The sequence below is a fragment of the Galeopterus variegatus genome, unplaced genomic scaffold (assembly GCF_000696425.1).
Source record: "Galeopterus variegatus unplaced genomic scaffold, G_variegatus-3.0.2 Scaffold2057, whole genome shotgun sequence".
NCBI lineage: Eukaryota > Metazoa > Chordata > Mammalia > Dermoptera > Cynocephalidae > Galeopterus > Galeopterus variegatus.
In genome coordinates, this window is record NW_007728168.1 from 177,582 (window position 1) to 248,899 (window position 71,318).

The 71,318-nt window shown below is 47.4% G+C and overlaps 1 protein-coding gene across 1 annotated transcript; it reads right to left on the minus strand.

Moving 5' to 3' along the window:
* Positions 1–14,061: 14,061 nt before the first annotated feature.
* TRAPPC12 (trafficking protein particle complex 12) lies at positions 14,062–37,796 on the minus strand. Its single transcript, XM_008580279.1, has 9 exons — positions 37,757–37,796; positions 37,512–37,535; positions 35,819–36,066; positions 34,252–34,324; positions 31,507–31,580; positions 25,642–25,740; positions 15,550–15,650; positions 14,742–14,829; positions 14,062–14,474 (listed from the first exon to the last, which is right to left on the minus strand). Exons 1-9 carry the CDS (start codon positions 37,794–37,796, stop codon positions 14,232–14,234), a joined length of 990 nt encoding a protein of 329 aa, XP_008578501.1. The 3' UTR covers positions 14,062–14,231.
* Positions 37,797–71,318: the final 33,522 nt, after the last annotated feature.

Consider the following 71,318-nt stretch of genomic DNA (forward strand, 5'->3'; position numbering starts at 1 on the left):
CCATCACCTCGGCGATTTGTTTCGTATGCTCAGAGGAAACTCAAGCTTAGATGATTAAGTCAACGCTGTCTCAATGTTAGGATTAAATGTATGCGGGCAGCAAGATAGCAACCTAAATATTCCAGGACTTTCTTCTGTCAAGTATTACTCTATTTCAATAATTAAAATGTGTTGATCTATTGAATTTTTGGTCTTTATGGATTCATTTCTAAATGGTCATTATAAATGGACTTGTTCATTTTTAAGAATTAAACATTAAAAAGAGACCATCACTTTAAAATTGCCTCTTTTGCTTAAAACATCTTTTCCATCGAGATATGTAGAGTTTCAAACTTCATCTCCAGCCAGCACACAGGGGCTGGCTTCTTGGGTGCTTTTGACGAATTCCCGGGTTTCTCCATCCCTGAGCTGTATTTTCACAGGCAAAGGTAAGAGTTGAGGCAGATGATCGAATTCTGCCAAAGCACTTAAAGTAAAATAACATTTTGTTAGTTTTCCCAGAGAATTGCTCACATCTTTTGTTTTTTCGAAGTCAGTTTTATTGAGGCATAATTGACATACAATAAAATATACTCATTTTAAGTACTTTTAAATTCCGACAAACGTACTCAACTACGTAACACGTCCACGATTAGAGCAACGCAGAACACGTTCCTGACCCGAAAAAGTTTCCTGTGTCCCTCTTAGTCGATCCCTCCCCCACCCACCCTAGGCAACCACTATGGGTGAGTTTTGCCGTTTCTAGAATTTGCTATAAAGGAAGTCACACAGTGTGTTCTCTCGTGTCTGTGTCCCTGCTTCTGTCCCCTAATCTCTTCCTCTTAAACTTCCTTCTTTGTCGGCGCAGCCTCTTGTCAGTATCTCAGATCCTAGAATGGTTTCTAGAGGGCTCAAGGGTTGGAAAATTCCATTTAAGCAAGGGGAAATTGACTAGTCACAAAACAACTCTGGAGAGTTAGAGAAAACCCAGGGAAATAAAGACTTTCTGTTTTATATCACCATAAAATAGTTAAGGTTTCTGGTTCAAGTTGAAAGTTATTCAAAGATGCATCCTTTATAAGCTCACATTCATTAGGATTCTGAATCTAATTTTCCTAAGGAGCCCAAATCTTACTCCCAAGAACAGCTGTTGGTTTTCACTCTCTCCAGGTTTGTGTAAATTGTCAGTTTAGAGGGATATGCTTGCTTGTTGCATAAGATATACTTGAACACGTTATTTTTTCAAACGAGTCCTCCTTTTAAAGGTGCATAGTCTTTATGGCAGTGATGTCTATGACTGGGGTATTGATGGATCGGGATATGACTTACACTGCACTTGGTGTGGCTTCACGATGGTGCGTGTGTGGGCTTTGGAAGAACCTTCCATCTTCTCCCTTGCTGTATTCCTACTGGGGCTGAATGCCAAGCTGCAGAGAGCACAGGCCGGGGCCTTCATCATTGTTTCTAAGAAGTACTCGAGGGTAATCCAGAAGTTTTCCAACCTTGTTCTGTCTTGATCCGGGTTAGACACTTGATCCCAGGGAAGCCCTTGGCCCAAGGTGCTTCACCTGTTGAGGTGCGGCTTTCGCAACCCCTCCGTCCTGTGGTGGTCTGTTTCCCTGTTTGGTTTGTCCACGCTTCCTGAGTGACGGGGGTCATATCTGGTTTTTACTTCCCTTCTTGCCGTCCCTTTCGTTGTCCTTTCCAGTCAGTCTGGAAGGAGTGGGAAGCGCTCTGTCATCCTCTGAGAAGCTGCTGCAGGTGGCTGCGTCTTCTCAGCCAGAGGCTTCAGTGATGGTCACCGTGAGCCGATTAAAAATTCCTCACCTGTCAGCTTGTCATCCTAACTCTCAATTTAAAAAATCCTATGCTGGCCCCTTACAAAAGTGAAGGAAGAATGGTAGGCCCATCAGAATTGGAACTAGGATAAAAACCAGGGAGGCTCTGATTTGTACTTACTGCGTATCTCAGTTTATTTCCTACCGTCCCTGTTTCTGGTGTCTTGTCCTCTGGCCACGTACGTACAGGCCAGGTATTCTAATTTTGCTTAAGAAAATACAGCTGCTAAATTCAATTCTTGCATCACCATAGTGCTTGCAAATATAAAAATGTTGTTCAATATTGATCTTGGAGTGAGTCAGTTGCTTTGTTTATATACAAAGCTAACATTTAATCTCGTGTCTAATCGTGCAGCATCTATTGTGGTCCCGCAGATTCTTTCCCGGGGCATCTACACTGGCTGCTTGTCACTGCCAACCTGCTCCTGTCTCCTGTGCACGCCACTGCAACCTGGCTCACGGGACACCTCCGTGCTACTTGCAGCTTAGCACTGGCTCAGGAAACCAGACGTTGACACCACTGAAGCTGGCGGTAGTTCATCAGAGAATCTGGAGGAAATGTTTGCTTTTTAATTTAAGTGGCTATAAGCCAGGTTTTCAGCTCCCTTAAAAGTAGTTATCCTGAGGAGAGTGTGGGTTTCATCTCTGCATAAGGAAGTAAAAAGTTAACAGCAGAAATGCAAACCCGGCCTGAGGTGCGTAACTTAATGCACAAAGTGGCTGTTTATTTGCTGATCTGTAGGAAATTACAGCCAGTTGCAGATGAATGGAGCTTTGTTTCTGTGCTCACATGGATCGTGCACGTGTGTGTGCATGTGCTTTCTGTGCGCCCTCTAGAGAGCCCCGTGAGGCTGCTGATGACAGATTGTGGGACGCCAAGGAGCAGCCTGGGGTTCCTTGACCTTTCTCCGCCTGTCCCCTACGCAGGGGCAGATAATGCAGTCACTTCAAACATTCCACCGCCTCTCCGGGGCAGAGGAGATCTAGTCCCACGGAGGTGGGGGTCTTCTTGGTTACGTAGTGAAGTTTGCAGCCGCAGATGTTTTACACTCCTGGTTTGGCTCTGGTGACTAACGTGAAGCTGCTGCTTACCTGGGCCTTGCTGGTTGCAGAGCAGGGCCTCTGCTGGGCGGGTGGGGGTGCCCCTGGCACTGCTACGTCTCTCACCGCGACGGACACGAGCCCAGTGGCCGGGGCTGAACTAGGAGCCTTGAGCACTTGCCAGTGCAAGGCTTTTGCCCGTTCCCGGTGTCCGGCATGTGGCTGAATTCAGTGCACCCTGCTTGGGTGGGAGGGCGGTGGGTAGGCGACTGGTGAGTCTGGTTCTAGTCGTATAGATTTAGAATGTTAAACCCAGAAAAACAGTGGTTTTTCTGAAAGCTGTTTTCTTTTGGAAAGTATATCGTGCAGAAGTTTTTAGAAACCTTAAATAGTTTAACAACTTACACAGTGAAAGCTTAGTTACAAAAAAAAAAAAATCCAGCATTCTCAACATTTCACGATCGAAGTGGGAGGACTATGGGGCTGGGTCAGATGCTGCTCTCGGGTCTGAAGGGGTGGCCGCTCTGAACTGTTCCCACTAGCCGAGAAACACAGCAGCCAGGGTGGGAGCGGAGTCCTGTGCTTCCCCAGCCTGCAGTGTGACAAGGAAAAACACAAACACCAGACACAAGAGCAGGTGGCCCCGCGGCTGTTCCGCCTATGTGTGTGGACCCCACACTGCAATTGACATGTCACCCTGAGATATGTGTGTGGCCGACCTGCCCCAGCCCCTTCTGCTCCAGTCTGCGGGAGCCAGTGGCAGGCCGGGGACCCCACCTCGGGCTGCTGCCCCCTACTCCTCGGGCAGAAGGGGAGCCAAGAGCCCTGCTGGAGGAGGCCGCTTGCCTCCAGCGCCCGGTGTCAGTGGTGCATGCGCTGCACAACACGTGCCATCTAAACCCCACAGGAGGACCCACAGCCACAGTCCTCTGTGGCCCAGTGCTTGTCACTGTGCTGTCGAGGATTTCTGCAGAGATGCGTCGCTGAGGCCACCTACCCCTCCCGCCCCCCGAAGGTGCACAGACCCTGAGGCTGGCTCCTGCAGGCCGCCCTCGGTGAGTTCTTTTCTCCCTCATTCTCTGATAAATAAAAATGATGCTTTGTGATTCTTCATTCATCCCTCATTTGAAAAATGCTTGCCTCCTTTGTGCAGCACCGGGATAAGTGCTGCTGTATATTGGAGGGTATGGAGAGCCAGCGTTATCTTTAAAGTCACTTTCCGTACATCTCGTGTGTTGAGTCAGAAAATACAGTTGGAACCACGGTGTTACAGATGCGGGTCACAGACACACAGCAGATACAACAGAGGGCTTGTGGGCACTTCCAGCAGAGCACAGTAGGGCACATGCAGTCCCCAGACTGTCACATTTGCCTTAGCATGGGCCAGGCAGAGGTGGAGTGAGGGTCTGTCAAGGGGTCTCTGGGTCCACTGCTAGAAGGTCTGCTGGGCCACCATGGCAGCGTGGGTCCTGGGACAGCCTTGCCAGCCAGGGACACGGGCCAGCCACAAAGGCCTTGCGGAGGCCACTCTGCCAAGGTAGCAAAGGAAGAAAGGCCGTTCAGGGCACTCAGGCATGGCTCTCGCTCTCCTGAGACTTGGTCTCAGCAAAATCTGGAAGGCGGTGAACTCAGCTGAGTGCCCCACAGGCACAGGGCTCCTTCCGCAGCTCTTCATGCCATGGCTCCTGAATCAGGGCTGAGTGGAAGTTGTGCATTTGTGCACCTCTGAGGGTCTTTGGATGATAAACTCCCAATGGAAGCACCAGGTCGGTCCTTTTCTGATATGTATTCTGAGGAAAGCAAGTCTCTGTGAAGTGCTTCATTAAAAAAGTGTTCTGTTGTCAACTTGGAAGTAACACGTACACTGTCCCTCTCCTGGAGGTTCAGGGCGCACATCTGCATGTGGAGTGGAGGCAGGACAGAACAGGGACATGCCCCAGAGAGGGTGCTTGTGCATATGCAGACTGGATCAGCACTGGCCACCTCCTTGTTTTGCAGTTAATGAACCCATAATGAGCTGGCGACAGTGTGACCACCCTGTCAGTCTGCATGCTACCCCTGGAACTTTGTGGTTTTTGAACAGAAACTTAAAACCACAAAATGCACAGTACCTGTGCACTAGGAGCGACAAAAGTGCAGACCAGACCAAGAAGGGCAAAGTTGAGGGAAAAGTGACCCCACTGCACATGACCAAAATCTTCAGAAACTCAGGGAAGCATGACAGGAAGCTGAGGCAACCTTGCATTAGCCTGTTAGGGCTTAATTACTCAAGATCCTCCCCCATGGAAGAATAGTCCTCCCCTTAGTTAGGATAGAGAAACGCTCTATCCCAGAACAGCGTGTAGACCATTCCCTTAGGAACCCTGGCACATTCCTCACTCACGAGGACACCTGCACACTCTTCTGCATGTACTTTCGCTTTGCAATAAAGCCCTGTTGTTTGAATGTTCCCACTGTCCCTCTTCCTTCCCTTTCATTGTACATGGTTGCTCACAGCGAAGTGGACCTGTCTCGGTCCTGTGAAAGATTTTTCTTCATAGTCTGACAAAGAACCTAGAACTGCTGTCCTGTAACAGAAGTGTCCCCAGAGTCCTGCCTGACTTTGTTTCCCCACCTTTACTGAACCAGATGAGTGTTCCCCCATGTGAGATGTATTAACAGGAAAACAGGAAACTCTGTACATATAAAAACGTACAGGGGGCTCAGAGTTATCCCCAGGGGAGGCCTGTAGTTTTCTTTCTGGTTTTTGAGAAAAGTATCAGATGATTATTGGGAGAGATTTCCTGAAGAACATGGAAAAGAGTTTCTCCCTTTTGAAAACTGAGTGTCAACATCAGCACATGATAGGAAATTGGATCAAGATGGCAAAAGACATGGGTCTATCTCCCCATTGCCCAAAATCTAGTGAAATGACTTAGATTTTTAAAAAATCAAGTGTAGTGGTTTTAAAATATGCCCACGAATTCTTTGACAAGCTTCCTCTCGAAGGATGGAGCCCAGTTCCCCTCCCCTTGAGTGTGGGCTGGACTTAGGGACTTGTTTCTGGTGAGTCGGATATGGTAGACGTGACCATGTGTGGGATCTGTCACCAGTTCACAAGAGGCACTGTGGTTTCCTGCTACTCTCACTCAGATGACTTGCTCTGGGGGAGGCCACAGCCATGGCATGAGGACGGTCCTGCAGCCCTGTGGAGGGGGCGGAGGCCTCTGCCAGCAGCTGCAGCTGACATGACAGGGCATGAGGGAGGCATCTGGGAGCAGAGCCTCCAGCCCTGGTCAGGCTCTGAGATGCAGCAGCCTCAGGAGAGGCCCCACACCACACGGCTAACCCAGAAACCATATGTGGTAGGTAATACGTGTGTGTTCGGTTGTTGCTTTGCGTTGCTTTGCCCCCCATGGATTTATCACCCCACTTCCCCTGGGTGACAGAGATGAAAGGATTACTCAAAGCCCATCTCTACTGAGCAGTGAGAAGCTCTGAAGAGGTTAACTTCCCAGGCACCCTCCAGTGAGAGGCATCCCTTCCTTGGGCAATTAACGCCAAATTGGGGTTTTCTTCCTGCATTTATTTTCCAGACCAGGAAGTTACAGGAAGAGACATAGGTGGGGTTATAGTTTAACAACATAGGCTGGTGACTTTCAGTGAAACAAGCCAGATGACATTCCAGTAAGGCAATTAAGTGATCCTGTCAACAACAGTTTGATCTTAGCAAACATTCCTTCCTACAGCCATCTCTCGGTATCTTTGCACAACAGTCAGTAACTAGTCTGTCCTTGAGCCAGCAACCTGCTGAGCCACAATCCTTATCTTGCAACAGAGACTTATAGCCTGAGGACAATTTCCTGTCCTTGCAAGGTCAATATTTGAAACTGCAAGGCTTTGGAAAACCAGGCCCTGTGACGTACATATGCTTTATAGTATATTCCACATTAGGTCACTAAGTATTGGAACAATTTTGTCACACAGGCTCCCTCACTCCAACAGAGCTGTCATTGGATCAAAACTTGAGAAATAGAAACAAATGGAATAGATGAGAAACAAGGTAGGAATAGAGCTGCTCGTCCGTGTCAGGGAACACCAGACTTTGAAAGAGCCTGCGAGGGACAGAGGTGGGTGGTCTTGCTGCAAAGGCGAACACCCTTGTCCCCATCCCCACCCCAGGCTGTGAGCCCCCTCTGGACAGAAGCTGTCAGTCCTGTGGTCCATCCTGCACAGTGCCCAGGTATTTGGGTGGCTTTGAAGAATTAGGTCTTTTCTGTCCCAGAGTATATACAGGAGGAGCCTGGGGGTGGAGATGGGGACAAGGAGACCTGGGGAGGGGGTGGGGAAGGTGAATGGTCTGCAAAGCCACGGCTAGAGGGACCTCAGCTGGGCCCTGCCCAGTTGGGAAGAACCTTCAGGGCACCTTCCATGGGAACAGGTCCTCTGTTCTGAATTGCTCCATATTCTGCTGTTTGCTGCCTGAGGAAGTGATTATTTTCCAAAACATTCTGTGAAATGTGGTGGGGGCCAGGGCGCTGGAGGCCATCTGGACAGGAAGACACCCCCAGGTCAGCGGGTCTGGGGGAGCCGGCGGCACATGTCTGGGAGGCTGAGGCCGTGTGCGTGCCTGTCTGCAGCTGGTCCCTGGAATGCGGTGAGCTTGTCTCGTGGGGACAAGGATGCTGCTAAGGCAGTGGCCTGACCAGTGTCCACTAAGGACTCCGGTCTACTTGGAACCTGACAATGTGACCTTATATGGGAATAGTGTCCTTGCAAATGTAATTACATAAGGATCCAGATGAGATCGTCCTGGGTTAGGGTGGGCACTGAGTTCAGACTCGTGTCCTTATGGGAACAGAGGACACCGAGAGGCATGGGGAAGGACGTGTGTGCACACGGGCAGAGCTGGAGCGCTGCGTCTACACACGAGGAACGCGGGGACTGCCAGCAGCACCGGAGGCGGACACACGCCTGGGACGGGCTCTTCCCAAGAGCCTGCAGAGGGACCCAGCCTGCCCACACCTCGACTTCAGACTCCGGCCTCCTGAACCGTGAGAGGATAAATGTCTGTTTTCAGCCGCCCAGTTTGTGGTACTTTTAGGTTTTTGCGGTAGGTTGAGAACTGTTCCCGAAGTTATGTCTACGTCCTAACCCTCGAAACCTGTGAATGTGACCTATTTTGGAAAACGAGCCTTGGCAGATGTGGTTAAGTTAAGGATCTTGAGATGAGAAGATTGTCCTGGATTTCCCTTTAGGACCCTCAGTGCCATTTCAAGTGTCCATGTCAGAGAGAAGCAGAGAGAGATGGACACACAGAGGAGACAGCCACATGATGACCAGGGCAGAGACTGGAGTAATGTGTCCTCAGGCCACAGACACGAGGAGCCACTAGAAGCTGAAAGCGGCAGGAAGAACTCTCCCCTACAGCCTTCTGAGGGAGCGTGGCCCTGATGACAGCTTGATCTCACACATCTAGTCTCCAGAACTCCGAAAGAATAAATGCCTGTTCCTTTAAGTCACCCAGTTTGAGGTGATTTGTTATGCTGGCTTCAGGAAGCTAACACAGCCTCGCTTCCCATCTGCAGCCTGACCTCTCCATGAAGCCAGGGTCTCCCCAGAGTGTGGGGTCTCCCTGCACCCTGGGGTCTCCCCGCAGCCTGACTTCGGCAGCTCCTTCCCTGTTGCACGTGAGGAGCTCCAGGTCCTAGAGAACATGCTGTGTCCATCAGGTATGAATCTCACCAGGCCTGATGTCGGGAATGAGTTCCTGGAGCGGGGGCAGAGCGGACGGGGTAAAAACTCACCTTGTGAGTGCAGGACACCACCCTTTCACCACACCACAGTGGCTGATGGGGACGCGTCTCAATGCAGGGAGCAGGTGGAGGCGGAGACGAAGGCCAAGCCCAGCTGGTGAGGAGGCCGCTCCCATCCGATGGCTGGGGCTGGGCACACCGCAGGTGTGGCACTCACCCTGCTCCTCGGGCAGGGGGGACCCTGGCTCACTGTGGGCATTTGAGGAGTGGGCACCGAGATGGTCGGAGGAGCTGGAATTGAGGTCATGGTGGGCAGCCCAGTCCCTGAGGGCGAGGCTGTGGGGGCCTGGCACGGCTCGATGCTGGGGATGAACACTGGCCAGAGGGTGGCCCTTGACCTTGGCTTCTGCAGGTGGGGTGTGGCACGGAGAATGAGAGGCAGGCCTGTACCTGCATCCCACATCACATAAGGGCATGGTCTTGGGCAGAATGGGCAGGCAACCTTAGGGCAGGGATACGGCACAGGAGCCGGGGACTTCCCGGAGTCGTGCGGTTCTGCCAGGCGAGCCCCACGCTCCCGCAGCAGCCTGGGCCCAGAGAGCGTGTCCTTGCCCAGGTGGGCATCATGGGCGAAAGTGGCCAGGCGAGGACATTGCCAAGGGCCAGGCTGGCCGGGGACACTGGGGCTGGCCCTCCCCGCACTGGCTCCGTCCGTCAGAGCCTGGCCCGCCTGTGGCTGCTCCACTCCCATCCAGCTCCGCCAGCGGCCTGCGGGGCTCAGGCGGCAAACGCTGGGCAGGACACCCCGCCATAGCCCGTTCCTGCCCACCTTCCCCTCCTTGGCCTAAGAAAGAAGCTACTAGAGCTTTGTTGTTGGCACTTGCGGCAGGGCGGGCTCGACTCAGCGCTGACTTGATGACCTTCTCGGAAAGCAATGACTTTCCTGACCTGCTCACCCACGGTGGGGTCTGCAAGGAGGGGTCTTCTCTGCAGACCTGGAAGGTTCTGCGGTGTTCTGAGTCCTGTCACTTGAGCTCGGGTGGCCTGGGGCCGGGGGAGACTCCACAGAGGACAGAGCGGGTGGGAGCTGGTGGTGAGAGCCAGCCTTGGCAGCCAGGCCAGGTGCCTGTCCCAGCCCCATGAGCGAGGGATTCAATTTCTTTGTGCTTCAGTTTCCTCTTCTGTAAAATGGGGATAATTACTGTACCTATCTTGTGGGGCAACTGGCAGGGATTTCGCCCTGGAGAATTACTGGGCTTCAGCTCTAGGGGCAGTAGGGTGGGCTGTCTCAGGTTGGGGTCAGGCCCTGGGAGTCGAGGGATTGGGGAGTCATTTCTACCCCAGTTTGCATTTTCAGAGAAAAGGACAGAGGGTGGCCCACTGGCATCTCTGCCTGAGCCCAGTGGCTGGAGCCCAGGGCCTCTCCACAGGACCCAGTCGACCCTGAGGGTCCCCAGGCAAGGAGGCAGCCATGTTGGCTCAGAGGTTTAGTGAGGTCGGACCCCTGACTGAGCAAGAACTTGGTGGAGTTTGTCTGGTGTCCTTTCTTCCAGACCGGAGCCTCCTAGTCTGTCAGGCCTTGTCAGTGAGGTTAACCCTACTCCTAGCACCCTCCCCGCCCCTCCCCTGCCGCTCCCGCCTGGCCCACCTGCCCTAGGAGGAGCAATGGAGAGATGGAAGCAGAAACCCACGGGCCCCCCAAGCTGCTTGCCACCTTCCCATGTGCTGTTTGAGGAGGCCGAGCAGCGCGAGGGAATCATGCTGGAAGGACGGGACATGTTCCCCTCAGCAGACGGGTTGGTGGCCTCCTACCGTGGCAGCCCCTGGGCAAGTGGCCAGACCTCAGAGAGCTGGGACCGAGGCCGCAGGGCCACCACCTCTCCGAGCCTGGGCAGGGCTGCAGGACCTTGCCTTGCCAGCGACGACTGCAGCCTCCAGATGAGGGCTCCTCCCGCATCCTCCAGGTCCCTGCGTGAGTGCTCCACCAGCGCTGGACACAGCCTCAGAGTCAGACCTGAGTTGAGTTAAAGAAACCCAAGAAATACATTTCTCGTGCAGCAGCATTTGTGGAGATTTGTTCCTGCTACCGAGTGCTGCACTGTCTCTGGCACTTGGGGGCTATGAGCCCAGTTCATGGCAGTCACAGAACACGACAGGTGGCACTGCCCAGTTTTGCCCTGGCAGTTTCCAGGGCTAGAGGAGGTAAGCTTAGAGGAGGACACAAAGATGCCCTGAGCAACAGCAGGTGCTCCGTGAAAGTTGGCTGTCATTCTTTGTACTTTAGGCCACTTTTTTCAGAGAGCATGGTGCCACTTGTTTTTCATAGTTTCATGATCAATTTAGTGCTGTGCATGGCATTTGTGCAAACTCAATTTTTCTATATCCCCTCTAGTTCCTGCTGCCCACTGTAGCAGTGTATAGGACTTAAACCAACCAGCCAGCCAGCCAGCCAACCAGCCAGCCAGCCAACCAGCCAGCCAACCAGCCAACCAGCCAGCCAGCCAGCCAGCCAGCCAGCCAACCAACCAACCAACCAACCAACCAACCAACCATCCAGCCAGCCAGCCAACCAGCCAGCCAATCAACCAACCACCCAACAAACCAGCCAACCAACCAACCATCCAGCCAGTAAACCACCAAACCGCCAAGTAGAAATGCCCCGTGGGAGCCCGTCTCTGTGATCTTTTCAGAGAGGCCTTTGCCAACTTCATCTCCCAAAGCAACTGTCCTTCCCTTTCCCACTTCCCCAGCACCAGACAGACCAGCTCCATCTGCTCGATCTTAACCTTCCTCACCTCCTAAGCAGGAAGAGCTGGGGCAGGGGGGACCATCCTCTGGTCGGCTATGGCACCTGCAGGGTGACAGGAACTGCTTAGCGCCGTGGTTCTCAAAGCAGGGTCCCGGCCAGCCGTGAAGCAAAGGTATCACCTGAGAACTTGCTGGAAATGCATGTTCTTGCCCTGCCCCTGCCCCGCTGGTCAGAACCTCTGGGGTCTGGCCTAGCCCTGTGCGTTTCTGATGGACACTCAAGCAGAGTGGAGGAAGCAGGGACACTGCATCAAACAAGCCTGGCAAGGTCCCTGCTTACAGAGAGGCAGACAGGCCTGCAGAAGCAGCAGCCAGATAATTCCAGATGCTAATGAGGACCACGGAGAAAAGAAAACATTGTGAGGGGAACTGGACAGGCCTGTTTTGAGTGGAGAAGGGAGGTTTACTGAGCAGGTGGCATTTGAATTGAGACCCAAATTAAAGGAGGGAGTTGTGCAAACCCGCAGGGACGAGCCTGCAAGACAGATGAGAGAGACCCCAGGGGTGGAGGGACTTGGGGTTAGGCATCCTGCAGAAACTTGGCCTGCTGGGCCCTTCCTAACCTGCAGAAGGGGCTAAGAGGACCCGGGAGGAAGCTGGGGGATGGGCTCCAAGTGCAGACTTTCCCCAGCTGTGGGACCCAAGGCCATGAGAGCTATGGGCTGTGTGGCCAGAGCCATAGGCTGAGAACCACCTGGAGGACCCATCGGAAGACAGATCAGACGACACACATGTCCCTGCTTATGTGCTACTAGGGAGGTCAAGAGCCACTCTCTCCTTCCAGATCTCATGCTGAACACTTTCCTTCTAACTTCTTCACCAACCCAGCAGCCTCCATGAACTTTCCACTCACAGTGGTGTCTGGAAGACAACACGCCTTGCTCAGCAGAAAGAGCAAAGGGGCCAGTTCTCAAACCTCACCCTTCTACTTTTCTTTCCAAAGTGAGCCATTTGGGTCTGAAGTCAGATACACCCGGGCTATTAGAATCCCTGGATAAATGGCGATGTGTTTAGATGGCTCAAAGCATCTCTTAATTATTCACACATCTTACAGAAATTCATTTTTATTCCTTCAACAATTATAATCAAGGTGTAAGTTTCTTAATCCTGCAAACAATTGTTTCCTTGCAGCAGGGGCCACCTGTAAATGGCCCAGTGATTCTACCCAGCATATGAAATCTCTAACTGCCTGTGTGGTGTTATGTGACAGCATTGGCTATGGGCCAGGAAGCACCAGGCAGCCTTGGAGCCAAGAGCCTTTTCCTGCTCACAGAAAAGCAGCCGCCCACCCCAGGTGACAGGGCATGGTTGTGACTGTGCAGCTCTTGGAGAGACATTCTCGGCCAGCCATTCTTGGCCCTACGGCCCCAGGGCCTGAAGAAGAGACATCTGGGCTCTGAACAAGGCCAGGGCTTCATCTCTCTGTTCTGAGCTGTGATGACATTTCCCTTTGGGAAAAACTTTCTGTTTGAATGTACTGCGGCCTTTTAGCAAATCTGTCAAAAAGGGAGGCTTAGCTTTTTTCTTAGAGTAGTCTTGAGCGGTGAGTCTCATAAAATAAGTCCTCAGCCTGGAAGTTGGGTCCTGGAACCTGGCCTACGCTTAGAGTCCCAGGCACAGAAAATGCCTTGGTGCCTTCTCTGTAACTCAAAATGGAAACGACTCTAAATCACAGAAAAGTGTAAGGAGGCCCAACATGGTCCTGATTTTCCCAGGAAGACCACTTTGATTCTCTTTTTAAATTTGTAATTATCAAATGTTAAGTTCTTCCCTCGACCCCCCATATCCTCACCGCCTATATTCCTGCAATTTTTCTTGTGTGTGCCCATGTGTATGTTTGGTGTATGCGTGTGCATGTGGTGTGTGTATGAATAAGTGTGTGCATGTTTGGTGTGTGTGTGAGTGCATATGTTTCTGGTGCACATATGTGTGAGCATGTGCATGTGTATGCATGGTGGGTGCATGTGTAAGCATGTGTGACTGTTTAAGTGTGTGTTTGGTGCGTGTGTAAGTGTACATGTGTGTATAAGTGTGTGTGTTTCTGGTGCATGTGTGTGTAGGGGTGTGCATGTTTGTGTGTGTGTATAAGTGCATGCGTGTTTGCTGCATGTGTGAGCGTGTGCTTGTGCAAGCTGTGCTGCAGCCCAGAGCACACCCACAGCAGAGGAAGCCTCAGCTCTCCACCAAGCAGCAGCCTACAGTGTGTGCAAAGGCAACTTGATTTCATGGAACGAACATGGGCTTCAGAGTTGCATCTGGATCACAATCCCTCCTCCTCTGCAGCTTGTCAGCTGTGAGACCTCGGAAAAGTCATCCAACACTTCCGATTTCATATTCTTATCTATAAATCAAGGTGAGTGTTAAGTGAAATATCGTGTAAAGAAATGTTTTGAAAATTACTGGGGAAAAAGAAAAGGCATAGAGTTAAGTGCCACACAAATATAAGGAATTTACAGAATTAGTGGTGTCTACGAACACCATCCTAAGTTTATGAACAGCTTCCTAACAGTCTGAGAACACCTTCCTAAGTCAGTGAACACAATTCTGTGTATGTACAACAGTCTGTGAACACCGTCCTGACCGTCTGTGAACACAACCCTCTGTCTGGGAAAACCAAACCCCTGTGTATTTATAAACAGAGGCAGAGCTGTAGACTGAGCTGGCTGGATTTCAACAGACTGCTGGGACGCCTGCAGCCTGGGCTGTCATTCTGGATCAAGACACCAGTGAACAGCTTTTATTGAATTCGCCAGAGCTGCATTAATATGTTAGATCCATGTACACAGTTCCCAAGGAGCAGAGTTCTCGGGCCGCAGTGGCATGGAGGACACTAAGCCAGCTTGAGGCACTGTGTGTTAAAGCTGTCCCCCTCCTTGCTGGCAACGGCCTCGAGCAGGCACTGCTTCTTCTGCATGCTGCGCGAGGACTCCAGCTCGTACATGGTGGTCAGGTTGAAGAGCACACTCTCATGCAGGTACTGCCTGGGGTCCTGCTGGACCATAGCCTCCAGCTGCCGCAGGGAGTCCTTGAGTCTGCCCAGGTAAAGCAGGCACACCGCAGCATTGTTGTTGGCCTAGAGGAGAGGGGCACAGAGGCAGGGTTGGCACAGAGGGTGACCAAGTGGGAAAACCGTGGCCTCATTCTCAGTTGCGTCCTAGGTCCTGTGCTCTGGGGCGGTGCAGAGCTGCCGAGGCACAGCCACTGCCCCCAGTGAGTGCTGTAGCTGCCTGATGCAGAGGGCTGCAGCGGGGCCACGAGTGTGTACATTTCTAGCATCTGCGAGATGCAGGAGGCTGAGGATCCTACGGCTTCTGAGTACGTTTCTGTTGGGGCATCTTACCACTGCATTTGTTGGCTCCATCCTTAAAATCTCAGTGAAGAACTTGTGGGCTTCTGCAAAGTTATTCTGACCGAGGTGTAGGAACGCTCTGCAACATAGGGACATGAGAAGCGGTTAACTGAGGAGGGAGGGTCAAGGCGCTGGTGTGCAACAACAGAACGGACAGACAGGGACAGAGACGTTTGCTCTTCAGAGTGCAATGCCCAGTAGCCAGGCGTTTGTGCTCTGCAGACAGAGGTGGTGGCTGGAGCTGCCTGAACCCCATCATGCTTTCTGGCCAGCAAATTAACGCCAAGTGAGCTTTCAGTAATTTAGACAGAGCAGCTCCACCTAAACTTACTTCATGCTATAGACACTGCCACCTGCCGCATCTTCACTCTCTCATCTCGGGACTGTACTGGGCACAGGCTTCGTCTCAATGGACGCACTCACACAAGCTGCACGTTACATCACATGTCACTTTAACCATAAAGGCTGGTCAAAGAACACCAAACTCGCAGCTGCAGCGGCCGCTGTGCAGACAGTCAACACTCAAGCACATTCATGTAGGAAACGGGGGCAATGAAAGCAGTAATGGAAAACAAAGGAGAAAAATCTCCTTAAAAATCAGTGTTCACGACTGACTGAAAGAACATGACTGCAACTCAAGAAAACACCACGGTACTTCTTGGGTCCTACGGTTCTGAGCGACACAGGACAGGACGAGCATGAAGAGGGACGCTGACAGCAGAGGGCTTCGTCACTCAGGAAACACTGCCTAAACTAGTGGGGAACTGGAGAAAATATTTATTAGTTTTAAAGTATTTACCTGTTCATTAAAACCATTATTTTACCCTGTTGTCCCTTCAATTTCTGTGTTACTTTTTCAACGTCTTGAAAATACTTTTCAGCTGTCTTTATGTCTCCAATCTGCTTTGACAAAATTATTCAGTCAGTTTCGTTGACAAATTAAAAGAAATATTAAATATATACCCACATATACAGTCCCTAATATCACTTTGGAATATGAAGACAGTTACATGTCAGGCAGGGGAAGATTTCAGTAACCATTTAGTAATCACTACTTTTTGTAAACAGGCAAGAGATGTGTAAGATACACTGGAATGTCAACATTCTATATGTCAGAAGTTAAGCTGTTAATACACACACCTTATTTAAAAGTCTTACAGTTTAGTATCTTGTACCCTTTGAAATGAATTCTGCAATAGCTAATATTAAGTAAAGTATAAATTAAAAAAAAGTACTTAGGGTGGGCCTCTGGCTCACTTGGGAGAGCGTGGTGCTGACAACACCAAGTCAAGGGTTAAGATCCCCTTATTGGTCATCTTTAAAAAAAAAAAAAAGTTAAAATTTTGGTATAATATGGGCAGGTCCTGAGTCAATTTTACTGGTTATTTGTGGCTAGTAAAAGGGTAGGTATCTGGGGCCGGCCCGGTGGCGCACTGCTACAGTGCGCCGCTTGGGAAGCGCAGTAGCGCTCCCTCCGAGGGTTCGGATCCCACATACAGACCGGTTCCCGCTCACTGGCTGAGCGAGGGGCGGGAGCAACACCGAGGGTTGCGATCCCGTGGCCGGTCCCCGGTCCAGTGCGGGGGCGACACTGAGGGTTGCGATCCGTTGCCGGACACGAAAAAAGACAAAAAAGGAAAAAAAAAAAAAAGGGTAGGTATCATCAAATTTGCAAATTTCAAAGTAATACTTTGACGAAATAATCCAGAATTCTACTGTAAAAGAAACAAAACAAAGCAACCAAAATGACTCTCATAGCACAGGTAAGGAAAACTGTCAGCTCCCCATATCAGGTAAAGCCGGACGCTCCAGGGCCAGCAGCTGCAGGAGGGGAGGGGATGGAGTGCTGAATGTCACAGCCCCGACTCCTGACCACCTGACATCTGCTGCTCGTCACCACTGCAAAGCCTGGTTTTTAAACGGGAGATTCTCTCAGGTTTTCTCTTGCCTTCAAAAGCATAAGGATGGAAATAAGTGATCTAAGTCTTATAATATGAAGCACATGAAAGATAAAGGACAATCTGTTACGGCAAAAACTTCGCACACAAGGGTGAAGTAAAAACCGGGGCTAGACAGGGAATATTGCTCTGGAGCATCACAGTAACAGCAAACCCTGCAAACAAACAACTCGCGTCGGAGCCGCTCACGCTCCAGACGGGAGGAGCACTGAGGCGACCGGGAGCTGAGCCCCATCAGCTGACTGTCACGCTTCTCACCACAAGTACCTGACAGTCACTACAACTAGTCCTGCTCGAAGCCTCAAGCGACTTGTGGGGAGGACCCTGAGGGCCTCTCATGCCTCTGCACGCCCTGCAAGCACAGGCGTTGATCGTCCCAAGCAGCCTTTCCAAGGACGTCTGTGCAGAGGACAACCTTGGAAGCTGGAATGCACCCATCTGGGCAAAGGGCAGGCATGCTCACTACCCAGTATTAAAGATTCAGGTTTTCTAAGTTCAGGACTACTCTCCAGTGAAGAAACCCACCACATGTTCCACCCCGGCCCTCTCGCAGCATCCTGACCAAACTGTGGCTCAGGGTTTGGTGAGAAAAAGGACACTCGGGCTATACTGCCGCTGCTGAGAGTCACACATATCCCTCATCTCTGACCCAGGGATCTCACATCGTTTGCCAGCATCCGTGAAAATGGCAGCTAACTTCATAGCTGGCAAGTGGGATAAAATCTCGAACCCTTCACAGTGTTGACACTACCCCACAAAAGAAAACACCACACTAGGAGGATGAAAACAAAATGATAAGAAATACACGAAGAACACACGCACGCACATAAAGAAAACAGGACGGCACTCATCAGTGCTTCCCCACCGCCACTCAGTTGGAAGCAGCCTGAAGTCTTCTCCTGCAGACTTCTCACTGACTAATTGACTAAAAAGAAACCAAAGTCAGTGTGGGCTCAGTGACATGGCCCGCAGCTTGAACGTCTGAATTCCCTGCAACGTGTTCACATGAACTAGAATCCTGTTTAACAGGACAGTGTTTAATAATAATCTGAAGATTCGTATAGATAATAATTAAGATCTATCAAGTCCTTGATGTGTGCCAGGTCCTGTGCTAAGTGCGCTGAACATAGCTCATCTAACTCTTACAACAAGGTGTAGATACTATGACCAGCTTCATTTTCTACATGGAAAAGATGAGGCACAGAAAGGTTAGATGATCTTCTCAGGTCACACAGCTAACACAGAACAGTCTGGGACCTGACTCAAAACTCAGGTCTGTTCCACTTCCAGACCATACGGCAACTCTCTGTTCTGTAAGGCCTCCGAGAGCTGACATGGGTATTTTACTGAAACAAATTTTTAATGGAAGACAACAGAGAAATCTCAGTATATTCTCTGCTACCCAGGTTTTCTTGGTGATTAGAAAGTAAGTTTGCATCTTCATAATTATTAAAACGTAATTAGGATTTAAAATCCTACCAATTAAGAGTTAGAACCATTAAAAAAATTAAAAATATAAAAAGGCAACTAAACGTGTAAGTATTGCAGAATACCTAGACAATAAATAAATAAAACCACTAGTTATTTAAGAAAACAACAAACTGAGCTGGCCGGTTAGCTCGGTTGGTTACAGCTTAGTGCTGATATGCACGATTTAAAGATAATTTTTGTCTCAATGTCAACTTTTTTCACTGAATAAAAATTTAACTGCGTCAAGAAAACACCTATTTGACTTCTCTCCCAAACCCCAGCAAACTATAAATAAACTTATCAAGAAAAAGAAAGCATAAAGGAACAGAATTAGAAATGTCAAATGAGAAATAACCGCAGGTACTGAGGAAATGGAAATAATTACAAAAGGAGTATTTTATGGAACTCTACGCAAATACATGTGAAAACAGGGACCAAACAGGTGGTTTTCTAGGAACTCTAAATTACCAAAATTGATCCCAGAAACTGTGAGAGAAAAAACTTCAGGCACACAGCACCGAGGCAGATTCACAACAATAACAAATTATGGAAAAGGCTCAGTGTCACCCTGAGGGCTCAGCATAGACATTTCTTAGGTGAATTATTCAAACCTTCAAGAAACACACAATTCCTAATTATTCAACATTTTCCAGAAAGCAGAGAAAGAAGGAAAGCTTCTAATTTATTTTTATTCAGACAGACACCATGTGCTTTAAAAGTCACGTTGCTTGTGCACACACACAAACCCAGAGACCAATTCTACTTATAACTATAAATGCACAAATCTAGGGAAATATGTCTCCCTGGAGCTCTGAGCTACTGGTTCTGTCCTTTGGAGCAACAAATCCTACGTGTATTTTTGTGGCAGAAACTCTGAACGTGTGCTCTGTCTGACTCCCCGCTTCCGGCTCTGGTTGGTGGGGCAGTGGGTCTGGCCAGGGCTGGGCTCAGCAACCCGGAGGACCCGGGTTCCAGGAGGTGCAGCCACAGGAGGGCGTGACCTGGAGCCAGGGGCTGTGCCTAACCTGTGCTCAGACACTGGGGTCTGTGGATGGCGGGTCTCGACTTGTCCATTCTTGCCACGTGACAGTGACAGCCCTCCTGATGGGCAGAGAGCTCACCTTCTCCATTCTCTCACCCGTTGCTCCTCTGCCATAGTTTCTGGATTCTTTACCACGTCAGTTGCACTGAAGCCATTATAGATTGTCAGTGACCATTTAAAAATATTCCCAAGGCTGAATGTTCAATATTTGCAGGTGTGAGCTGTTCAGTGAAGAGGATGGTGAGAATGACTCCCCTCTGTGGCACGGGCCTCAGACAGCACAGCTACTTTAACAGCCACATTAGATTGCTAGATTGTGTCAAATTTGTCGTCAGCTAAAAATCCCAGTTCTTTCCATATTTACTAATAAACTTTAGTCTCAGAAACATGGGTCTGAAATTGATATGGAAAGCTCATTTAGTCCAAATTTTTATATGTCTGTATGTGAAACATTTTCATATTTTTAAACTTATCAGGAAGACAGTTCCCAGTGGGCAAATCCCCTGGGATTAATGTGCTGTACAATAAAAAGGGAAGGATGAGATCTACTTCACAACCCCACTCTCTCTTTCCTCGTCCTCTCCTTTGGGCTGGCCTTCACCTCTCCCTTCCGTCTGCCCAGCGTCCTCATGGCTCTCCTAAGTTCCCTGGGCCTCCCTCCCCTGCTCCCTGTGCAGAACCTCAGCTCCAGTGGGAACGAGGCAGGCCATGCCGACATACGACGTACGTGAGACTGCATCCGTGCAGACGCCCCCCGCCTGACCTCCACACTCACCCCTCGTTCATGCTCCAGTCTTACATTCTGCTACTGAGTTGTGACGAAGACTCTCTCCTTGACCAAACTCTCATCAGCCTCCTCCGAGTCCTCCGCTAGACGCCCCCCGCCTGACCTCCACACTCACCCCTCGTTCATGCTCCAGTCTTACATTCTGCTATTGAGTTGTGACGAAGACTCTCTCCTTGACCAAACTCTCATCAGCCTCCTCCGAGTCCTCCGCCTGCCTGGGCCCGACCTTGGGCTTCCCTCTCTGTCCTTGCAGAATCCAGTTTGGTCAAGAATCCTGCTAAGTCAGTTTAGCAAAAACCCCCAGCTCTTGGTATTGAACCAGTCTGAATGGTCTGTTAAATTGAATTTAATTTATCTGTTAAGTTTGGCCTAAAGGTTTCTCTGGACATAGTGAACTGTAATAAGTTGATGTGTAAACAGACTGTCACTTACTCTTATAACACGTAGCCAAGTCTGAGCCAATCACAGTAGCCAACTGCTCAAAGCAGTTTCAAATAAGGTAAGCTCCCAGCTGTGACCATCCAGCTGTTTCTGTGCGTCACTTCCGTTTTCTGTCAATAAATCTCATCTGATCACATGGCAGCCCTGGAGTTGCTCTGAACCTGTTCTGGTTCTGGAGGCTGCCCGATTCATGAATTGCTTTTGGCTCAGTTAACTCTTTTTAATTTGTATAAAGCTTTTCTTTTAACAAGTCCTAACAAGTCAGTCTGGACAGAAACCCCTATCCTCAATGTTTCCTCTTAGTAATTTTCTATCTATTGACCCACAAACCTGCTCCTGACCCCAAACAAATCCCCACTTGTCCTGTTGGAGTCAGAGTTGAGTCCAATCTCTCTGCCCCACTGCGGGACCCTGTTGCAGCGGTCCCTCAAGCGAAGTCTTCCTCACATCTTTCACAGGGGCTTGGGTAATTTTTTCTTTAACAGTTGTAAAAGTTCTTTATATATTATGGATATAAGTCCCTTCTCAGATAATAGGATTTGCAGATATTTCTCCCATTCTGTAGGTTGTCTTTTCACTTTCTTCATGGTGTACTTTGAAGCACAAAAGTTTTTAATTTTGGTGAAGTCCAACTTACCTATTTTTTTCTCTTTTGCTCTCCTACTTTTGGTGTCAAATCCAAGATCACCAGGACTGACCACTCTTTCCCGACCACAGCCTGCACACTCCACCCACACCGGCTGACTGTGCTGTTTCCAACGACACCCTGGGGCAGACACTGCTCTGCAGACTCTTCCAGTAAGTCGTGGGTCCTGTGAAGGGAGTCCTGGGTCCTTATGTGCTGTGTGTTCTGAAGCACTGGGGGCTTCTCCTGGCTGTCTTACTCCCTGGCTCTCCATTCAGCTGGGTCTTGGGTCTGCACCCAGGTGCCTTTAGACACAGTTGCTCTGCCCTTGACTTTCTCCATGTTCTGCTGCAGATGAAGTCAATTCCTTGGGGAAGGGACCAGGAGCCACTGTTTTAAGGCCTGTTTCTTTCTTCCCTTAGGCATCTCTGAGCCTGAGCCCTGCAGCTGGGGTGGGAAAAGTCAAGTGTCTCCCTGAGTGACATCCCTGTGCTTGGGTGTGCTTGGTGGGGGTGGCGTGGGGCGGCTGCAGCTGAGGTCCTCCCCTGGAGGGAACCACTGCCTCCCCAGCAGGGTGGGTGATGGGCCCAGTCCTGTGTGCATGCTGTGCTGAGGTGCAGCCCCTGTCCCCCCAGTGGGGATTGGCTGGAGACCATCCTCTCTCTGCTCTCACCTGGGGCTCTGCCCTGGCAACAGGCAGCTGGGGCAGGATGAGAACCACTCATGTCTGGCTCCCTGGGGAGGACAGCCGGCACCTGTGCGCTACCCGGGCTGACGGCTGGAAGGGCCGCCCGGCTGTGCCGGGACGTGGGGCAGCAGCCATGGCTCAAACACTGCAGACCCTTTCTTACCGAAGTTTTGCAGACATCCTTGAACACTCGTTTCTTCATTTGCATTTGTCAGTTGTCAGGGTTCCCTGGGGAGGGTCGGGCAGAGCTCCTCAGGCTGCCATGCCAGAAGCCAATCTCCTCTTTTTCTTTCTGAAAAGCTTCAGTGAGGTGCAGCTGATGACAACAGACTGCAAGCATCTAAAGTGCATGCAGTCTGATGGGTTTTGGCACACGTTCACATTCCCATTTCTACAGGCCCCGCCCTTCTACCTGCCCTGCCATCTCCAGCACTTGCCACACTCTTGTCTGTATTTGCAACTTCTCCCTCTCCACCTGCACTGTCCCCATGAAAATGTGCTCGGGTGTCTTCCACATAAACCCCCTCCCCGGCCCCTTGTCTCTTTCCCCTCAGTGTTCCCACTGTCCCCTCTTCTCCACCCACCTGCCCCCTCAGCGCTCTGCCTGGCCCCTGCCTGGCTCTCCACTGGAACAGCTGTAGGAGGCAGCCTTGGTCCTCATGAGGTCCCTTCCAGCTCTAGTTAGGTGGCCGTGCACCTTGTTCTTCTGTCCTTCTGCTTCCAAGTCTGGTTTTGTCCTGCTGTGGCCAAAGCTTCTCATGCCTGGCCCTCTTCCTTCCAGGATGCCAGGGACCTGGGGCTGGAGCAGGGCGAGCTGGCTGTGAACATAGCAGGCCCACCCTGCTCACAGCTCCAGTCTGCATGCAGCCACTGGGCTCTCATGTCAGCATCCAAGACTAGTTTCTTGGTGTAAGTGATGACCCTCTAAGACCCAAGTAAAAAGATTTTGAGGGTGTCAGTCTAAGTCAGAGTGAAGTAACTAAAAAGTTGGAATAAAATGCTTCTTTTGTTTGAAGATCTGTTTACTTCAGCCCTTCCTTAGTTTAGAGTGTGTGAGAAACCCCCTGGAATACCAATGTCTCCAATGTCGTGTAACACGAGGATTTCCTTTCAGAAAATGGTCAGTGGTGCCTTTGGTATCTGCTGACATAGCTTCGATGGTCTAGCAATTGTTGGTATGATAAATGAGTCTCCTGTTTTCAGCTCACATGTTTAGAAATACCTTCAAAATGAATTTGAAGTGAAATCTGAAGGAACGGAGCAGTGCAGGGATGATATTCTGAACTCAGCTGCGCGACGTTATCAGAAACTCGGTGTCCACCCGCTTCAACGTCAGCCCCACTTGGCTCGGCTGTCTCTAGCGTAGTCATGGCTTCATCATATCATACTTTTCCATAGGCTTCTGCACGTTTTGTTTCAGTAAAATCATTTCTTCTATTTCCATTCTTTAGAAGTAAAATGGAAAGCGTCGTATCTTTCTTTGACTGGTGTTTAAGCTCAGTGCTCTTGTTTGAATTTTCCCAGTGTTGGAGGGAAAACTGGCGCTATTCACAACAGGAGCCTGTGAGGATGGATGTGTCTCTCCCACCCTCCTGCACATGCTCACAGAGAGAGGACGAAGCACAGGAGGACATGTTCCACTCACTCTTTTGCCAGACAGAAGATAACCGAACACTTAAGTGTTTTAGTCCTGCCCTGCTCTGCACTGTTGACTTGAGATCTGATTTAACGTCAGCACGGGCAGAGGCAGATGGGTCTGTTCATTCGTCAGCAGGGCTGCAGCTGCATGGTGCACAGAGGACACTGGTCTGGTGGATGTGTGGCTGCTCAGCATGTGTCCGTCTTCTATGTTCACTGGGTAAGTCCTGAGCAGATGTAGCACCGCCTGCCGCCTCCCTTGGCCAGAGGATGGCCTTGCTGATAGCCCCTTATATTGTACTCACCGAGCTCCCTAACGAGACAGTGAAGCAATGCTTTCGAGGCCGAGTGTCCTTGATAGGACTCCAGCCTGACTTATGTTCACTGGGTAAGTCCTGAGCAGATGTAGCACCGCCTGCCGCCTCCCTTGGCCAGAGGATGGCCTTGCTGATAGCCCCTTACATTGTACTCACCGAGCTCCTTAACGAGACAGTGAAGCAATGCTTTCGAGGCCGAGTGTCCTTGATAGGACTCCAGCCTGACTATGCATCCTCAGGGTGCTCAAGCCAGGGACTCCTCTGGAAGAAGGGATGCTTTCAGATGCAAAAGACGGCACAGCTTGGAATTCCTACACCCATTTCCAGCATCCACTTCTCAACCTGTGCAAACAGACTCCACACTGAAGCTTCTGAGTTGTCTCAAGGGCAGCAAGGAGCCAGAGCAGCTGCATGGTGTTCCTTTGATATGGCAATCAGGGTAATGATGCTACACCCTGGGCACCTCAAACCCCTGCCCGGTGCTGTGCTGCTCACATGGATTGCAAGGAGACTCCCACCAGCAGCCCTGCATCTAGATGAGGAGAAGATGTGCAGGCCAGCTCGCCCAGGTCATACAGTGGATTGGATGCATGCCCAGGTGGGCTGGCCTCTCAGCGCACATGTGCACACTCAGCTCCTGGGTCACATTATGCAGCAAAGCGTCCTGCAATGCACCACGCCAGGAGCCCCGTGTACTGGGAAGGACTCAGACGAAGCCACACTGGTCGGGTTTTCCTTCTCTGACCCCACTGTGTGTCCATGTCAGTGTCCATGAGCAGATGGGGTGGAGGAGGAGGTGGGGCATGTGCGTGTGTGTGCACATGTGTGCCCCTGTGGGGGTAGAGGACTTGGGCTCTGTGCTCATAGAGGACTCATTCAAATTCCCCCTGCACTGTCATATATGTGGCCTCCTGTAGCCAGGACCCTGGGCAGGTCACATAACCACCTGGAAACCTCAGTTTGCTGATGTGTAAGTTGGACTAGTAACACCTGCCAGGTTGAACTGAACAGCTCAGCCCAGCACCCAACTCATGGCAAGTGTTGTATGGCAGCTCTTTTTCCTCCCACCATTAACGTCCTTTGCTCACTCCTTTTCCCTGACCCAGGCTTGGGATGTCACATCAGAAACCCTTAGAAGACTTGGGGTGAGAGAGGGGACAGGGCCACCTATGCTTAGGCTGCAAGGGGGGGGGCCACTGTCCTGGGACTGACAGAAATGAGAACGGGACTCACCACTACCAAGACCTTCCTGTCAGTAAATATTCCAGGATGATGCACTCTAGCTTCAATGACATTCTTGACAGAGGGAACAGTCCCAGCTTTCTGCATTACTGAGACCACTGCTTTGGTTTGGACTTCCCTTGGTGCAGTATGCACGATTCAAGTGTTCTTTCCAGCAAAATATCAGAGTTACTGTATCATCAGCTAAGCTGAAGTAAGACTTTTTTTTTTTTGCGGTTGGCCAGTAAGGGGATCCGAACCCTTGACCTTGCTGTCGCAGCACCATGCTCTCCCAAGTGAGCTAATCGCCCAGTCCTGAAGTCAGATTCTTTATGGTTTGGTCAATACTTTTCTTCCCTTCTTCCAACGGAATCCCTGGCTTGAGTACCCTGAGGATGCTCAACAGGACAGTTCCTAAGTAATCCACTTCAGTGCATCCCTGATGAAAATTTATGCAAGTACATATTTAGCAACTGGCACAAAGCAGCCAGCTGGACTCAGTAGAGTCAAACGCGAACTGTTGTAAAGAACTAAACCTTTTTGTGGTCATACAAATTTAAGTTGAAATATTTTCTAAGCTATCTCTTATACTTGCAAAATTAAAACTAAATAATAGCCCACCCGAGCACTGCATTCCCAAGAATGAGGTCCATGTGTTAGCACAGGGCTGTCACTCTAGTGCAGGGCCTGTGGGGCAGCGGTACCTGCAGGAAGAGGCGGCCGATGCCGCTCAGCAGCTGAGGCTCCTGCTCCGGGTAGTACTTGGTAACGGAATGGTATGCATCCACAGCAAGCACGTAGTCCTGTGGGGAGAAAGCCCAGAAGTGCCTTTGAGGGCTAAGCCATTCTTGGCTCCGCACGCTTAGAGCAGCACAAGCCTGTGTAGCCGCGCGAGCAGGCGTGAGAGCAAGAGTCTGGCGGAGACCCCCGGCCTGAGGGGCGGCCAGCTGCCAACCCAGGACCCTGAGTTCTGTGTGCGACCAGAGTCAGCGACTCCCCTCCTGTCACCCAGGGGCTCTTGGGGCCTTCTGGTCATCTAGTTAGGCCTGAGGGTCTGCTTCCTGCTTCCATCTTCTACACAGCAATTCAGTTTCACTTGGACTGTCTCTTTCTTGACAAGGTCATGAAGTGACTTGGTGAATCTTGTCTTATCTCCATCCTCCAAATAAGTAAGCCGAATTTTTCAAGTGTTTCTTAGTTAAACACTTTCTATGCTAGAAATTGATGTGAATCGTTAAATGTAAATAAACAACCCACAAAACAGCATCACCAAGAGAGTGAGCATAAGATTCCAGGACATACTGACACAGTAAGAAGTTTGAATGTCGTCTGTTCTCTACAGTGTACGGGAAACTCCTACCATTTTATAGAATTTTACAGGAACTTCTGGGGAGGCTTTGCCGGCTACTGTGTCTGGCACCTGCACTCTGCAGAGCGCCTCCTCGCTGCCCTGCTGCGACCTGGCCTGTGGCCCCTCCCTGAACGTGTCTGCCTGCTCTGCTTGCACCGGCCCATCGTGGGCGCTTGCTGATACTGGGCGGATGGATGGAAGCCTCTTGATCCACAGTCAAGAAAGGCAGAGCCAGTGTCTGGCTACTGCGGTGGCTAAGGCTAATGCCTGGAATCCTGTCAACAGTGCCAATTGTAGCGCTCTTAATCCTGTTTGTGACGCCAATTGTAAAGCTAGGTGACCACGCCAGTTGTCAGGCTCTTTTACCTGCCAGTAATCCTGCACTGACTGGGCTGATTGTTGAGCTAGGGCTGGGTCTGGAGCTCACAGACCCCTTAAGCCCATTCACAGACTGGGTCACAAACCCTTCATATGCCAGGCTGGGTCACCAGACCCCTTCACGCAGGTCTATGAGTTAGGTAACCGGCCAAAAGGTCCTTGGAGTCATAGATTGGAAAGCATGGCTGTGCCGGGTAGATGCCCGAGGCCAACACCCACCTGACTGCTTCACTAAACTCTCTCTCTCTCTGAAGAACACAAGAATAGCAACAAAACTAAAAGGATACATTGGCCCGCATGCACAGTAACTACACACACACACACACACACACACACACACACACACACACACACAATTTGCTTACAAAGGATGCGCTGAACCACACCCGATGGGACCTGAGGCGAGGGCCCTGACCAAACTATTCTATTTTCTCAACAGCCAGTCTCTTTCCAGGTGTGAGAAAGGATGTCTCAGAGGGAAGGGGTCTTGCCACTCACTGGGGACACAGTGGCCAGCTTGTCTTGGATACTAACAAACCTGGTGTTCTCTCCAGGATGACAGTGGTCATCACATTTTCTGAGCAAGCTCTGCGTGGCAGGCACTGTGCCAAATACTTTACTGTATTATCTAGTTATAGCGCACAGTGGGCACTAAATGGGGCCACCAGCGGTGTCTTCTCCTAACTTATTCATCATAAAATCCCAGAAGGTACTTCTATTTCTTTATTCTTCTACATTTTCAATTTCTTGAAAACTGGGACTGGAGCTGCTAGTTTGCTAATTGGAGTGTTATAAAGAGAGACAGATGACAAGTAAATTTCCAGTTTGGTAGAAAAAAATGAAAAGACTCTCTCCAGTCTAGTACCTTCAAGTGCAGCTAATTAAAACTAATTTTATTCAAGGCCTGACGCTCACAAGGATCCAGAAGGCACGTGCCTTGGCTTCCTTTCTCATGGCTCCTGCTGCCCGTCACTGCAGACCATGGCGGGCATCCTGCTCCTTGCTATGCGAGTGTGTGTGGCGTGCGAATGTGTGCCCATGGTGAGAAGGCCTGTGATCGGCATCTGGATCCCGGGGAAGCTGGGGTCACAGCTGAGGATGGACGTTCATCCCTGCTGCAGCTTCGGGCCACCCTCGCCCCAGATCCTGCTTGGGAAGCTCAGGGGAGCTGTCCTGCCTCCACACAGGGGTGGCATGCCACCGGCACGCTCTCTCCACTTCTCTGGGGAGGGCTGTGGGCCCTTGGAGCATCTGTCATGCTGGGGATCAGCATGATCCCATGCATGCTCTAAGCGAGCATGTGCCCCTTGCTTTTGGTTTCAAGTAAACATAAGGCAGACTTTGACCTTCCTGCTGACAGCCCTGATGTGTCACTGGGTCATGCCCAGTGCCTGCACCCAAGTCTCCACCTGTGCTTCACTAGCGCTAATGCCTTCTCGGCTCACACACCACTGCAGAGAGAGCCTGGCGGGAGCGTGGAGGAAGTGGCACCCATCACCCCTGGCTGCAATGCCGCGGACAGCAGACAGTGAGCCCCGCGGGGACGGCGTCCTGGCCTACGTCACTGCTTTAACCACTTGCTGTTTCAGTGCTTGGGTCGGGTTTCTGAAGACCATCTGACACAATGAAGGACAGGTTTTGAAAAAACAGTGATCTTTGATGGGAAAAGTTATTGTACTGTTGGTCTATGAAAACACTTTCTCCCAGGAGAATACTTTTGCGTATATGCACAAGCTTGGGAATCCCATGAGAAAGCTGGGTTCTGAGACAGAGGGTCAGACAGCAGAGAAGGGGCCAGAGACAGAAGGGAGTGCTAGACCCTCAGGCTTGGACAGGATGTCTGCCCAGGAGCCTGCTGCAGCCAGAACAAAGGAATTCTGGCATTATTTCAAGGAGCCTATGATCAAATAGGCCAGATGAGGATTTAGAATTGTGTTAGAGAGCTTCCTTAAGTTTATTATTATTTAATTGAATTGCTTATTTACTGAAGGTGGAGGAAACAGAGCCTTTTTAGGAAAAATGACTAAAAGGAGCTCTTCAGAGAGAGCTTAACCTACTCTGCAGATCTCACAGGTTTGGCTTTGAGAAAGGATACGAATGACTTGCTCACAGGGTCAAACCCATCTTAGCTTGCTCTTCACCATTTTTCTTCCAGCAACCACACTTGTCTAGTGCCAACTAGTTTTACAATCGTTCTGCAACCAGAGAGGATGTGCAGTGCAATGCACGTCTGCAACCAGAGAGGATGCGCAGTGCAACGCGCGTGAGGAGGAAGGCAAGTGATGCAGCGCGTGAGGAGGAAGGCAAGTGATGCAGCTCCACGCTCCTTTCAGTGGTGAGAAGCCACGACAGGTGGCAACGTGCACAGTGGGTGACTGGGGACACCCGGAGCAGCAGGCACGGGCACCTGCATGGTTCAACAGTGCAGGCACCTTAAGGCTCCTGTGAGGACCGAGGGGAGGAAGCAACATTTCCAAAGTGAGAATGGAGAAATTTCCAAGGCTGTGAAACACACGCAAGTGCACCTTCTGGTGTGTTTATGCAGGTATTTGGGGCCGAAGCACATGAATTGATTTCCTATCATTAAAAGTTAAATTAACATTTATTTCACTATAATCGAAGTGTTATTTTAAATAGTTAAATGGCTGATTAAATAACTCATTGTTAGCTCAAACACATAATTTAATGAGCATGAGACCCCATCTACCAAGACCACACACTGTTGCAATACTGGGTATGCTCACTAGATGGCGACAGAATTCGTATGCTTGGATAGGCCTTAATTGCAAAATTTTTCATTCTTTTTTTACTCATTAAAATGAAAGATTAACCTTAACTTCCAAATTACATTACATTTATTCTAAAAGTATTTTTGAAACACAATAATATGTTCTGTACTGAGTCTCAACAAAATGGACAGAAGACTTGCATTTGGTGCCTGGTGGTGGTGTCACCAATACAGTACAACAAAGAAAGGCATTTTTATTCCATAATTTTCTATTAACGCATCTTAAAAATGCAAATAAAAACCATCAGTAGGACAGGCAACCTCCCTCCCTCAGGAGTTCCAGCCCATGATTAATGAAGTATCAGTCCTATAGATGTATGATTTGCTCTTCTTTGCATAAGAATGTTCTGGCAAGCTGGTGAACTTCTGGTAAAGCTGCCAGTGGCCTCAAGGGGTGGAGGCTTCGCCATGTATTGCTCAAGGTGCTGGGTGGAGATCTTGGGGTTGACCACAGGCAGCAATGGGGAGAAGGGCGTGCTTTGGAGGGTGGAGGGGACAGGAGCCTGGTGCTTTGGGGCTACTGGGTTACTGCCTTGGTGGTGGGAAGCCGCCCCTCTCCTGCTGCGTGGAGCGCGGGCCCATTCCTCACTCTTACTCAGAGGGGCAGGCCCTGGAGAAGCTGAGACAGGAAGAGGAGAAGGGAAGCAGGGGATGTGGACAAGGACGACAAGGAACAAAGTCCTGCACGGGCAACTGGCCCCGACAGGAACGTCCTACATGTTGCAGGGGAAAAGCTCGTTCTGAGAAAAAGCACGGAACTCCTTAAAACCATATTTTCCTTTCCCCACGTGTTGAGGGAGAGGAGAGAGCTGCGGGAGTGACCGAGCCAGGAGGATTTCAGAGCCCTCAGTTCCACCTCTCACTTTAAAGGAGGCCGAGGCTCATGGAGGTGAGACTGCGCTGGGTTTGGTGGGAACGGAGGCTGAAGATGATGCTCACACCCGCAGTGGCGCATGGAGGCAGGGTCCTGACTGAATGCCCCTGAGGACACGATCATCTTTAGGGGTGCTGAAGAGTCAATGTACAAAACACGGCTGCCGCGTCAGGCAGGGCTGAACAATGAGCTGTGGGAGCACATTTCTCCACTTGGCATACTGCCTGCTCTGCAGCGCTGCAAATCAAGCTCAGGAATGACCTTGGGCAGCTTGGAAACCTGGCGGGTGTGGGAGGAGTTATGATCTCTCTCTTGGAATAGCCCAGAAGGTGCGAACAGTGCGGCTCTGGGAGTCTGCTGCTAATTGATTCCTGCAGCAGCTGGCAGCTTGCCAACAGCTCAGCGCAGGACACACTGGTACCCGAGCGGGAGTGAGCCCGTCATGGGGTGCGCTTCAAACAAAGAGAAAAGCCAAAAACCACCACTGCACAGGCTGGGGAGGACTGCACAAAGAAAACAGATGACTGACAGCCCAGCTGGGGTCCTGGGTTTTGAAGCTACTTCTTCAGGGGGCTGAAAGCTCTGGGGTGGAGTCCTAAGCAGGTCTGTGGGGAAGCCTGTCTTCAGATGTCATAAGCATCAATCATAAAACCAAATCGAGACAAGGAAAAAACACCCTCCACTAACACCTCCTGGGTTTTGAAGCTACTTCTTCAGGGGGCTGAAAGCTCTGGGGTGGAGTCCTAAGCAGGTCTGTGGGGAAGCCTGTCTTCATATGTCATAAGCATCAATCATAAAACCAAATCGAGACAAGGAAAAAACACCCTCCACTAACACAGGGAGAACAAAGGACACCTTTCTGGGATAGAATTCAGAGAAAAGGAAGAGGGGGGAGATAAACAATATTTTAATTAAATCATTTACACCCATGTTTGAACAATTAAATTTGATAATATAAATTCTACATTCTGTTGAAATGCATTTCGGTTAAAATTAGTAAATTCAGTCCCAGAGTGTGTTACTGAAATCTCTGTTAGCAAACCAGATCTCGGCTGAATTCTCTGCTTAGGAAAACCCTCACGTTTCCTCGTCAGAATGTGCCAGTAGTTCCCCTGCAGTATTCCATGGACACCCTCTTCAGAACACACGGTGGCCCTGCAGCTCGGCCACTTACGTACCTTCATCAGGAGCAGACAGTTGGCTGTGGAGTACATCACCCGGCCCAGACGTGACCTCCACAGCTGCACAGAGGCTGCAAAACAAGAGCAGCTTGTGAGGGCGCACAGCGAATCCCAGGCCCTTCCAGCCATCAGGTATTGGTCCTGTGGATGCCCATCTAAAAGATCCCTCTTGTTACCACCGGGTTTCAGGCTAGAATGCTGACTGTGCTGCGATCTGCACTGGGAGGCAGCAAGTATGGCGTTTGGACCTGCCATAGTCGGCTCTAGGAAGAGAAAATCAGGACGATGACTGCCCAGCATAGCTCAGAAAAGGGACCAACTACTCCAACCAGGAGCCACATCTCCAAAGCAAGAAGGGAACAGCCCTTGCCTGCCTGCAGCTGTGCTGGGGAGGCCCATGCCTGGGTGGCTGGGGCCCTCACGGTGGACACGTGGGAGGCAGCTGCCCGGGGCACCCCCATGCAGGCCAGTGGAGAAGCCGGCTCACCCAAGCAGCGCTGCACCTGGGTGTCAGCTGGGCGGCTCTGCTCTGCTCTAGTTACCCGGGACCTCAGGCAAGTGAAGGACCTACTCAAGGCCTCAGTTCCTTAGTCTTTTCAATGGAAACAACTCTTCCTGTCCCATCTTGTTTGCAGGGCCTTGGGAACAAAACTGCTACCCGAAAGTGTGAGAACACTTTTCAGTTGTTAGGCCAGATGAGGACGGCCCAGACTCACAGCTGCTTCCTCGATACCTGTGTGGTGGGGCACACTGTTGGTATACGTTCCACTAGGGAATCACAAACTCCACTGCCGGCCGGCTTCCTGCATCATCTGCTGCCACAGGTAATGCCTGAACATGACCATGAGCCTGGCTGGTACCCTCACTGGCTCTCTCCTGCACATCCCTTACTTATCAGCTGTCTTTGCGCTGATTCAAAACCTTCAAGGCCCATCTCTTTTGGTGGTTTTCAAACTGGCTTTGTGGACTCATTGGGGTCTGGAAAGGTACCCAGGAGCTGCCTAGGGGTGAGGGGAGGGCTGGCCCAAGGCTCCTATGTGTTTACACACTGGGATAATCGGGAGTAAGATTTGAATTGAGGACTGAGCTGATTTTAACCCTTGTATTCTGCTGATAGCCAGGCTGCGGCCCAGAGCGGCCAGGGGACATGTCCATCTGACCCTGTCCAGTGTTCCTCGTTCCTGTGCACTGTCCACTCCTGCCAGGAGTCCATGCTCAAGACTCAGAAACACAGTCAGTGCCACAAGCAACACCATCCATGAGCGTGGAGAAGCAGGTGGGCAGGGCCACCACCTGGGGGGAAGGTTCAGTCCCTGCCGTGGCTCAGCACTGGAGAGCTGCACGCCCCGTGCACGTGTGCTGACATCTGCCTCCTTTGCTGCCAGCACCAAGGGTCAGTTTTGAGATAACAATCACCTAGGAATATATTTAGTCTTGGAGTGCTCAAACCGAAGTGCCAGAATTAAGAACTAATCTCTTTTAGCCTTTCAGCAATTATAAATACCTTAGCTGCCTGTATTTCCCCATACCATTATTTCTGTGAACAGAAGAAATTCTGAGCAATATCTTTTCTTAATGAATGTAAAACACGGACTGCCTCAACAAACTGTAGATTTATTTTGATTATCTTTGCAATTTCCTTTCCAGCTCCAAATCTTCCCCTATTCTCCTTACAAGCCTGTTCACCTGTTGTGACTTTTTGTTAGATTTCCAGGATCTGCTTTCTGGTACCTGAGATACCTATGTGCTCATTCACCGACACAGGAGCCCCAGTGGGGATGAAATGACCAGCTGCCAGAACTGCTGGACAGTGGCATGTCCACAAGTTAGTGGTGACTTCTCTCCTTCATACCTGTTAATTTACTTGGAATTAAATTACTGGGAAGACAGCATACATGTCTCTTTCCCTGTTCCCGGCTGGCAGTCATGAGGGGTTTCTCAAACAAGGAACACATCATTTAAAGCACAAACAGGCCCAGGTGATGGACTCTGGCAATGAGCACCTGTCTACTCCTGATCCAGGAGCATGTTCTGGGCCTCACTGGGTTTGCTGGCCTGGCTCTCCCACTGTGTCTTGTCCCCAGGTTCTCTCCTCTCCCACTTTTGGTACGAGTCCCCTCAGAGCTAGCTTCAAAATGAACCTGCCACTTGACAGCATGGACCCCTCCAGCTGGCAGTTCCCAAAAGCCCTCTATGCATCAGGCCTGCAGAGTCCCTGGCCTCGGGGCAGGACAGACACTATGGGAAGGACTAGACAACCAGCAACGAGATCTGTGGGGAGCTGCTGCCCTGCAGGAGTGAGTGAGGACATGGTGAGGGGCCTCTCCGTTTTGAAGCATGATTATAAGCTCACGCCTCAATAATGCACTCAACATACCTTGGCCTGGTCCCAGGCTCTGCGAGCCGGCTGCCTTCCTCTCCAGCTGCTCCTGTAACACCCTGATGAGCCTGCCCAGGCTGCAGGCCCCACCGGCTGGGCCCACCGCATCCTCCACATGCTCTCACAACTACCAGCTTGGTGTGGAATGTTACCTGTACTTGTGTGCCCGTCCTACACCAACAGCACCAACCATGGTGCTTGGATTACCGAGAAAGGGAGTGCGTGGGTGAAGGCATGAAGGCACGAATGAGGCACGAGTGCAGCGTTGAGTAAGAGAAGAAGAGAGCGAGACAGAGAACATGACCCTGGGCTGAAGCCTTCAGCAACTGTGGATACTCATTCAGTTAAGAAAGCCCACTTACCCTGCCTGTTCTCAGGGCTGATGCTGCCCAAGCCGCCATCTTCAGCTAGGCCTTGCTCCAGATTGGCCAGGATCTGCAACCATTCCAAATAAGAACAATAAAATCATAAAAAATAAATTTGCGTCTAGACTTTGTCATAATATATTCTTGGTAGAGCGAATTCCTCTGGATGAAAACCAATTTGTCAAGGACTGTTCACACGAACACATCTTAAACATTGCTGATCACGATCCCACGGAGATGATAGTGGGTGGACGGAGTGCTGGAATTTGGCTTATGATGCCACAAAGCATTTATGGATGTCATATACAAGGAATACGTGATTTCTCCTTTTAAGAAAAGCATCAAGTGTGTTACACGTGAGAGTGATTATTAACTTCTGTGAGAATATCAGTCTCATTCCTCCAGGCACCAAGAGGTTCTGTGGCCTTTTCTCACGTACCAAATAAATTTTGTCCACTGTCACTTTACATTGCTTTTATTGTTTGGTTAATAACTTTTGGTTGTTTCTTTTGCGTTTTGGTTTTCCCTGCTGTCGCCTCTATAATTTGGGTAGAGTATTTTTTTTTTTTTGAGGGGCTGGATGAGAAGAAAAGTCTTAAGAGAAAAGATTATTTGCTAGGGAGAAAAACAGAGAAACGTTAATTGAAAAAGGTTGTGTTACAGTTCTGTGATGACTGATTCTGGCCATGTACTTCTGGGGAGAAATCCTTTCGCTTGTGAGGTCATCTTACCACTCACATTTCCCCGGTGACCCGCCCCCAGGCGAGGCAGGCAGCACGATGACCGAGAAGCCACTGGGTTTCCATTGCGTGCTCCCCCAGCCCCCGTCTACATAGTGAGGACAGCTGTGGGCCCTGCACAAGCTGGAGAACAATTTGCTGTGAACACGAAGGGCTTTTTCCTCTTAATAGTTATCTTGTGCTAACTTGATGGCTCAGAGGACACACCTGGAGTTCAAAACTGTAGCCCTGAAAACGACCTAGCTGGTTTAAACAAGGTCAAGTGACGTTTTTCAGCTAATCTGTTTTCTGATAAATAGTCATAAAAACACAAAGTGACAGAAAAGAAACTCTTGGTGTTACCATTAAATTAAAACCACGCAGGCCAGAATGGAGGAGCACAGGAAGCAAGAGGACAAGGGATCTCCACAGGGAAAGGGTGGCGAGTACGGACCGCAGGCAGCAGACCACGCGGGAATGACTCTGGGAGGGGACAAGGCTCTGACAAAGGGAAGGCCTCTGACCAGAGCAGAAGCAGGCACAGGCAGCTTCCACTCGGACTCAAGATAATGTGAACTGCGTAAGCGGAGGGGCAACAGCTGGAGGGCAAGGGCTGTGTCGCTCCTTGTGCCTCCCCACGGAAGACAACGCTTCACGCTTCTGAACAGGGAGAACACCGCAGAAAGCAGCTAGAGCTTCCCACCGTGCCCCCACAGCCCTGGGGAGAAGACCCTCAGCCAGGGGCCGTGGGTATCTCAGCCCACGCTGATGGGGAGGAGAAGGAGGAGTGTGCTTCCAGGACAGCAGCAGGAGGGAAATATCTGGAGGAGAAGGAAGAGTCCCACCCCAGTGACACCAAGTGCAGACAGAAACAGCTCATCTTCGGCAGAGGCGTCAAAGGCAGAGTCAGCAGGACGGGAGGCCTGTCTGTTCAGCAGCTTTGTGTTAGGTCCGAATCTGCGGCGCCAGCTTTTCTGGGGCATCATTTCCGCCTCCTGGTATGCATCTGCATAGCTGGGGAAGACATGCAGATGACAGCCCCCTTCTATGAGGAGCCCTCTTTTGGCTGCCCAGGTCCCTGAAGGCTTTAGCACTGGGGGGAGGGACAGGAGAAAAGACCCGTCACAGACCCGAGCACAAGCATGTTAAACAGTGTCTGGATCCCCAGTGACTACTTTTCATTTCTAGGGTGCATTATTTAATGAGGTCAGTTGACAGGCCTGAGTCAGAAGTCATCCCGAGTGAGCTGGACAGAAGTAATAGCTTGCAGTTGGCTGCTGTCACTGCCGTCAACCTACAAGGCAGTTGTCTGGGCTTACAGAGTATGTTGATTTACAAAGGTTATTTCTGTAAAGGAAAGTATCAGACACCCCCCCCAACCCAAAGCCTAAATCATTTAGGAAAAGCAGATATTGCAAGAAAAGCCTGAAATTATTGAGTTTGCAAATGTGGTGTGGTTGCAGTTTCCTCACTGGTCCCTTCTGCGCTGGACGAAAGGACCATAGTGCAAGTCTCAGTCAGACACCCATCAGCAGTCCTGTTTGTTTCCCAGGAGAATAAAGGCAGGAAGCACCAGACTGGTACCAGACTCGGCTCTTTCTGGAAGATTCTCTGAAGAGCAGGGGCCCATTTCTAAGCACAGGTGCAGAACGACACTGCACAGAACCCAGGTGCCAAAGAGGGTGGCCACTGTTTCCACTTCATTTGACATGAAGCTCCAAAGACAAGGTGTTCCTTTCAGCTCCACCAAATCTAAATAAAAAGGACATTATGATCCGAGTGAATGTGACTTAAAATGACCAAGCCTGTCTGGGTTGGTGGGAGCCACCTCACAGCTGTGAAGCCTTGTCCGTGTCCTGCACCGGCATGTAAGCTCCACTGGTACATGGTGCTACTCTGCAGCTGATGGACGCACCTGTAGGAGGTGGTGCTGAGCATGGCTGTCCCAATTGGGGTAAAACACAAGGTGCTAGCAGTGGGGCTGGGAGTAGATGGTGGCTCCTGCAGGGCCAGGGTCACCTCCCCCTTCTCAGTGTGATGTGACAAAGGCGAGGCGCCACAAAGGTGTGCCTCACAGGTGGTAATGTAGGACTTCTGTATTTATTTTGCCACTTAAAAAAATGGAAAAGATAAGAAATCTGTGTTTTTAAGACAAAATCCTGTGAAAAGATTAATGGTTTTTACGCTGCAGAGAAGGCCTCAGTTGAGATTTTACTGGCATGTAGAGGGAAGCTGCTGAAGTCAGACAGGTGAAGGTTTATAGGAAGACTCTCCCACAGCCTGTGTACACAGAGTGGGGCAGAGCGTGCCCTGGGAAGATCGCTGCAGACCAGCATCCCAGGTGTTGCCTGTGCTCACACACACTCATCAGCAGCTTTTGGGGACTGGTCTAAGAGATCTACAAATGCCAACTCCTTCAATCTTACCACAATCCCAGGAGTGGGTCCTGTTCCTGCAACATTACACAGGTGGGGAGACAGAGGCGTGGGGAACCAGAATTCACACCAGGCCCATCTGGGCACCCAGTCACCATCATACCTGCGACCTCTCTGCTGATGGTACCTGAGAAAGAGAGGACAGAGCTTGGCAGCCTGTGTCCAGCACTTGGGCCTGCACTGGAAGGGGCAAGAAGGTGGCAAGGGAAGGAAAGATGCAGAAACCGTTCTGCGTTTCTGGCTGAGAACCTGCAGGCTCCCCTCTCTGTTGGGGTGGAAGGAGAGGAGACGGCAGTGAGGGCGAGGCCAGGTCTCAGCAGGCCTTGGGTGCAAGTGAAGGAGGCTGACCTCTGCTCTCAGTGTCCCAACGGCTCACCTTAGGGGACATGGTGCAAGAAGTGGAGTCTGGAAGAGTGACCTGTCAATCATGAGTAGGAAGCAGATGCAGGAAAAACATCAGGAGGCAGAGAATCTTTGAAATCCTTGCAAAAGGTGATGAGGGCCCAGGCTAGGTTGGAGGAGGCAGAAGGTGGAGATTAAATCAGGGCACAGAGCACTTCATAAAGATGCACAGAGTGGTGAGTCACTGCATGGGGCAGGCTGCATGGGACTGAGCCACTGTGTGGGACAGAAAGACTGCAAGGGAATGAGAGTTGCGTGGGACTGAGAGTTACATGGGACAGACCCGCTGCATGCTACAAGGTGCTACATGGAACAGAGCCACTACATGAGACAGAGAGGCTGCATGGGACAGAGAGGCTGCATGAGACAGACAGGCTGCATGGGACCAAGTGCTGGGTGGTTTCTATAGATAAAACCTTGGTGGTAGAAAGGATGACACCATGAGCAAGAACAGGGAAATGCAGAGTAGAGGACTGGGATCTGAGGCCTTTCGTCTTTCAAGGAAGGCAGAAGTTGTCACGGTGTGAGGGAATCAGGAGTGGTAAACCATGATTGGATCCATGTGGAGTGACTGGGCATCTCTGCATTGTGAGATGCCTTCCTGCACCCATGGGTAGTGCACTCTGGCTGGCCCCAGCTGCGTCCTGGCTCTGAGAAGCTGTGTGGTAACAGCCTCAGCATAGAGGGCTCAGCAGGTGCTGCACATGCCAGGAACTACATGTTTAAGCACAGATAGCACTAAAGCTGCGGAGGGCGCACTACTGTGCCCATTTTGCAGAAGTCGCTCATGCTCCCTGTGCCTTGCATAGTGGTGCAGGAAAAAGAGAAGACGTGTTTGGCTCAGAAGACTTGGGCTTGGGTTCTGGCTGACTTTAAGCCTATCTTCTCTGAATTCCTATTTCCTCAGCTGTAAATCGTAACACATTTTCACATGCCCATATTGCAAATTATGGAGCTCCAATGAAGATGTTCTTGAAGTATTTCGTAAATTTTTTTTTTTTTTTTTTTTAAAGATGACTGGTAAGGGGATCTTAACCTTTGACTTGGTGTTGTCAGCACCACGCTCACCCAGTGAGCAAACCAGCCATCCCTACATGGGATCCGAACCCGTGGCCCTGGTGCTATCAGCACCGCACTCTCCCGAGTGAGCCACGGGCCGGCCCATATTTTGTAAATTTTAAAAGTGCTGAATAAAGATTAATTGCAGGTAAGAGGAGAAGCAGTAAGAAATGCAAAACATTCCACGGCCTTAGATTTTCACTGTGGTCCTCTTCCACCCTCGTCCTTGTCGTAAGCTGTAAAAGCTTTACATGTGTGTAATTTGGGAGTCATGAAATTAATGCTGCATTGACTGTTAAATATTAAGTGGATCTTTGAAACTTCTGGGAGTTTCCACAGCACTGATGAGTGGGGTTGCCCTGGAGGAAGGTGCAGTGAGCCACATGCCGAGCCTTCCACAGTGAGTGGCACTCCCTGTCCCTCCTTGTCCCTCTCTCTCTTCCCCTCCATCTCCCTCTCTCCTCTCTCTTTCCTTACCTCTCCCTCCCTCTCTCCTGTCTCTCTCCCCCTCCCTCTTTTTCTTCCTCTCTCTCTCCCACTTTGCAGGGAGCTGGCTGCCATGTTGTCAAGACACTCAAGCAGCCCTACAGAAAGGCCATGAGGCAAGGAAATGGGGCCTCCTACCCACCAGCAGCAGAACCTGACAGCTGTGAGGAGCCACTTGGAAGCCAATCCTGCAGCCCCACCAACATCTTGACTGCAGCCTCAGCAGAGACCCTGAGCCAGAACCCCCTGAAGCTGCTCCAGACTGGAGACCCACAGAAATGGAAATCATAAATTACTCTTGTTTAAAGCCACAGAGTTCTGGAGCAAGTTGTTATGCGGTAATTGATAACTAATACAAAAATGAATCAAAGCTACCCAGCGCTTTTTACTGAAGGCTTCCGGTGAGGAACAGTGTATTGATGCCAGTGTACTGAAACACTGTGGAGGCTTAGTTTTAATTTGGGAATTCTGAAATGGGTTCCTTGTTGGGTATCTTAGAGTGAGCTCATCTCTGAAAGCAGCTGCAATCATGAGAAGATGCTGCTTGGAAATGAGTGGGGAGAGAAGTCAGGAGAAAATAATGGAAGTTACAGCAGGGGCTGTACACATTGGCTGCTCTATGCAACAAGGTGGGTCTGTCTGGAGTTAGGGGCTACAGCTCGGCCCCATCACAGGAGGTAATGCTGTGGGCATCCTGGACTGGTTCTGGGATAGGCAGGCTCCACTCCAACAATGCAGACAACTATCAACACTCGTCCACAGTAGGGGAGGGAAGATAAATTATTCAAAATAAAAAACCTGGTTGTGTTTTGTCCAAGGAGATAATCATATGCCTTGAATGAATATCCCAGCTGTCTGACTCCATATATAACTAATACCTCTTGATCTCAAATTACTTAAAAAGGCAATTTGTAACCTATTCATATTTAAAGAGGCCCAGCTCCATGTTCCAAATTCTGTGCAGTTCTCTGGGGAGGTGGTGCAGTAGGTGTTCTAAGTGGTAACTGGCACCTTTGGTCTGGAGACTGCAGTCTGCAGGAAGCTTAGAGGAAGCAGCCTTCACACCTGTCCCTTTGGCAAGTGTCATGAGTTGTGGGGTGGGAATGGGACAGGTTTAGGGAACTGGTTTTACTTATGAGGCCCCCAGTATCAAACTGCTGGCACTAACTCAAGGACCCATGGTCTCACTAACTGAACCCTCTGTAGTCCTCACTGAAGGCTATAGCAGTCTGCCCTGCAGCACCGCAGATTTCTTTGGGAAGTCCTAAGGACTTTCTTATCCCCACCACAGCCTCCTAGGAGACCGTTCAGAAAAAGAGGCTTTCCAAGTGAAAAGAGGTTTCTTGGAATGGCTACAAGGCACTTAAAGAATTATTAAATACTTAACCATGTGCCAGGCATCATGCTGAGTCACTTGTGTGTACTATGGATCTAACCCTCTTGGTGGCCCAGGAGGTAGTCAGTAATATTGCTCATTTACAGACAAGGAGGTTGAGGCTGGTGCAGGCTGAGCAGTGGGTACCGCAGACAGTGTGAGTCAGAGAGGATCTGGAAATTTCCACCCGATCTGCCTGACTCCAAAGCCCCTCTCAACCACTGCCTTTGGGACAGTGTTCTTTGGGGACTTCACACCTCGAAAAAATGCTTTCTTCTTTCCATTCAGATCATGGACTGAGAGAATATACAGTGCTGAGAGACATAAGGCCAAGAATGCAGAATTTAAGAAATTTTTATTGCATCAAGAGCCTCATTTTCTGTGGGATGTTAGGCATGCTTCAGAGCTGGACTGTTTGCCAACTCACTTTTAGGGCGCGGATTGCATACTGGGTTGAAGCTGCTGATGGGCACTGTTGGGCATTCTCAAGTCCAAGTCCTGTGACTGCAATGATGCAATCTAGAGGTTTCTAAAGGTGTGAATCTCCATTGTGAGCTGAATCAGGATACATGGGTCTCTCCTGTGTGTACATTCTGAGCACCCACGGGGGTCTAGGGGTGCGAGCTTCAACTGCAAAGCCAGACATGTGGCCCCCATCGAGGAAGCAGAACCCGTCCATGCTTGTCTTTCCAGGTCTTCTCTCCACTTGCCGATCAGCCCTGTCCTGTCTGACTAAACCACAACTAGTGAGTTCTCTGCAGGGGCAGCAGAAAAGTAGGGCAACCAGACTATGTGGGTCACGCAAGTGTAGGCTGCACCTGATGTCGTCAGTAGGCTGATGGCCACCACCTGAGCAGCTGGCCAGTGCACTTCTAACTTGGTTTACAAATAAAACAGCAAAACTGAAGATGTCTATTGGTCAGAAATCCTTCTCAGAAAAGATATTAACCCTTCCCAGAAACAAAGCTCTCACTATTGCCTTATTAGCAATATCAATAGAGAAGCAAACTATATTGACATTATTGAATCTATTTCTTTTCCAGAGTGTGAGAAAATGTATCTTATCCTCTGCCTCCCCGAGCTGTGATTGAGTTTCTACAGAAGCACTTCTTTTACCATGGGACTCTCGGCCACACTCACCAGGGCAAGGTGGGGGCTGCAGACCTGCAGGGAGGGGTACAGTTGAACTCCAGACTAGGCTGGGCATGTCCATAGTGGCCATGAACTAAACCTCAAGCTAACTGGGCATCATTATTTATGAATAATGTCTATTTCTGCAAATGGATTTTAGATATGTGTTGGCTTGGCTCTGTCCCAACTGGTCTCCACAGTTCTGCTGGGACCTGGAGGTGGAGACAGCCTGCAGGCAAGCGAGAGGAGAAGAAATAGAGGATGGAGGCAGCTGCTCTCCTGACAGTGACCGTCATTAAATTTTCAAGCCACGGCAGCATGGAAGATCTATTTTAAATCATGGTGTATTTTATTCTTTATTAATGTAATCACATTTGAACCAAACATTTACTAGTTCACTAAATGGCTCAACTACAACAGATAAAACCCATACTCTGGGCTCCTTTGTAAAGATGGTAAGTGATGTCCTGCTGAGGTTGGGCCCTGTACACAAATGCACATCATTGCTGTAATCTAAGACTCCAATCAATGTTTAGTGCATCTTCCACATGAGAAAAAGCTCAGCTTCTTCTGAGCAATTGGCTGATTTATGGAAGCCATGAATTCTACGCCTGATTATGTTCCCTCTCTGCTTTGGTGAGCAGGAGCCTTGCACCAAATGAGCTTTTGGCATAATACCTTTTACTTTACCAACTGTACTACTGGCTTAATTTTATGTTCTCTTTGCCCCATGGTCCTCATTTAATCTTTCTCAGCAGAAAAAAGCCCATTATAAACTAATTCATGCACTGTATAAGACTTGGAAAATAAAGAAAATTAAGGTGACCTTCAATCGCATCACTCATAACACTGACATACTGGTGTATTTATTTTTCCTTCAATGTACACCATTCACGTCACGGAGATCACATTGTAATTGTAACTATGGGCTGCCATTGCAAACTGATACGTGTCACGAGCATTTCTCACTGCAGGAGCATGTTCTGGGTCTTTCCCTTTCTCTTTTTCAGGCATCAACTAGGTCTGCCATGGTGAGGTTTTCTCTTTATTTAGTGGAAGGGTCAAATTTTAAGTCAGCACATAAAGCACCTCATAAAAATTACATGTTGAAACAGATCATTAAAATCCTTTAGGGTGGAGACCAGCACACAATATCTCTTCCTAAGTCCAACTGTTCATTTCTCTTCTAGGATTAGAACAAATTGCTGTTTCTTCAATTAAGCACCATAGGAAACACTGGCTTACTTCTCAGTCATACCATAGAAAACACACCAATCTTTCAACATCAGAGTTACATGAAGTGCGGTGATACATTCACAATCATGGGGAGCAGGTGGGACCTGAAACCCACTGGGGAAACAAGAGACACATGAGTGCCATGGACTGAATATTCCCCCAACTCACTGAAGCTTAAGTTTGTGTCCCTCAAAATTCTAGACTTTAGAAACTTGGCCCCAAGGGCTGGCCCGTGGCTCACTTGGGAGAATGCGGTGCTGATAACACCAGGGCCATGGGTTTGGATCCTACAGAGGGATGGCCGGTTTGCTCACTGGCTGAGTGTGGTGCTGACAACACCAAGCCAAGGGTTAAGATCCCCTTACCAGTCATCTTTAAAAAAAATAAAAAGAAACTTGGCCCCAAGGGCTGGCCCGTGGCTCACTTGGGAGAATGCGGTGCTGATAACACCAGGGCCATGGGTTTGGATCCTACAGAGGGATGGCCGGTTTGCTCACTGGCTGAGTGTGGTGCTGACAACACCAAGCCAAGGGTTAAGATCCCCTTACCAGTCATCTTTAAAAAAAATAAAAAGAAACTTGGCCCCAACTGTGACAGTGTTAAGAGGGTTGGGAAATCCTATCATGGTAACTGAAAGGTGGGGACTTGAATTGGTGATTAGATTGTGAGGATCCAGTCATCTTTAAAAAAAATAAACAGAAACTTGGCCCCAACTGTGACAGTGTTAAGAGGGTGGGAAATCCTATCATGGTAACTGAAAGGTGGGGACTTGAATTGGTGATTAGATTGTGAGGACTGTGCCCTAGCAATTGGATTAATAAATTGATGGTTTAATGGTGCTCATGGGTGTGGTTGTGATGACTTTAAAAGGAGCCGACTGAGAAGCTTAGCTTGCTCTCTGCTCCACCATTCTTACCATGTGACATCCTGCATTGCTGCAGAGTCACACCCAAGAACAAGGCTCTCACTAGATATGTTCCCTTGACTTTGGACTTCCTAGCCTCCAAAACTATAAGCAACAAATTTTGTTTTCTTATGAATTACCTAGTTCCAGTTATTATTTTGTTATAAGCAACAGAAATGGGCTAATACAACAAGTCACACTCACTCAGTGATAGTGGGTCCCTACGCTATTTAAATCCTCACCTCTCTCTTTCTCTAAGTTGAGTCAGGCTGAGATAAATGCTCCTAAGATATGACTTAACTAATCCTCTGGTTTCTCAACCCCAAACCCCCATGCTTAGCTGTCAATTGCCATTACCTGGAAACCACCCCCAGAGTTTCAGGAGGGACTCAACCCAACGGAGCACAAGGGTGACACCATCTCCAGGTATATTAGTTTGTTTCTATTGCTTATAACAAAATACTTCCAACTGGGTACTTCGTAAGAAAATGAAATTTTCTGTTTACAGTTTTGGAGGCTAGGAAGTCCAAAGTCCAGGGAATATATCTGGTGAAGTTGTTGTTGGTGGTTGACAGTGACACAGGAGTCTCACATGGCAGAATGACAGAGCAGAGAGAGACTAATCTGCTCACTTATTCTCCTTTTAAAGCCACCAGAACCACTCCCATCATTCCAAGAATGGATCAATCCATTAACGAGGGTACAGTTCTCACAATTCAATCTCACCTCTTCAAGGCCCCACCTTTCAATTACCATAATAGGATATTCCTCCCGCAACAGTTACAGTGGGAATTAAGCTTCTAGTACATGGACTTTGGGGGACACAATTCCATCCACTGCACCAGGCATCAGTCAGTGGGAAAGGGTATTTCTGACACTCATCACAGTGGTCTCCTGAGTTTAAGTCTCTCCACCACTGAAGACAACAGATACTTTGCTTACTTGGATGGAGCAGAAATGTTGGTATAGGGTGGAAGAGGAGAAAGACTCTGCTATGGTTTGAATGTGTTGCCTGAAAAGCATGTGCTGGAAACTTAATCCCCAATGCAGGAGTGTAGGGGGGTGGAGCTTACTGGGAGGTGTTCAGGTCATGAGGGCTCCACCCACACGCAGGGATTAATGCTGCTATAGAAAGGGCATGGGCTGTGAGTTTGGCTCTCTCTCACCCTGTCTGCTCTTGTGCCATGTGATGATACAGCAAGAAGGCCTTCACCAGATGCCAGCCTGTCAATCGTGGACTTAGCCTCCAGAACCAGGAGCCAATATATTTCTGTTCATTATAAATTACCCACTCTCAGGTACTGTTATAGCAGCACAAAACAGACTAAGACAGTCTCTTTAGGTCTTTCTCACATCAAACGAAACATATTACGATGATGAAGGCAAGTGATTAAGAGAATAAATCCTGCAGCCAGACTACTTGGATCCAAGTCATGTGATCCTGGGCAAGTTAGCTAACCTCTCTGTGCTTTAGTTTCCTCATCTGTAAATTGTGATAACAACACCCTCTTCACAGGGCTGTTGTACAAATTAAATGAGTTAATATCTGAACATGCTCAGGAGAGGTGGCTGACTCATAATGGACACAACACAAGTGTGTGTTGAGTGAGGTAAGCACATGTGCCGGGACAGCAGCCCTGGGGAGGCTCACCGTCTATTCCATCTTCCCCAGCTGCTCCTCAGATGGAGGTAAGCGGTTCCTCTGACTGTTCCTCTGTATGATGGCACTTCAAAGAGTTCATGGAAAAATAGAATTAAAAGATAATATGAATCTTTCCATGAACGTTTTGAAGTGCCCTACTATTATATATTTAATGACAAAAAACTTGAGGACTAGGAAAACCGACTTGCAAAACTATTCCAATGGACTTGACTTTTTCACTCTCAAATCACCCTAAGACTCAGAATCCTCTCACTCAGATACTATAAAAATTTCCTGCAATGTTGTGTGGAGGTGAGTGAAAAAAATAATCCGTGCACAATTTAGAAAGTTATCAATTTAGAATTTTCAGTATCAAGTTATGTGCTTTGTATTTCTGAAAACAAATATCTTTTAACTGTGTTTTAAGATTCAAGAAGTGTTATAATGTAAAAAAAAAAAAGGCTGAGTGGAGAACTAAATCCCAGAAACAAGTTCAGATTAGGGTGCAGTCACTTCCTTGCTTTTCCTTCTATCCCACAGCAGGCTGTGGCTCTATTTCATGTCCACTTTCCATAAAGAAATGAAGGGTGAGTTTGTGGGTGCACATGTGTGTGTGAGAGGGAGAGAGGTCATTTCACTAGAGTAGTTTGACTAAGCCTGTGGATACCAGGAAACTCACCCAAGAGGTTCATTCACTTGCTATGGTGGTGAGTTTGAGCTTCATTTAAGTCCACAATTTGAGTCTAATTTAAGTCCATACCTCAGAATGTTCATTCATTCAAAAACATTTATCATACATCTACGGTGTGCCAGGCCCCTGGGAAATTCATCAGTGAGCAAAACAGGCAAAATTCCTTTGTACTCACCAAACTTAAGTTCTAGTGATGTTTTAAAGACTGATTTATAAACACTCCACTAGTCTAATTGAATAGGTTTCTGGTATAGTCCAGGAGTTAGATTTTGCATCCATCAGGGTTGTGATTTTTAGCCTACTAAAGTTTGAGAATTATTGTCTTAGGTCTTCTGAAATCAATCACTGATCAGTTATTGAATGCTCAGCCATTTTCACTTAATGAATAAAAATTAAGGGCTGGCTGAGTACTTGATTGGGATAACATTTTCTCATTTCGAGTGAGAAAGTGGATGGCCCTTGTGTTCCAATGAACTTTTGAGGCCTTTACTTTTCCATGCTTATGTGAAGGGAGCCAGATACTTTTGCATAGCTGAAGAAGAGACGGTTGTGAAAGAGTAGTTTGGACAATAACGTGCTTGGTCTTAGGGGTCGGAGGCAATAATAACGGTTAATAATAATAGCAGCTTATGCTTTCTGAATTCTCCAGGTACATTAGGTCTGCTGTTAAGTGCTTTATGTGAATTACATGTTGATTCCTCATAACAATAAGGAAGGAATCCTGGAAGGTATAGTTACTGTTATTAGCACCATTATCCCCATTTTGTAAATGAGGAAACAGATACTTGAGATAGTTTACCTAAGGTCAGTTAGGATTCAAACCCAGGCAGTGTGACCAGAGATAGATATAGCCTTGTGCTAACTACTGTCTGCTCAAAGTGACCTTGAGGAAGGCCCAGGGGTTTCCAAAAGCAGTGGTTACCAACTGGCTTTCTGGGTTATATACATAGGAATCACTTGGGAGCTGTTCAGAAATATAGAATGCTGGGTTCTACTCCATGGAGATTCCCATTCTGTAGGACTAGGTGGTGTTACACAATCTTGACCATGTGTCACCTGGAGAGTACTGGAAGAGCTTGTCCAGATGCAGATTGGGACCCTATCCCCAAAGTGTCAGATTTTGTAGGTCATTTGCAGTTTTAACATGTTTTCAGGTAATGCAGATTCCCCTTCTCTGGGGATAGTGCTTGGAAAAGCACTGTACTAGGCACTGGTTCCCGACTCTGGCTGGATGTTACCGTCACCTGGGAAGCATTCAAAACAATACTCAGGCCCAGGCCCTGGCCCAGACCAACCACATCAGCATCTCTGGGGTTGGAGCCTGGGCATCCCTGGTATGCAAAAGATTTCCAGGTGATTTTAATAAACAGACAGGGTTGAGGTGCACTGGTCTAGGGAATCCTGGAATTTGCACCCCTTACCCATTCTTTGGATGATTCTGATGCACATATAACAGCTGTTGTAATGCCTTTTTTTGTTGGTTATTTATTTATTTTTTTTAGTGTGACTTTCTTTCCTTGGGGGAGAAAAGCTGGTTACATTCAGAGTTCGGAAGGATGGCTCGTGTGTGTTCAAATGATGGGAGTCTCTATCTTGAGAACATTTTATTAAAAAGTAATCAGTGATGGCCACTGTCCCTTGTTAGTACCACCAGTGAGAGAAGGTCGCTTCTGATGTCATTTGTGAGGGGCTTCAGCATGTCAAAGCAGAAGGGGCCTGGTAGTCTAGTGCTTGTTAGACTTTCATGTCATGCTACAATGCAGATGTGGATTCAGTAGGTCTTGGGTGGGGCCTGAGATTCTACATTTCTAACAAGCTCCCAAGTGATGGTGATGCTCTGGTCCCCAGACCACTTTTGAGGTGGAGCAAAGATAGAGTACATTTTGATAGGCCAGGAAACTGAAGTACATAGAGGTGACTTGGTTTGTCCAAGGTCCAACAACTTGTTGGAAATGGGATAAGACACGAAGCCAGGAACCCATCACAGCTTTATGTCTATCTTTCAAGCAGATGTTATTGTTTCGTCTAAGCTGTCTATAGCAGTTGCATTACACTGGCCAGATAAAACAATCTAGTTTTGCCATTTTTACTTACATCTGTTCTAATTATCTGATTGTATTTCTGTGAATTGAGATATTTGTATCTGTTCATTCTCTACCATATTAAGGGTCTTGGGGATCTAGCCTGCACGGTTTGTAACAGAACTGGTTAAGGATAGAAAGAGAATGTCTGGTAATCCTTGACTGGAACAACCACAAAGAATGAAAACAACTGTTTTATCAGCGTATGTGTGCCCCTGAGGAGCTGTAGCAAGTGGGTATAGAGGTCTGATCTGTGGCAGTCAGCTAGTTGTGTTTTCTTAGTATAGCTTTATTTTACAAGTTTAACTTTATAATAGTTACTTTGTATAAGTTCCTGAAAATCATGGGGCTGTTTTGCTGAACACAGAAATTTCTAAGGGGGTTGGGGCTGACATTTGCAGGCTTATCAGGTTGAGCACTTAATTTGGTTCTGGAGTTTGATTTGGTTGCATGGTATCAAATCCTGATCAAACAGATAAGTGGTTGCAATCTTTTTTTTTACTGGTTTACCTTGAAATCTCATCATACTCTTCAATTAAACAGAAATGGCAACAGACCATTGTTCCTGAGGGTCCCGCCCAAACCACTGGGTTGTTGGCAGCGTGTTTAATATTTGATGAATAATACATTGGAATTTAAAAATAAATTTTAAGAATAGGTACATGTACTATGTATCTATATATTATAAAAGGGAACATTAGAATCTAACATTTGTGGAGTCTTTGAAGTGTCTTTACCAAACCCCAGTTTTTTAAGGTTATACCTGGAAAAACATTTGCACCAGATTCCACACAGATTGAGGCGCAGCCTGGAAACTGGCATGTCTTTGCCAGTGGTTAGTAGTAGGGGCTGGATGAAGAAGGATGGCTCAGTACAGGATTTCTTAACCTCAGCACCATTGACATTTTGGGCTGGATATTACTTTGTTGCAGGGGACTGTCCTATCCATCGTAGAATGTTTATTTGGCACCATTCCTGACTTCTATCCTCTCAATGACACCATCACCAACGAAATGACAACCAAAAATGTCTCTAGAAATTGTCAAATGTCCTCTGGGGGTCAAAGTCACCCCCAGTTGAGAATCACTGGCTTAGTATAACAGTAAAGTGTGTGACCTATCTTTGCATTTTAAAGAAACTGGTACAATAGGAGATGGGTAGTTCAGTTCATGTTACTGGAGTCAGATAACTTGGGTTTGAGTCTCAGTTCTGCCAAGCTTCAGTTTCCTTATCTGTAAAATGGGGATAATGGTAGTGCCTGTTTCCAAAGGGTTGTTGGGAGATTAAATGACGTAGGGTTTGTAATGAGCTGAGCAGTTCAATGGCACATAGAAGAAAGCTTGATAAATGCAAGCTGCTCTTTTTACTACTGAGAACTATGAAGTACTTGTTTACAGATTTAAAATATGCCTTATCCTGACAGGCATTGTATATTTTTCATAGAAGAAAGCTTGATAAATGCAAGCTGCTCTTTTTACTACTGAGAGCTATGAAGTACTTGTTTACAGATTTAAAATATGCCTTATCCTGACAGGCATTGTATATTTTTTATTTCCTTGTCAGGAACATCACACATGATAAATTTGATAACCTGGACTATCTTTGCTGGGTAACAAAGATTTATGACTTCTGTTGGTTGCTGTTTGCATTTCTCTTATGTCACTTAAAAATTCTGCCTAGTCCTTCTTCCATTTCACTAGAATATAAGCTCTTCTGAAGGGCTGAGATTGTGTCTTACCGGTATTTATGTTCCTATAGCACCACTCAGTAATTCTTGGGACATAGTAGGTGTATGACAAGGGGTACGAATGTGTTTAAATACATCACTGTGGGCAGAAAGGAAACAGTACCTAAGTGAGATTGGGGTAGGTGTGTATTAGAGATAGCAATCAAAGGGTGCTTTGTGAATTTTTTAATAACAGCCCCTTTCATAACATGAAAGGTCAATAATACTTTTATTTTTGTATTTAATCAAATAATTTGAGATGGATGTTGGACTTCTTTGTCAACCTGATTTTTTTCCAGGCATCTCAAATCTTGATTTCCGCTCTCTTTATTACATGAATTTGCATCATGGCTATGACATCGCTTAAACAATGGGTAACCCCAGTTGGACAGGTTTATATTCAGATGACTATCTTCTAATTTTCAAAATGCTTGGAGGTTAGCTGTCTTTTAAAAACAATATTACCTTTTTACAAAAATGACAAGTAGTGTTACCCTTTGGATCATGACATTTTCTTAAACTTTGGCAATTGTCATTCATTCCTGCAGGAGACTTGCAAAAAATTTAAACAAGTGTTTTCCTACTTGTGGATGGATGATCCTGCACAGACAAATTCATTCCTTCCTATTCCCAAACACTGTGCCTTCCTGAATTTTGAGGTTGCGATGAAGCACCAGAATAAATGGCTTTGGTTGAAAAATCACAAATTTTTCAAGGCTTGAAAATGGATGTGTGTGGTAGTAGCCCAGCCTGAGGGGACTGGAAGATTCTTTTCACTAGGGCTTTGGCGAGGCTGCCTGTAGGGAAGACAGTCTTGTGTCAATAGTTTTTAAGTTGATTCAGTAAGCATTGTTGATGATTGAAATTGAAGAATTGTGAAGACAATTCATCTTGAGGAACAGAGAGCGTCGGGTGTGAGCCAGGCTGCTGGGAGCAGACATTGACATACGGGCCGTCATCAAACTAATTGTTGTTTGAATTACCTGTTATGATCCGATGACAAATCTGCCTTGCTCCTGCCACTGGAGCAGAAAATGTAGCTTGAATTGGCGTGATGTTAGCAAGTGTAAACTGTACTTCAACAAGATGGATAAACCCAATTATGGGGCAGACCTGTAGAGAGAAAATCCATTTAAATCTCGTAATGTTAAGCAGAGCTGTGTTTAATTCATTTGGACCAATTTGGGAATGATGTATGAGTGTTGGTGAACATTAGTCAAAGGGGGGACCACTTGGGGGAAAGGGATGTGCCAATGCTGCAGGCCACTCTGAGGAGACAGCTGGGGTGTCGTCTCGGCAGCCTGCTCTAATGGCGGGGAAAGGCAGAAATGACAAAACGATGTACTGACTGCTGTTGGGGAGCAGGGCTGTGTAAATGAACCAATAAGGAAAACACATGAAGCAGAAAGGAAGGGAGGTGTTTTTCCTAAATGCTATTGACAGTCCAAAATATGAAGGAAATTTGAGGTTCCTCTTCTGCGTTTCCAGCCCCTGCTACGCTTATGGGCTCTTCTCAGCCTTGTAACAGGAGGCCTAAAAGAGTTCTTGCTAGAAAGCTCCGTGGTGATTTAATTTTACCTGTTTTTTTAGTTTTTTAAATGTGGCTACTAGAACTTTTTTTTTTTTTTGGCACTGGCCAGTTCAGGGAACTGAACCTGTGACCTTGGTGTTATAAGGCTGTGCTTTAACCAACTGCGCTTAACTGGCCTCAATGGTGATTTAAAAGAGAGAGAGAGAAAGAAAAAAGACAGCTTAATTTAAATTGATATCTGGGGGCATTTGATTTTCTATTGGAAAGCAGCTAAGAGGGGATTATATGCTGAAATATATACATATATATATAAAATGCATATTTGAAGGAGAGTTTGGAAGGTCTTGTCTATTTAAAAATTTCTCTCTCTCTCTCTCTCTCTCTCTCTCTCTCTCTCTCTCTATATATATATATATATATATATATATATATATATATTTTTTGTGACTGGTAAGGGGATCGGAACCCTTGGCTTGGTGTCGCCCGCACCATGCTCAGTGAGTGAGCGCACCGGCCATCCCTATATAGGATCCGAACCTGCAGCCTCGGTGCTCCCAGTGCCACTGTACTCCCAGCGCTGCACTCTCCTGAGTGAGCCACGGGTTCGGCCCTCTATATTTTTATTTTAATAGCTACTGAGTGGTGACCAAGCCTTGCGCATAGTAGGTGCTAAATATATACTGATTATGTGAATGAAAAAATTGAGCTTAAGAGAGGTAGCTTTGAGAGCTAGACACTGGTGTTTTCCACATCTCAGACTCGTTAGGATGTATGAGGACCTCATATCCCAGTTTCACCCAGTGGTCATTCCTGGCTGGCATTCCCAGGAATTTTGTGATTTTTATATAAAAATTTATGATTGTGCTTTTTGTCCCTGCTTCTAAGTGTTGGTTTTGCTAAGGATGTTCTTAGAAGATTCCAGCTTCCTTTTATTTTGGGAGGAGCTAATAAAGCCTCCCAGTGAGTTGTTAATGTTTGATTTTTCTCTTTTGGGTTGGGGGTTTTCTTTCTTTTCTTTTGTGGAGTGGACTGGGCTTAGAGACTTTGCTTGTTGAAAGGAGAACTTAAAAGACTATAGTGCATGTGGAGCTTGGCACTGGATTACCAAGAGATGCATGGTTGTGTACTCTCGCCCCCAGCAGCACCCATACATCTAATGTTGGGAGTGCTTGGGTGTAAGTGGAGGTAAAGCTCAAGGAGTTTTTTTCTGTAACTGGGGGGCAGTTCATGGTATAGAGTCATGGTATACATTTAGTGCCCATTACGGACAAATCTTTTCTCCCAAAGGTAAATTTGGTGGGATTTTACTTGCTGGCTTTCTCCCAAGTTTCAACTCAGTCAAAGAACCAGTAAAGGGATGGTAAAAAAAAAAAAATGAAGACCTTGTATAACGTTTCATCACTTTGAATTCTGAGAATCTGAATATTCCAGTCTAGTAAAACACTTTGGGAAAATTTAAAGTACCTCTCCACCAAAAAGCCCGCAGTCCAAGTAGCCGTCAGTTTGACCTGCCTGATGGTAGACCTCCAGATCATTTAAGAACAAGTAAGTGTTGTAATTAAAGGAACTTGGAAGAAACATACTGGGATGTGTTTCCGAATCTGAAGATCTTTGCACTGAAAGAAGCAGACATCCATTTCATTCCATGAGTTTATGGAGGTCTCTGTCTGGTTTGGCTCGGAAGCAGTTGTCAGATTTATACTCCTGAGGGTGGGGTATAGACAATGTGAATTGGGCAGGCAGTCAATAAGAGACTTTCTGGAGAACAGACCCTTAAGGAAAAGAAAGCATCCACTTTGTGGGCTAGAATGGCCTGTGTATGTTGGGGGTAAGTCTTTTCAGGGGCATTTGGTTTTTTTTTCCTGGTAAACTTGCTGCTTTCTGGTATTATAGCACAGCTGAAATCTTGCAGTAATGTGCAAAGAGGAATTTTTGTCCTTTTGATTAGCTCCTAACATGTAAATAAATAGCAAAAGACCTAGGATTATTTAATATGATACAGAAATGAAATAGTGAGATATCTAGATAAGGGCTTTTTTTGATTTATGGAATGTATGAGACTCAATTTAGGAGTGTTCCAGAAGTCACAAGGTTTTGAACTTGATTCTTATCCTTAAAATCAAAAACAAACCTCCCCCGCTTTCCTCCTCCCAGTCTTCAGTCACTTAGTTTTTATTCTGGAATCCAGCAGCCTTTATTTCTTAATAATTGCTGAAGAAGCCAAGAGTTTCCTGTTAATTAAAAAAAAAAAAAAAAGAAAGAAAGAAAGAAAGAAAAAACTCATTGACCCAATGTATAAAGATATTTTTTCTTGAAAGAGAATTTAAAGGAAGGTTCGAAAGTGCTCTTAAGCTAAGGACATGTTTACCAAACCACCAATGTTTTTATGTTCCCTATTTGGGTTTTCTTAAAACTTGTCACTGTTGCCACATTTTCATAATTGTGAGTGAAAGCAGATGACAAATATCTCCCCCCACAGAAGACCTTATTTGTGCAGCCATTTGTGTCTGAAGAATTGGCACTCAGGGCTTCATTCGGGAGCCAGGAAAAGGCTTTTATAACCTGGTGGACCTCCTTCCTTGGAAGAGGACCCCCTACTCTATCCCTCCCCCGCCAAAAAAAAAAAAAAAAATTAGTGTTTTGCTTGGGTGACTTTTTAGTTGGCTTAAATTTGCAAGTTTATCGCTGTCAGAAAATAAATCCTAATATATTACTCCTGACATGATTTTGTCATTTTAGGATAGTTCATAAAAAGCACCAAGATAGTTGTTTTTGCAGATTGGGTTGGGTGCCCCTGCCACCCTCAGCAGTTTATTTAATAGTAATAAGTTGAAAGTTGTTTGGTGTTTCCTGCCTCCACCCTCATTGAAATTTTTGGCCAAGATGATAATCTCCAGTCACCTTGGTTTGCATAGCAGTTAAAGGAGCTTGGCAATGCCTTAAGTGTGACAGAAACCAATGATCTGGCATGTAAAAAGTACACACACAAAACCACATGCCACATGCAAAGCAGATATGGTTTTGATTTTGGCCTCAATGGTTCTGTTATCATTTCTTTTGCCCTGAGAGCACATTTTTATCTTTCGGTCTGACTTCTGGTTCGGTCATAGTTTGTGGTTTCCATTTGCCATGGCAGCTCATGAATTTGGCTGTTTAGGAAACAAGGTGACCAGGGCTCCTGGCTGGTGGAAGTCTAAGGAAAGGCAGCCCTAGGATGACATTCCCAGGAAATATGGAAATTAAAGATCTCCTGTGGTGCCTGGGACCCTCGCAAGTTGCTGCTGGGCCACTGTTCCTTTCTTGGGTACCCGGCTTGGGTTTCTTCTCCCTTTTTCTGTTTCTTTTTCTGTGTTCCCTTTTCCTGGGGTTACTTCTCCCTTTCTCTGTGTTCCTTATGTAATACCTCTAAGGTCTATTTTGGAAACATCTAGATCAACTTGTGATTGATCTTCCTGTTCTGTGTGTTCCCCCTGAGTCCCTGCTTTTCTGTCATCTTTTTTGCCAGGGAATATTTTTTCCTCCTTAACTTGTTTCCAGGTCAAACTTTCCCCATCAAGTATGAACTTTTTGTTTATCCCCGTATTTGGTTTCCACCACTTTTGTTTTTTACAAAAGTCTGAAAATTTTACGTTGGTCAAATTACTCAATTACTCCATGCCTCCATTTTTTTATCTGTGAAAAATGGGTTTTGTAATTGGACTTGCATATCAGGAGGGTTACTGTGAGAACACACATACGAAAGGTTTAATGGTTTTATTGTTACCAGTGGAGTGTCCCCGTGCAAACCAGGCCAGTTGATCACCCACCCTAAGAACACAGTTGTTATTAAAACTCTTGCCAAGTTTACAGGCTGGTGATATATTGTATTGCCTATCTTTTCATGCTTTTCTTTCTCTTCACAAAAGAACCGGGTCATGAGTTACTTCTGGTGCGCGAGAGTAGGCCAGAGTACCTTTTGAAGAGAGATAGGGTGAAAGAGTCCATGTTGTGACATAATTTATCACCCCGTGGAGGGAAAACAAAAAACCTATAGGGGAGACCGGACTTAGAATGATTCAGCTTCTGATGGGCATGAAATTAGTGACAGCAAGAAAGGGATTTGTGGCCTTTTGGTTGTAATGTCTGCTCTCTCCTTTGGTCGAATTCTATTGCTTAGAACTTCATTAAAATAATATAATTAAAAGTTATCCTTTTCGGTTCTCAAAAGGCAGAGAGGTCTGGCTCCTCCTGGCTTGCTAATTTAATAACACTTAGTTCTTTCATTATGAGGGACTTTCCTCGGGCCGCTGTGGTCAGACTGTTGTTTGTCTGAGTTTGTAATAAGCGTGTCACAGCCTCCTCCTCCTTCAATTTGCCTTAGGACAAGTGGTGCTATTTGGTTAGTAGGGACAAGAGACCTTTGGGACTTGTGATTGGTAGCTCACTGCTCCCGGGTCCTTGGTGCCAGCACTTTATGGGGAGAAGGTGCTGGCATCTCTGTAGTTGCCTACAACACAGGTCACGCTTGCTGGAAATTTCTTGTGGGGCTCTCCTGAGCAAGAAATCAGTTACAGGCCAGCGAACCCAGGCCTGTTCACACTTAAACTTGGATAACAGTGCTGCAGTAAGGAGCTTGTCCAGAACGATTTATTCTCAGTAGTGGTTAAGACATGACTTCTATTCTCCCAATCCACATGAAAGCAGCCACTGTTTCTTGAACACCTCTTGGTTCCAGAAGGTACAGTTCAGCCCTCCCTCATTTGCAGAAGGCTGAATTAGAACACAATGCTTTGAGATCTGTCTGAATTTGTTGCTATCTTTCTTTAGCTTTCTTTAGCTCAGAGTCCAAAATGAAAAGAGAAAGAGTGAAATATGAGGAATCAGAAAGCAGCCTTTGGTCAATGGACTTTTTTTTTTTTCTCACTTTTTGGCTTGGGGAGGTGTAAAACAATAGATCAGTGAGATTACACTCTCCCACCCCTTCCCAACCCCCTTAAAAAAAAAAGGCCTTGTGTTTCAGCAGGCTTTTTTAGTCAGAAAGTTTTTTTTTTTGGGCATTTGCCAGACCTCTGTAGATGTTCAGTGGCCTTAGGCTGCTGAAGTTGCTTCTACTTTCTTCCACTAATCCACTCTTGTTTGTGCTGGGCATCCTTGGCTGGTGGCATGGTTTTTTTTTTTTTTGCATGACCAGCACTTTGCCATTTTAATTGGTTAGTTCCTCTAAGTGATGGTTTCTTCCCTTCCTGTCAGAAATGTCTTAATTTACTTAATCTATCGGTCCCACCCTTTTTAGTCCCCCCCAGCCCCAAATGAACACCACCAACACAACTGTTTCCCCTGGCAGCACTTGGTGAGATGAGGCATTTTTCTCTGGGGGAGAACCTTGTCTTTGTGGATGGCAGTGACAAAGAATTAATTAAGGGAGAGGATGAAGCTTAATAATTGGAGTTAGGGGCCCAGGAGCTCAGAGCACTCGGAGGTGTGCTATTAAATTATCTGGCTGTGGCTGGCTTATTCTCTGGGTCTCCTTTTACTCATCTGTGAAATGCCTCCACAGGATGTATGCAGTGGTAGGACCAATTAGAAGCCATAAAAGTGTTGTTTTATCTGGAGTTAAAAGTTTTTGCTGTGAAAAGGGAGGCATTCTGGGATGATGGATAAGCACTTTGGCACTGAAGTCAGACATACCTGGGGACTAAAGCCAGCACTGTCCATTTTGTTTCTGCACGTGGGATCTTGGCCAGTTATTTAACCTTCTTGAGCCTCAGATTTATCTATAAAATTGGGGATAAAACCCTCCCAGAGGATTAAATGGGATAACATATGTACAGCACTGACACGAAGGCTGGCAGTAAGTGAAGAGTGACAGTGGGTAGGGAGAAGGGAATGACACCTGTAATCCTGTAAACTCTGACTGGAACTTCGGTCCATTTTGCTGCTAGTCAAGGCAAGTGGACAGACTTTGTGATTGATTTTGTTGTGTCTTTTCCATTCCACCTTTTCTGGTTAAATTTCTTCTGCTTCTCAGAAGCCGTAAGACATGAACCATATTCTGCTTGTCAGATGGGTATCAGAATAGGGCTTTGAAATAAACTTCAGGATCCTTCCATAGAACGAAGCAAATTTATTTGCTACTCAGATTATAACTCATATTTTAGCTAGCCCCTCCTCCAACACATATATAAACACATACATTGATTTTTTTCTTTTTTTCTTGTATTACCACAAGGATCAGTTTCTTCTGGCCTAATTCCAGAAACAACATGCCTGTCTTTTTTCATCGTTGAGGAAAAACAGTCTGAAGGCACCATAATTCCTTAAATTGGATTTCGATTCTTGATCCCCTTATGTTCGGTAAACAGAGTGTTATATGAAACATCCTTGTTGAGGAGCAAGAGACTGGCCGCCTTGCTTTCTTTTGGAAGGAAAACACTGTATTGGAGCCTCCTGGGGAGAGGCTGTGGGTGGGGTCCCGTAGAAGTGAATGCCCACCTTCACTTGGGATGGAGGCATTCCAAAAAAATGCTGGTGTAAATTGGGAGGGCTGCCTGTTTGTGAGCAGAGTTTAGCTTGGGAAGAAGCCTGTGGTTGTGTGTGTGTGTGTGTGTGTGTGTGTGTGTGTGTGTGTGTGTGTGTGCATGTTAACTCTATTAGTGCCGTGGGCAGCTGCCACTTGAAAGCTTTGGAATTCCTACATTCAAATCAAAGGCACCCAGAAGCAAAGATAAAGGGACAGAACAGTGTGATCTTCAAAGATGAAGGAATAAAAAAAGTAGTGGGAAATATTTTTCTGGGTAATTTTGCCCCTCCCCCCTATTTTTTTTTTTTTTTAAGAGATATTAAGAGTGTTAGCCACTTCCTCTTACTTGGTGGTTATGTGGGTGCTCAGGCTCTGGTCAAGCCATTGGCTGTTTATGGAGCGGGAGACAGATGACTTTCAGAAAGCAAAAGAAAAATGTCTCGGGCTGGTTCTGAGCTTGCTTGGTGGGAGAGTGAGTCATTCGATGTTTCGGGTTCTCTCTTCCTCTTGCCTTTCCTCCTTTCTTCAAGCTGGTTTCGCTCTTAGAGTACGGGCTTGGCACCAACTTACCCAAGAACTGATTAGTTCCTAAAAGAAGCAGTGAGTTGATTGCTTACAGAGATGATGTAAGCTTTGCTCTGGGGTACATCAACTTGGATTTCTCATGCTTTATCTTATAAAGCCTAAATTAACAGCTAGTTTGGTTTGAGTTCTCCGGGATCTGACTGAGGGATTAGAGTCCATTCTCAAGTGAGTCAATCTAGTTTAATTTATTTCAGGTCTATCAAAAAAGATCAATCAAAGCTCTTTTGAAAGTAAAGCTATAATCGGTCTGCACACTTACAAGTCACTGTTGTTGCACTTGGTGTTTCTCTCTGGTGGAAAAATGCTTGGGCTGTGGTTAAGAGGATGTATTAAAACATTTCCTGAGTACCTCCCTTTCTTGTGGCCTCCACACTTCTCTGGGAAGATTTCGAGAAAGTGTCATGTTTGAGAACTCTGCTCAGGTGGGTGCTGTGCTGACCTCCGGCTCCCTTTTCTTTGGGGATGCTGGGCCCCTGGTTTGGAAATGTCTAGTTAAGTATAATTAATACTTGGACCTGATCAAGTTCGGCCCATTTCATATGTCACTGTTTTTGCTCCTGGGCTTCCTTTTGCAGATATTGGTAGGTGAAGACATGTGTTGAATTATTTTTCCAAAATGTCTGCAGGGAGGAATTGGGTAGTTTATAAGGCTTTGGGGGTGAATCATTCTCTGCTATGGATGATCTAGGCTTTTGTGAACAGTGGAAACTACAACCTGAGTTGTGCATTTCTTTTGTGTTTCCATATAAAAAGTATTTATTGAGCTTCTATTAGTAGCTAAGAACATTTCTAGATGCCATGATATACCAAGAGAAATATCAAGAATAAGGAAGTGGTTAAGAGCTTGATTCCTATAGTCAGATAGACCTGGCTTACTACTTTGTGACTTTATATGACCTTGAGCATATACTTCCCTAAACCTTTGTTTCCTTGTCTGTAAAACAGGCATAGTAAAACCATCTCCCTCAAAGGATTGTTGTGATAAGAAAATGAAATAACACTGTATCTTTTTTTTTTTTAAGCCACTTTGGGGGAATTTCCAGGAAGCTGAAACTTTTTCCCACCCAAATGGATTCAACAGAAAGAAATTCCCTCTTTTTCACCATCTTTCAGTACTGCCATAGTGGCGTGTGTGAATGTTGTGGCTGATGATCTTAAGAGCATAAACAATTCACGATTCCAAATAGAGAAGCAAACGTCAGGATCCAAAGTTGTTGTCTGGTTTCTGACCATGGTGATGAAGCATGGGTACATTGGCGATCTTGAAATCATCGATGATCACAGAGCTGGGGAGATTGTTATGCACCTCCCAGGCAGGTTAAATGAGTGTGGAGTGATCAGCCCCGGGTTTGATGTGCAGCTCAAAGATCTACAGAAATGGCAGAATAATCTGCTCCTTTGCTGGCATTGTTAGGTTTCATTGTACTGACCTCAGCTGGCATCACGGACCACAAAGAAGCAAGATGAAAACACACAGGAGGAAAAAGCCTGAGATTCTTTTTCTAGGGATGTAATACATACATACAGGTAAAATGACTCAATGGAGAAAAGAACCCCACTAGAAACAAATATTTGTTTAGGATCTATAATGTGTCAATTGCTCTAGGGGTGCCTAGATACATTGTCATAGTCCTGACCCTTGAGGAATGTATAGTCTATTGGAAAAAGAAAACACTTAGCAGAGGAGGGTGTCTGGAACTATGAATCCCATGTTTTGATTGAGCTTCTATCTTATGTACCACTTACATTGGCCCAAGGTATGCCTTTTGTCTTTCTTCCATTTGGATAGAATGGAATTCTATTCTGTAGAGTGACCTGATATTGTGGGTCACTCTCTACCTGCCTACCATCAAATGATTCCTTTCGGAAATATTAATTTCCCCCTGGTCCACTAGGTTTGAACTTTATTGCTAATGCAAATCTGAGTCCAGCCTCACTTTTTCCAGCTATGAAATGCGGCTAGCATTGGTCCGTGGAGAGTGTGCTGAAGGGAGAGCTCACAATTTTGAGGTCTTGTGATTCTGTTGTGTGTAGGAATGTACGCCTTGTTTATTCAACTATCATTACTCCAGAAATAACCTAATAGCAGAAAGAAAAAGAATAAGTCTTGTTTTTTGAGCTCTTACTATGTGCCAGTTTCTAGAATATTCTATATATTTTTCGACTTAATGCTCACAAACAACTTTATACATCATCCCCATTATACAGAGAGAAAATGGAATCTCCAAGAAGGTAGGGGACTTGCCCAAAGGTATATAGCTAGTAAGCGGCTGTGCTTGGGTTTGAATCTGTGCATTGTCTGGTACTAGGGCCCTGTCATGCTATATGTTCACTGCATTGACATGGAAAGGGAGAGACTGCTGTTGGGAATATAACTGTGCTTCTCTTTCAAAATTCTAATGTGGACTGTAAGGTCAATTAGAATCCTTTTGCAAGTGAGTAATCAGATGTGGGTTCCTGAGTCTCACTCTAAAATGAAAGCCTCTTTTTTCCAAGGCCCAGTGTAGATCTGCATCTGGGCTTCTCTGGAATTTCTCTGTCTTGCAGAAGTGACTGAGGCCTTGCATGTGAACCAGAGGGTAACTTAACTGACTGTGTGTGCCTGACATTGGTGAGGATTTGTGTCTCAGGTCTTCCTGTCCTTAGCAATCCCTCCTTCCTGTCTCTGCCTCTGGAGGTCACCATTAAAAAAAAAAAGCCAAAACAGTTTAGAGTCATATGCTGGGTTTCAACTATGTCCTAGAAAGTGTCTTAATTCATTTTCCCCTTTACTCTTACTTGAGCAGAAAGAAAAAAAATTGATAGTCAATGCTAATAATTGTGGCATGTAATGTAATAATTGGAAGTGTTTCATTGACATGCTCATGAGAGTTTGCAGCTTCGTCTTCGGGCTTGGATATAGCACTAGACTTGCCTTGAGTGTCTGCGGAAGCCTTTGATGCAGGTAGACCATATTATAAATAGGCGCGTTGCTATGGTGAGGATGGCAGTCCTTGCTTGCTGTGGGTAACCTTTTCTACCTTCTTGGACACTGTTTTAAAACACAGCAGCATGATAGCATTTCATTTAATTTGGAAGAAGATGAGGTAGATGAATTGGTGAGACTGAGACCTAAAATTTGGGGGGGGATGAGGTTTGAGGGGTTTCGGCTGACCTAGCACTATGGGATATTTTGCAGATTGGGCTTCCTCATGATTTATTTAGAAATATACTTTCTCTAATGGATGGGGTTGGGGGAGGGTGGTGGGCAGAAGGCCGAGCTCTCTTTTCTCCCCCTCCCTCTTTCCCCGAGCATTTCTGCGAATGTGTTGGCTTTGATGCCCAGCAGCTCATACAGGGAAATCAAAGTTCGGTTTGGCATGATGCAGGAATGATTATTCCTAGTAGCCCGTTCCCATTACTGTTAATAATAAAAGGACAGTTGCCTGCCTCTGAGGACTGCTGCACGTGGCTGACAGTTGTTTCTCCATGGAATCGGACCCAGCAGTGGGGATGAGAGTGTTTTATTAGCGATTGTCCTCCTGCAAATTCCCAGGGTAACTCAGGTTAGATGAATGTTCATTAATTTTTATCTGTTGCTCAAAGGGTAACTTTTAATTACATCCATTAAATATCAGAGCAGTTTAGGTTAGTAAAATTTATTTTCTCCCCCACCTTTCCTCCATCATACATCCTTATCCCTCAAGTTTTTGGTCAGAGACATAATCTCAGGATCCTACAGGTTGTTAACAATGAGCTAGTCAGCTGTAGTCAGCTGCTTATAGGTCTTTTGCATTTCCAAGCCCGTTTCTCGCCTTTCACGTGGGAATGTTTCCTTACTCATTTCAGTGGGTAGTTTTGGGCACCAAAAGGGACAAAGTTTGATGGAAGCCCTCTGGGGGAAAATGTTTCCTGAGACAGGCTTTTCAATTTGACACCATTCAATCTGTGTTTGGGCAGTTGGAGTCCGAGTCCCATAGATTTATAGCTCAGTACTGCCTCTTTCCTTCTCGTGACCCTCCCCACCAAGGCCAGCTCTGCAGCCTTCCTCAGGAGCCTTCAGGTTCTGAAGCCCTTCTTGTCGGGTGGAGAGTATGTACCAAGTTGGGGGTCCAGACTATGGCTACCTGGCTTGTCTCAGCAACTTTGAGGACTCGGTTTCCCTCTCTGGGAAGTGGGGGTGCTAGCAAGGTACACATCCTGTATGTGAAGGTGTGCCCCAGGCTCCTGAATGATTTGGAAAGTGGGAACCCCTTCCCAAGACAGAGAGGGGCCACAGGGTGAGTCTCTGGCACTTAGACGTTGCCACAGGGCAGCAGTCTCTCTTCAGGGTGGTCCCCATCACCCAGCAAGGGCTGCATTGCATTTGGAGCAGAGATGGTGCAGCCTGTCATTCCCCTGGTGGAGGCCTTGTCTGTCGGTTGTGCTGTAGCCGCCCTTCCCTCCCTGTGCTTTTTGGGCAGGGCACTTTGGAAGGAGAAGGGTATGCTGGCCTCTCTGCCTCCCGGCCCACACCAGTGAACCTATGGCTTCTGCCTCTGATTCCCGAGGAAACCTCATGGTGATGGTGGAGTGAACCACACAGTAGAGCTGGTTGTGAGGGCCGCAAGGTGATTGTCATGGATGAAACGCCACCAAGATGTGCATTGTGCCCAAAGCTGGGCTGCACACGGACCTCAGGCAGGGCTCGCGTATGGATTTATTTAGAAATGTTTCTAGAGGATAACCTCTGGCTAAAGAGCATGTCTGAACAAGAGCTCCGTTGTTCCTTCCCAGCCCTGTTGCCCTGGCAGGATGCAGACTCCAGGCAGCCTGCTGGTCAGGCCTTGGATACAGACAGCAGCCAGGCCTGGGGTGGGGGTGGGCGGGGGTGTGACTGGTCCAGGGCCTGACTCTCTCCTGGACGCCCCATGCCAAGCTGAGAGAAAGCTCTGCGCATCCGTCCCCTCGGGTAGTATGATTGGGCAACCTGGAAAGCAGAAAATGCACGTCGGTTGCATAGATTCCATTCCACACACCACCCTCGCCTCCGCCCCCCAGCCCTGGGAGGGAAGCATGCCCTCCAGGAGACACCCAGACCTGACAAAGAGCCCTTTGTTGGAGCTGGAGGTGAGAATCTGTGGGTGTTGGGATTCCTGGGTTCGAGTTCCAGCTTACTGCCAATTGCCCCAGCGCTAGGCTAACATTTCTGGAATCAAAAGGAGTGCAGCCTGCCCAGCAAGGCCTACGGGAGCGAAAGGCTGCTGGGCAGTAAGATTGCATTACTTCTGCCAAGTGCTTGGAGCTCCTGGGAGGAGAGAGAGTCCTAGGGCTCATGGTAGGAGGAGGTTGGAGCATCTTGAGGAAGACTCCATGCTTGGTCTGTCCGCTGGAAAACCCTCCTGGAGACTAGACCTCCCAGCTGACTCCCTCTGAGATTCTGGCATACGGTGTTACTTTGTTATATTCCTAATGCTTCCCTGACTTTCCTGATCAGGTAACTCTTCCCTTGTCAAAATTGAGATTCATCACGTGGCCTCTCCCCACCCCATTTAGTGAATCACAGTCTTTCGGGTGGGAATGTGTCTTTATTAACATGCTTGTGAACCGCTTTTGCCATGGACTGTCTCCTGCTTCTGCTTTGCATCAGTCCTCTGTACCTAGATTGTAAGGCTCCTCAGGGAACATCTGGACTGACTGTTATCTGTCCCCTGAGCACTTAAAATATGGTGTTGGCCCCGTGATGCTATTCTATAAGAGAGGGACCAGGCAAAAACCACATCTCTTGCTTCTCAAGCTGTTGTGAGCAAAACCCCGGATTCCTTTTCTTTTTTGAAAGTAACAGTGCTACTGAGATATTTATTTATTTATTTTTATTGTAACGTGGCTGATTGTACATATCTGTGGAGTACAGAGTTGAATATCAATACCTGTGTGCAATATGTGATGCTCAAATCAGTATAATCAGTATATTCAACATTATACAATGTAATCGTTTTTCATGGCCCTTTACCTACTGAGATATTTAGAAACTGTAAAGTTCAACTATTTGAAGTATACAATTTAGTGATTTTTAGTGTATTCACTAAAAATCGTGTAACCATTTGTGTAACCATCAACACTATCTAACTCAGAACATTTTCATCACCCTCTCAAAGCAACCCCGTAGCCACTAGCAGCCCCTCCTCATGCCTCTGCCCTCAGCCCCTGGCAGTCACTATGGGTTTGCATATTGTTGACGTTTTGTATAAATGGAGTCATAAAATATATGGTCTTTTGTGTCTGGCTTCTTTCACTTAGCATAATGTTTTCAAGGTTCATCCATGTTGTAGCACGTCAGTACTTCATTCCTTTTTACGGCCAAATAATATTCCATTGTATGGATAGACCACATTTTGTTTATCCTTCATCTGTTTTTGGCTGCTATGAACAATGTTGCTGTGTACATTTGTACACAGAGTGTTTTAGGGACATAGGTTTTCATTTCTCCCTCTGAGTGGAATTGCTGGGTCTTATGATAACTCTATATTTAACTTTTTGAGGAACTGCCAGCCTTTTAAAACCTTGGATTCTGTGATTCACCAGTTGTATTAGGCAAGATAGCAAAATGTGACTGTGGATTGCCTGAGACAATATAAAGATTGCCTGTTTTAAAAAAGTGGCATATTAAATCTACCTCCTCCCCTACATTGTTTTAATTAGATGGACACCCACCTGCTACGTTCTTCCCTCTGGTACTTCTTGACTCTGGCTCAAGAAGTATAATCCACCAGGGAACTCAAAATTTTCTCAAAATAAAAGCCCCTTCTCCAGGTCAGCTCAGTCAGAATCTCTAGCTACTGGAATTTCAACCTGGTTTTTCACAAATTGGTATTGCCTGTTTCTCTCCTCTTTTTTCCTTATAAGTGAGAAGAAAAGGCATAGGTGAGGTTGATGGCGTGGACCAGAGATACTTGACGAGTGTCACTAACTCTGTTCAGGGGATCCCCCAGCTGCTCTCTGGGTATAGATGGGAACCCAGGGCTTGCGCCTGGGTATAGGGAGGAACTTGTGAGGGGTTTGACTTACGGCTGGGTTGCGGGAGAAGAATCTCCTAATACATGCACAGTTTGGCCTTGATTTTTTTCAAGCAGCAGCGGCGGTGCTGAGAGATTTGTGTCCTCTGCCCATGCTGGAGTTTGGTTGTGTTGTCGCCTCAGTCCTGGGGATGGGTTCAGCCACCTGCGCTGTCCTGATGCGCTGGCCTCGTTCATGCAATTCCATGGGTACCAGTGCTTCAGAGACAAGAGGAGCTGGGAGTGAGAGGCCCTGGCTTGTGCTGGCTCCTACTAAGCACCCGTGTGACCTTGGGTGAGTCACCCCACATCAGGCAGCTCACAATGAGGGATTGATCTAGAAGGACCTTTCACCTGGGCTATTCTGTGGTTCACACGGTTGAATTAGCTTACATGTCATTTCCTGTGTTGGTTAAATTAGCTTACATGTCATTTCCTCACGGGGATCCTCCTGGAAACTCTGGTGGGTGCCTACCCACTGGTTTTCTTCAGAGCAGTGACCACACCCTGCACTTTCCTGTAGCACCCCTGTCTCCCACCCGCATGGATGTTAGCTCCATGAGTAAGAGCTTCTGTTCACGGCTTCATCCTCATTGTCGAGGGGCTCCAGAAATATTTGTGAGCAAACATATGAACTATTGAATCTTTACTCACGTTTACTGTGACTGTAGGGCTGTAGCTTTGACCTCTAGGAGCTGAAATTCTCTCTCTCTCTTTTTCCTTTCTCCATTTAATAAACTGTATTCAAGACTAAATAATAATGGTTAAACATTTATTGAGAACTTTGTGCCCAGCAGGGGTCTGAGGACTTCATATTCATTACCTCATTGACACCTTCCAGCAATCCTATGAGCTGGGCATTGATTTACAGAGACTCCCCCTTTACAGGGGAGGGGTGCAGACTAGCTTAGCGTCCCAGCCTGGCTTCAGGGCCTGTGTGCTGCCCAGGGAGAGAATAAGCAGGTAAAGCATCCTGTGCACTGAAAAAATGACACTTGGGAGGAGAATGACCATCTCAGATACAGCAACCAAAATGTCTTGGGGCCCCTGTCAAGGGTGTGTTTTATGGTCCTAAGAAAAGCTGCTGCTTTCAGGGATACCCAAGGAGATCCTGCAGTAACTGACGCCTGGAACCTGTACAAGGGGTAGTGTAGTGCTCTGTGTGCCTGAGATACTAACAGAGGGAGCTAACAGGTTGGGCCATCGCAGGACACCCAGAGTCCAGCCTGCTCTCATTGTTGACTGCCTCCCAAACCAGGGCAACCTAGCTGTGGCTTTCAGCATTTAGTGCTGGCCACAGGTGCCAATAGCAGAAGCCTTAGTCAGGACCTTAAAGGAGGCCACGGTGCTCATTAGGGACCATGGTTGCCCGCCCTCTGCTTCCTGAGCTGGCTTCTGGGGGCAGCAGGGCTTTCTGGCCAGCAGTTAGTGCAGGTGAAGCCAGCAGGCCCCTGTGTGTTCTTAGCGTGCTGAGTCAGGCAGGACCTTCCAGCTGAAAGGGGCCAAAGACACTGTTGGCCTGGGAAAGAAAGAAAGATAAACTAGAAAAGGTGAGGTTCACTCTCTACCATGATTGTGGGTAGTGGTGTTGGTGCTGATGAGGAGCTGGGTTGAATTCCGAGTGGTTCCAAGGAGTTAGCAAGGCCTCTGCTCAAGGGTCCCTGTTCCCCCCACAGAATAATGAAGCACTGGGTTTTTGAACAGAGCCTGTAGAATGTTTGCTGAGGGTTTTGTAGTTAAGGCAAATGATGAATTTCTTCCCTTACTCCCTCCCCCCACCCATTACATGGGATTACTTATCCTTGGCTACTAGAAGTCTCTGAGAATCCATGGTTCAAATACCACCATTGGTAGGATGTTTCTGAACCTGGAGCAAATCTGCATCTCATGTAGGTAGATTGACTTAACAGACCACAGGTACGTTAGCATTTGAAAAAGCAGATGGAAGAATTATGCTTGTGTTGCTTTGAGCCATGATATTTTGTTTTGAAATTTCAAATAATATAAGGGAGGGTTTGAGAGGTCTTCTTTTCACTAAGGGCAACAGGTTGACTTCTGAGGAACACCAGCCCCGGGGATGGGGGTGGTTCACTGCGAGATAGTGAAATGATGATGATGCCATCTGTTGATAGGCACTTTTTAGTCACCCAGGGGCAGAAAAGGGGTAAGAGGCCTGTTGGTCTCACTGGGAGGAGGGTTATAGAGCTGCTGCCTTCCTGTGAAAGGGTTGACTCTAACCCTGTTCCCCAGGGAAGAGTGACCCGGGACCAGACAGGTGGCCAATCAGTTGGTTGCTTCCCTGGTCTCATTAGGGATTTCCATTCTCAGGACTGGGATTGAGCTGACCAAGGTTCCATATAGGTTTCTTTTCTGTTGAGCCTCATGTGTCATGTTGAGACCTCGTTCCATACTTCATGAATTCTAGTACCACTCTCGAAGGGAATGCACATCTCCTTTGGCTGACCAGTTTTAACTGCGACCTTGTATTGCAATCTGTTGATACCTGACATGCTTCCTCCTGTGTATTTATTTATTTATTACGATTTCCAATTTTCAGTGTTTTGCAACCCCCTGTGGAGGAGACTATTAATCAATTGTCTTGGCAGTTAAAAAAAATGGGGGGATATTTTGTTGATATTCCCAATTTACTATAGAAGCTCCGGAGAGTGGGGTGGGGATGAGGTGGGGGCAGGAGTCTTCAGTGGTGGAAACAGCCCTGGCCTAAGAGCCCAGGGTCTGGGGTCTGCTCCTTGCTTGGTCACTTCCTGGTTGCAAAGACTGGCTTCCTCCTGTGGGTCTCAGTTTCCTTATCTGTAAGTCGAGTTGGAGTAATACAAGCATTCCTAGTTGTTCCACCTATGAAGACCCCCCTTTTTAGGTACGCAGAAGTGTTATTGGAGGGTCATACCTGTGAGAGAAAAGGGAGACAGCAGACAGGGGAGCCACCAGATGTGCAGATATGACGAGGTCTCTGCAGCCCAGTGAGAAGACTCATTTTTAAATGATGAGAATTTCACGGACTTTCCCTACATCAGAACTTAAGACAACTGCCATATATTGAGCAGTTACCAAGCTAAGTGCTCCATGGACATGATGCAGTTTAATTACTGTGTGGGGCATGCTCAGTTTTCAGATGAGGAATCACAGGTTCAGGGAAGGCTTGTACCTTGGTCAGCATCACACAGCTAGGCAAAGGTGAGAAGGGGCTTTGGACTCAGGCCTGTTTCATTGACAAGCTTAAGCACTTAGCGACTACTCTTCCTCTCAGTATACATTTTTACGTTTTGTATTTGCTGACTGGGAATAATACACTGTGACCAAAAGTTCTAAGAATTTTGGTAGTGCTTTTCCCTGGCTCTGTATTTTTCTTAGTCATCACAATATCCGTGTCAAATTAAGACACAGTGTTCAGCAGTGTGAGAGGTTATTTTTCCATGCTCTCTCCATTAGTATTAGCTTGTGGATGGATTTTGGGCCCTCAGCAGCAACTCTGTGCCCTTCCCCAGGGGAAACCCCAAAGTTAACACCAGACTTTCCCCATGTGCCTGGGACTTTCCAGTGAATGAGATACTTTGCCGCGGGGAACCCTGTCAGGCCCATGTAATGGACTCATTTAAATGGTCCTGTGTTGTTGTCTGTGTTCTGTGTGGCTGAGCGGGCAGCCTTTCTGTGACTTCGTGGCTTGGTGGCTTGGAAGTCCCTTCCCTGACTTGTGGGAGAGGCAGAGAAGCACCTTGTAGTGCACCAGGCACTGAGCCTGACGAGGTGAATTCTGTGTGCTGCTGCTGCTGTCTTTGTGGTGAGGTTTATGAGCCCCTGTTACAATAGGACCTTGTCTTAGCTTGGTGTCTTTCTGCTCGGAAGCTCGCTTTTTGGAGGAGGGAAGGAAGATCTTGGGCAGAGAAGAAGTCCTGTGCCAGGGGCTTGAACACAGGTGATTGGGCTTGCTGGTTAGTTACTCCTATGGGATGGGTGAAACATAGAATGCACTGAAACTGAAATTACTTGTCACATAAGTAAAGCATATGTAGGAAATGTCGTGGCCTAAGGAATTCCCTATTTCTAGATCTTGTTGCTACTCAGTGGTTGTCAGTTGTAGATCTTGGGAACTGTGGGAGATCCTTGGAAACCCCAAATAACTTGGATTTTGGGTCATTCCTGTCTTATCTGTAAATACCCCATCTATATGGTGTTAAAACTAGAAAGAAATGCAAATTGGATTCAAGAGAAGCTGGCCTGAATTTAGGAGACATGGGGGCTAATCTTGGCTGTCTGGATTTCCCACCCTGGGATCTGTTTTCTCATATGTAAAATGAAAAGGGGGGTGTGGACTGCTGTCATATCTGCCCTCTAGAATGCTAGCCCTGAGAGTTTCTCCACAAGTTCTATGGCTAAGTAATTTTGGGAGATGCTGCATAAACAGTCGACTCTTGGAGAATTCAGATGCTTATTAGGATGTTGAAAGCTCGGAGAAGTCCTACAATTAGAGAAAATCTGGATGGCTGTTTGAGGACCAAATAATGCACTCTGAGAACGTAGGATTATAGATGCTTGAGCAGCCTTCCAGATCTAAGCTGTATGTCACTCCACATTTCTTTTCTCTATCTATGACAGGTCACGGGCATCTCTCAGTCCAGGGATGGTCACCATCTTGGGAAAGCAAGCTATGATAGAGAAGGAATATAGAAAGTTCACAGAAGATTCGTATTATCTTTTAATTTTATTTTTCACGAACTTTTTGAAGTACTCTTGTATTGCATCATTAGTGCTTGTCTAATTCACTCCCAGGGTGCCGTGGTCACCAAGCTCTGGAAAGAAGAAAGAATGAGACCCACTTGGATTGGGGTGAGACCATTGGCAGATGGAAGTATGCAGTTACATGACTAGAAAGGAATCAGTCATAGGCTGGCCAGTCCCATCTTTTTAATGGTGAGGAATCTTTAGGCCCAGAGAGGCAAAGTGACTTGCCCAAGATCCCACAGTTAACCAGTGGCCCAGATTTGACAAATAGCTCATAGCAAGACACCAGAGCTACTCAGTCTGCCAGATGGTGTTAGGATGATGGTTTTCCTGGACAGTGTAAGCAGTGGTGTTTGCTCAGGATGGCCTTTGGCAGGGCTGTTGTTGTCCTACCACTGGCAAACCATCTTTTGGGCCTGGAGGGGAGGGCAAGAACTCATAATTCTGCTAGGAGGCTCTGGGTGCCATCGATGACTAAGGATTTACTGCACTGCCTTTGGCTGGACAGGCGCCTTTATTTTTCTCTTTCTGGCTATCTGATATGGTTGGATCCTATTTCTCCTTCTACAGATTTCCCTCCATTCTCCATCCTCCGCTTCCTGGCCCTACACTGAGCCAGTCGGCCACGGTTTTGAAGGATTCCGCTTCATCCTTAACTACGTGAAAACTGGTTTTGACAAACACGATTTGCTGGGTATTTTCAGAAGGCTCGGGAGGCAGCAGAGCGCTCCGGAGGGCAGGCCTGGAGTCAGGAACGTTTCCTGCAGCCTGTGCGTCCCGCGGGTGTGGCCGCCTCACCCTGCACCTGG

Excerpts from the sequence above, each read along its gene's own strand:
- TRAPPC12 (XM_008580279.1), bottom strand. The coding sequence starts at position 37,796 with ATGTCCCCTAAGGTGAGCCGTTGGGACACTGAGAGCAGAG. Across the intron at positions 25,741-31,506 it reads ACTGTCTGCTCCTGATGAAG|GACTACGTGCTTGCTGTGGA; the intron begins GTACGTAAGTGG and ends TTCTCCCCACAG. Across the intron at positions 14,475-14,741 it reads TGGAGCCAACAAATGCAGTG|GCCAACAACAATGCTGCGGT; the intron begins GTAAGATGCCCC and ends CCTCTCCTCTAG.